Source organism: Silene latifolia, chromosome 8 (assembly GCF_048544455.1).
Source record: "Silene latifolia isolate original U9 population chromosome 8, ASM4854445v1, whole genome shotgun sequence".
NCBI classification, from domain to species: Eukaryota; Viridiplantae; Streptophyta; class Magnoliopsida; order Caryophyllales; family Caryophyllaceae; genus Silene; species Silene latifolia.
Genome location: NC_133533.1, coordinates 53,207,069 through 53,268,272, shown reverse-complemented (window position 1 = coordinate 53,268,272; position 61,204 = coordinate 53,207,069). Strand labels below are relative to the sequence as shown.

The 61,204-nt window shown below is 35.1% G+C and overlaps 3 protein-coding genes and 1 non-coding gene across 4 annotated transcripts; 3 read left to right on the top strand and 1 right to left on the bottom strand.

Moving 5' to 3' along the window:
* Positions 1-1,802: 1,802 nt before the first annotated feature.
* On the top strand, positions 1,803-2,019 carry LOC141598059 (small nucleolar RNA U3). Its single transcript, XR_012523261.1, has one exon. It is a non-coding gene; the product is annotated as a small nucleolar RNA U3 (small nucleolar RNA).
* Positions 2,020-4,106: 2,087 nt separating this feature from the next.
* On the bottom strand, positions 4,107-9,583 carry LOC141596850 (auxin response factor 18-like). The gene is made up of 14 exons (XM_074417107.1): positions 9,064-9,583; positions 8,522-8,634; positions 8,112-8,207; positions 7,953-8,009; positions 7,616-7,768; positions 7,440-7,524; positions 7,176-7,266; positions 6,922-7,086; positions 6,650-6,763; positions 6,385-6,457; positions 6,143-6,293; positions 5,190-5,656; positions 4,665-4,852; positions 4,107-4,571 (listed from the first exon to the last, which is right to left on the bottom strand). The coding sequence occupies exons 1-14, from the start codon at positions 9,104-9,106 to the stop codon at positions 4,424-4,426; spliced, it is 1,944 nt and encodes a 647-aa protein (XP_074273208.1). The 5' UTR covers positions 9,107-9,583; the 3' UTR covers positions 4,107-4,423.
* Positions 9,584-17,022: 7,439 nt separating this feature from the next.
* LOC141595182 (protein FAR1-RELATED SEQUENCE 5-like) lies at positions 17,023-23,252 on the top strand. Its single transcript, XM_074415152.1, has 6 exons — positions 17,023-17,237; positions 20,882-20,892; positions 21,936-22,414; positions 22,505-22,748; positions 22,847-22,953; positions 23,028-23,252. The coding sequence occupies exons 1-6, from the start codon at positions 17,023-17,025 to the stop codon at positions 23,250-23,252; spliced, it is 1,281 nt and encodes a 426-aa protein (XP_074271253.1).
* Positions 23,253-23,393: 141 nt separating this feature from the next.
* LOC141595181 (uncharacterized) lies at positions 23,394-25,183 on the top strand. The gene is made up of 2 exons (XM_074415151.1): positions 23,394-23,652; positions 24,723-25,183. Exons 1-2 carry the CDS (start codon positions 23,394-23,396, stop codon positions 25,181-25,183), a joined length of 720 nt encoding a protein of 239 aa, XP_074271252.1.
* Positions 25,184-61,204: the final 36,021 nt, after the last annotated feature.

Here is a 61,204-nt window from a genome sequence, read left to right as displayed (position 1 = left end):
ACGTATATGGATGAAAAAGTAGATCGTGTTAATAGCTAGCCTGCCACCCTAGTTGGTCTAATAGACAATAGAATGATCATTCTAGTTTGCCTTTTTGGCAATATGGGATGGTGCTAGTGCAGTGCTCGAAAGTCGAACCCACAAAATGTAGCCCAAGATCTTACGGTAGTGTACTAGTGTATGCTTGTTTCCGTACAAACCAACTGATACACACAGAAGTAACGCAAATTCTCCCTTGTGACGGGTACTATTCCGTCACAAACACTATTCACATTTACGACGGGTCAAATGTGACCATTTTATGAGAAAATGTGACCATTTTTTAATAGGTAACATTTTATGAACAATACTTGAGTGGTTACATTTTATCAAAAAGTGGTCACATTTGTCCTCACAAATTGTGACCGTCACAAGGGAGAATTGGTGAGTATGTAAAAGGCTCTCCTAACATTTTATTTCTTCCCATGAGATAGGCATTATTTTTAACCAACTTTATTTCTTACTCCTTGATCCATCCTTATAATTTGATTAAAGAACCCTTCACAAAATAATAAGAAAAAAAGTAAATAAATGATGAATACGGAAGTTATTACCTTAAAATAATGTCAAACCTTAATTTTAAAGGTCATATACATTCTCTTGAATTAAATTTCATTGCAAAATTCTTGGGAATTTGACAATAATTCTTAATTGTCAATGTATGAGTTTAATTTTATCGAAACGTCAATTATTTAAAATAAGTAACTCGATAACTTTATTATGGGCAATGTGAACAACTGGAAGCTTGAAATGCCTACAATTTGGTAAAATCATGACAACCAAACGCTCAAATATCATATTCACATCGATCAAACTTGGTTTATTACGGAAAAGTCTCCCTTAAGATGAGTATTTCATTTTAAGATTAAAATGTCAAATATACACTCACTTGCATATATAAGACAAATATTTTTATTATTTCCTATGCATTATTCATTTTTCCCATTTATAATATTTGAACCTTCTCCAACTTAAGACGGATAGCGCGGTTTTAAATAAGAATTCGTGTATTAAGATATGCTTGATCAAACAACCACTTTACAGCCCAAGAGCATGGAACATAAACACCAAACTTGTCTCTCACAATTACTGTTTTGTTGGGCCAGAAATATCCATTTGATTTAGATATGTTGCCTTAAAGCCCATATTGATATGTTCCCTCCAGCAACTCTCCTATAAGACTGTCATATAGCATAGAACTGACACAATTGGAGAAAAGCTCAAGCAAAAACATTAATATATTAAGTTTTTGATTTTATTTTGATAACTTTATAATTTATAATGAAAACTAACATAGTTAATTATGTAATTTATTAATTTAAAATATTAGGTTATTAAAATAAAAATATTATTTCATATTTTTATTAAGTAAATTTGTTGGCCTTTATGCTATTGGGTTATTTACCTAAACATAGGTCTCATAGAATAATTTGTGTACTCCCTTATATGTTATTTTGTTCCTTTTTTCCTTTTTTTTTTGCTAGTCTGGTTTGTTTCCTCTTTTCTTATTTTAAAACATTTTTGTAGACCAAATTCAACTGCATATGGGATAGTGTGTGTTGTGTGGTCCAAATTCATTTATTTAATTCTTTTATTCAAAAGAAAAGGAAACAAAATAGCGACTAAGAGAGAATATAAATTAACACGCGTCACAAAAAAAAAAATCGAGAAAACTGGTACCAATGAAGAAATAAATTGGTGGGTCAAGCAAACCACATCGGATCAATAGCCTACGAAATCCATGTTTATAACCTTGTACGAGCACGACCTTACTTGATCAGGATCAACGCTATAGGCTCGTGTCTTTATCTTAGTGATATAAGGAGACAGGAAACTTTATGTGGATGATGAATTAACACTATTCGATCAAGTGTGAATATCCAGCCTAAGCGACAATGGTTGCTTGGTTAGCAGATGATCATTCCCCGGCCGCCTTCTTGGTGACACGGGATGACCATCAAATGGTTGTCTGATCACATAACTAATAACCTCTTTTTGCCTTTTAAAATAAAAGTTGAGAGGTGCATATTAACGATCGTTTCTGACCGCCTATTTACCAAATGTGGGATGGCCGTATGGTTGTCTAAAGCACATAACTACCTTTTTTTTGTTTTAAAATGAGGCGTCTCTAGGGAAATTGATCATTCGATAATACAAATTCTACTATGTTGTATCCTTGTTTAGACTAACTTGAAAACCTATTTAAAGTACAGTTTAAGGATAAATAGCTCTAACTACTTTTTCCATTTCCTTTATTTTTTTTTTCTCTTTTACATTTTAAAGATCAAAATTACCGAATTTTAACCCTAAATATGTTAGAGAATAAAAAAAAACATACATTAATACATAAAACTAAAATGTTTACATTTTTTTATCGAACATCTTTCACAAAATATAATCTCTGACAAGAAAAATGTATCTTAATATCAGCCTAGGTGACTATAGTCGCGGAGTCGCCACTCTTGCTTTATATTTTAGGTCACATTAGATTTCTTGTTGTGTTATGGGAATAAGTTTACTTTAGTGTCCTTATATAACCCATAAGACGGAGTAGTTCATACAAAAAGGGAAAAAACCTTGTTGATGTTTACTGTTATAAAAATATTTCTTATATTTTTCAATTTCCATTCTTCATTCCCTCCTTCCTCCCCTTCCATTTCCCTTCATAATTTTTGTTACTAATCAGCCTTTGCCCTCCCCTTCTCCCCTCCCTTCACCTCCCCTCACTCCCCCCCCCTGTAATTTTTTAAGACCCATAAGACTTTTTGATGTTTACGCATTTCTTAAAAATATTACTAAGTCTTACTTAGTTATTTGTACACTCAAGATCTTTAATTCCTTCCGTGCATCCTTAGTTATTTGTACACTAAAAGATTCTTTCCCATCCGGATCAAATGTTACTGATTTGTTTTTTGACTATTCATGATCGTAGAGAATCTTTGATATTATTTTTAATCTATAAGACAAAATATAGTCATGTGAGATCTTGTTTGATTTATCGTCATGAATGATATAAGAATATCAAATTTTTATAATTTTTAATAATGTCTAACTAAAGATATGCACGTTACAAAACGTGTCTCGACAAGTGTGATAAAGCAACTGTAACCTTTGGTCTGGATGAGAGGGAGTATTAGATACCAAATTCTTTCCATGAAATGAAGCCTAAATTTCAGAAGTCTAAATACATTTCATTGCTTGTAAATTTGATGGCAATACCAACAAATATTTATGGAGGATGACAGAATCCCATACGGTATGAGAATTTATGGGTCAGATGCATGATAACAAATCAAAAATGACCCCACTCAAAAGGGGCAGTCTTTCGCTTGAATGACATGACACTCACAACTCACAAGTGCCTTCATAATATTCAATTTCGTATCTTAAAACGTCTTTATCAACTAGATTTCCTTGCTATTTAATCACGGCAAACTTGGATCAATCTATAGAGACGGAACAAGGTTGTACTAGGCCGAGTCTCGTGCCGGCTCATCGTGGCTGAAGGAGAAATGACACGGCTCAGGTATGGGAAGGTGGATTTCATCCCGTGCCATGTGGTGAAATGAAATGACAGCATTGCCGTGTTAATCTCATTTCGTGCTAAAATGGATCATAAGCCGTGCAAGTACCCACTCCCATCTCAATCGGTAATGAATGAATCCGATTTCAATGAGAGACATTGAGATTTGTTTCATTCAAATGCAAATACCACAAATCTTCCTAGTTCGACTTGAAAATTAACTAGATCCACACTCCAAAATAAATCAATCTTATGATCTTACCCGGTTTGTATATGAAGTTAACTGAATGACCCGGGAAAAAAATAAGCTCACATTTTATTCATACCTACAAATCTACAAATCTACAAGGTCTCTTTTTTCTAGTCAATTTCATTGAATAGAAGGGACTGCTCCCATTCCGTGGACAAAATCTCCGTCCAAATATTTTGGCTGAAATCCACGTACCTCCATACTTCCATGTCTACCTCACACTAAGTTCAAAATCATCTGACATTCGTAATCTAATTATAAAATAAAAAAAAAATAAAAAAAATAACCATTTAATTTTATGTAAGGAAAGTAAAATCCAATTAGAATGCGAAGGCGGGCAAACCTGCCGCCACATGCCTTATGACCATTGTCTCAACTACTACGCTAACACCTCTTCTTTCGAGAACGAAAGTATTGTCCGACTAAATTACTACACGAACAAAAAACTTTTTTAGTGACAAAGGCATACTCATTTTTTTCATATATTACATGCTGAGCAACCTTAAAAACACACCAACTGTGACATGAGGAATGTAAACACAATCAGCCCATGTTGTCTTAACTAAAAGTTCAATGACTTGCAAGACATTAAGTTTAACCAGTTCATACGTTTAATGCGCTTCAAATTTCGACTCAGTCTCCACGCTTATAACAGTGCCGTTGTCTGTTGATGATGAAGATAACTTGCATTTACTACTCATTTTCTTCACATCCTCACTTGAGTATATATATATTTTTCTTACCATTTTGCAGAATTCCCTAACGAAAATAGATAAAAAGAAAAGTAAATCAGTTTTAATTTTTTTTTTCTGCTTAGAAACTAGTTTCAAGAACATAAAGAATTTCACTTACGGCCATGGATCATCGCCCAAAAGCATCATATCACCTTCATCATCTGTGAAAACAGTAGCCCATTTAGCCCGAGTCTTGAGTTCTCCCTTGATATCGAACATTTTTTCAAGCTCAGATATAAGCTCATCATATCCAGGCAACATTGACAAATCCACGGCACGACCAACAGCAACCCCTTGCATTTGGACCTGTCCAATTCCCAAATTATCAGTAATTTGAGGGCCATCGAGCTAAAGGACTATCGGCATAAGAAACATACTTTGCACTAGACACTCTTACATAGAATACCATCCTATTGTACCTATAGCTTAGCTAAATAAGAAATATACAAGGAATTGAGTTGGTCTTACATGTGAGATTAGCCTAAAGGGTTATTGTCACAAAACAATGAAACGGTTTTACATATGAGACCAGCCACCAGCCAAACCCTGTAACAGAATGAGGAATACACGAGGTTTGGTTTGGTCTCATGTGTAAGCCCATCTCATAAAAGAGTCGATGGATTGTTGATATTAAGAACTTCACCTTGGTGCGGCTCCTAGTACATTTCTGGTCATTCAAGCGGTCAACTTCAGTGTTGTGCAGCTCATCAGTCCCGAAATTGAAGGTCTCAGTTGTTTCGTCACAATTAAACACATTCTTAGTCCAAGTAGGCTCTTTCTCTAGGAGAGATGCTTCATGACAGTCGTTAACAAGTTCGACTCCAAACAAGCGACAGCTTCCAATTTTTTTATTGCCAACTTTCCCCTCTTGCTTAGAGTCCATTTCGATTCTTGACGAAACAAGACTAGTATAGCCCAAGGGAATAGTACATGACTGATATGATGAAACTTTACTCTTATTTTCATGATACGCATCAAACCTCAATGTATTTCTAACATGGGTTGAAGTCAAAACAACATCCGACTCATTCCTGGGACTACAGAAGTCGTTTGTATGGACATTAACAGATCCGTACCAGAAGTTTGACATAACAGAATTACCCGTGGTTTCTGCAAAATCAATCAAATTGAGCATTACGATTTATATAGCAATTTGTCTTGTAAGAGACCATCTCACACAAAGACCAGCCAAAAATATTACGGAACAATAAATATGTGATACTTCTCATTTTATTATGTGTAATTAGATTGGTCCCATACTAAAGGTTTTATGATAAATTGATAATACCATCTCATGCTATTTTGATGTGTGACCAACCCATCTAACTAAAAAATCCATCCATTTATCCATTTAACTTCCAAAAAACTGAAACAAATTTGGTTTGGAGCAATAAGTACACCATATATGTGAGTCGGTCTAATTTGTATCGAGGTTTAACCCCTCATTGGAACCCCAAACATTTTGTGCCTGTCTCCTGATGATTTTACCATAATACCGTCTTTGACTTCTAATATGAGAGTTTGTGATAATATCATATCATACGCTTGAATTGACAGTATTTAGCATCGAAATGAAATGGAGAATAAGCTGCTCACCAGTTACAGTCTGTTCACATGGTCGGGATCTCTTGGCCTTCGCTATGGCAGGCAGAGCACTAGAATTAAAGGGAAGAGCAGCAAAGGGTTCGATCTCCCATGGAGAAACTTTATCCGGTCTTTGGAAGGCTGAAGCTTCATCCCATTGAACCTAAAGCAGAAACAATTGCGGAAGAAAGCATAAAAACAAAAGCTTTAGTAGGTCAGGTCAATCCATACTCAATTGTCATTTGGTGTTCAACCTTCAGCGAGCGCCACTTAGAGCCTGGCCACTGAGAACAAACATCTTCAACTCCCACAATAGTGCCAGTAAACCTAAGCGGCATAAGACACTTCGTTAAATTGAAGTCTCAAGACTGGAGACTAATGGTCAAAAACTTATATGAGATTGTCAAGACCAAGACCAACCCATAAGCCCTACGAAGTTGGAGTACACAAGGAACTCGGATTGTCTAACATGTTGGACTGTCTCATATAAGTCTCGGTCAATGATGGAACATTACATACCTCCTCTCAGGTGAGTCTTCTCCCTCAAACTTCATGCTAAAACGCACGCCTACGGAGAAACCATGGTTCACAGCCTCAATGTACTTGTTTACACCAACAATGAACTGGCTAGACCTAAAAGAAAATTAAACCAGAAAAATGTTTGGTTAGCTTAAATTCAAGCCTGCACACTATACTCAAGATCCCATGTTTTCCCTAAAACACTGTGCCAAAAGCATATGTATGCATTCATATTTGAACAAAGGTAGCAAACGGTAAAAAACGCATCAAACCTTGGCTTGTAGTAAACAACAAACATAGTACAAGTGTTAACTGCATGACGTGCAGTAGCGAGAACACCCAGATGCATGCTTTGGCTGGAAATAACAGATGAAGGCATGGGGCTCTGTTGACGAGCACGGCGCCTAACACCAACACGTAATTCTCCATTGTCCCCTCTACATTACATATTGTCAAGTGATGAGCTAAGCTGCCACAACACACCATGCACTTTAGTTCAGTAAAACCGAAAAAATATTCTCAATACCTTAAAAAAACAAATGCATCTCCAGCAACTAATCTCTTAGAAGTAACAAATGTACTCCACCCAGTTGTAAGCAAATGTCTACGAGGTTGACCTGAGCAATTTGACGGAAATGACACTCAATTACCAACATAATCCATAAGATAATACTCTTGAGTTTCAAGGGACAAAATGCTAAAAAAAACCATTGAACCTTAGAAGTTGATGCTTCAAAAACAATTTAAATCACATCATCGTCAAACATGCAATGTAGTTTCTAGTTAATACCTCTAAATATATGCTTAAAGTGCCACTCATAGCCATGGAGATCCGTTGCAATTAGCTCTTGTGTCGGAGTTGGCTGGCTCATATCCTTCACAAATCAAAATTAAACATAAGCTACTAACACAGCAAGCAAAAGCATTAAAAAAACCTAAAGAACATTATAATTCTTTACTAATTACCAAAGGCGGCAAACATTCATTGGCATGCTTGCGCAAAACAGAGAATCCACCATGAGTGCTTGTATCCGAAGCTGTTAATATCTTACAGAACGAATGGACCTTCAGCCTTTGGTGCTCAGGTCGACATGAATCAGGGATTTTTGGTTCATTTTGCTGAAATTAAAAAACAACCCATATCCAAAAATATCATCCAATTAGAAATCACTTGATTATCTATAAGTGAAACTGAAAATACCTCGAAAAAATGAATTGAACAAAGTTATTCAACATACAACATTAATATACTCCTCTGTAGTCTGTACACTAGTGAATAATGATCAGGATCAGAGTGTCTTACATTGCTTTCAGGGACTAAAGTGATCTGAGCATAAACTTCATCGGTTTCTGGCTCGGCCTATAATCGAATGAAACATGCACAATCAATACAAAAAACAACAGCAAAATTAACAAATCTAAACAGCATTTACATCCCAGAAACCAAAATAAGGAGAATTACCCTAAGACAAACGTCGAGAACACCACAAAGTATCTTAGAAGGAAGATTAAATTGAGGAATTTGTTGGTTCAAATCCTGATTTGTTGTGGCCTCCAACTGTAATCATTGAACAAAATCACACCAACCTCCAAAATTAGCAACTTTCCCACCAAAGAGCAAACAGTGTATAATCACATAGGCAAGTTTTGAAGAGATGAACACAAGTCTCAACAACAAAAAAAACCGTAATTCCGAAATAATCTCAAGTAGTCTAAAATGAGTCATAATTCATTAAAAACAACCCACTAAAACCCCAACAAGAATAAAAAAAGAAACACATGATATGGGTAAAACTAATAGATAAAAACAAGGAATTAAACAAAAATAAATAATTAGGGAAGGAATTAAAAAAGAAATAAGGGAAAGTGTACTTGTTCCATGTGACCCTGTGGAAAGTAAAACACCTTCTCTCCTTGCTGAGGAACATCCACCAGAGGCCCTGCACATGCCCTCCATAGCTCTTCATATAGTTCATCTCCACCACCTATATCATTCATTTCGTATGTTCCATCAAAAATCATTTCAGGACTCCGTCTTAAGACGGTATAAGGGGTCGAATGTACACAGTCTTACTCTACTTTAACAACGTACACACACACACAGGGTTTTAGATGACCCATAATAAAATTGCGTCGATCATTGCATTGGAAGACTGCTACTCCACAATAACATCAAAAACAATAAATCTAGTAAGACATTTTTACTTCATAATTCAAACAAAAGAATTAGAAATTGTAAATACTCACTCCCCCTCAAACATTTGTAGACCTTGTTTATTTCTTACAAGACTATTTTTAATCAAAGTAAACAAATGATTAGTACGAAAAAGCCAAAACATTTGTAGCCTTTTTTTTAATTTCGTATTTTAATAAAACAAACAAATGATTGAGACGGAAAGATGAATAAGAAATACCTGTAAGCCTTTCAGCAGTACGAGTACTGTGAGACAGCGCCATTGAGAAGAGAATGATGAAGTTTCAACTAGGAAATAGTTATGATAATAATAATAATAATAATAACAATGGTTAATTATATTAGAAAAAGCAAGATGGAAGATGGGTTTTAATGGTAGACAATAAATTATAATTAAGAAAGTAATTAAACTTTAAATCCTCTTCCATTAGAGAGAGCGCTAAGCAAACAGAACCCTTAAGATGCTTCAAGTATAATAATACTGTAAGCCGTTACACACAATTATACAGTCTTATTTATCCCACACTTCAGTTACAAAAAGCAGCATCACTTTGTTTATTTCTCTCATTGCTTTGTTTTTGTGTGTGTGTTTTTTTAAGTGTATCAATTGGGGTTTCTTCTTATTCTCTACTTGAATTGAATTACATGAAGTGAGTTAAATACTTGAAAGGAGACGGGTTAACCATGGTTAAGTGAGCAATAAATAATTGAAGGGTTTAATGGAAAAGGGATAACCTATAAGATCTTCTCTATTGAAATAGAGAGTCTATTTTAAGTTTGCGGTCTAGATTTTATTTTGTAATGATTTAACGATTTAGATTTTATCATAAAAAAAAATAAAGCAAAAAACAAAATTTGATTGCAATCTACTACGGAATATTTTACAATATGATGGTCATACAATCAATATTCAATCAGCAAATTAGAGAATATTTATTTGGGTTAACATTTTTATCCCTAAGAAAATATGTTATCATAGTTACAATAATTGATTCATGTTCATATTAATCATTTTACAAAACAAGAACGATCTGTTAATCTAAAAGTGTTGATTACCAAACACCATTCACAAATTCTGCTAAACATAATCTTCTTTTACAATCTATTTATGCCAATATTAACCCTTTGTTTATCAAACAGGGCTAATGAGAAAACAATATAAAAAAATGTATTGTGAGAGAGAAATGTATTCTCCATATGTTAAGTATGTCAACTCGGGATCAATGGGTTTAGGACTAATAGGAGCAGACGGTCAATCAAGTCGAATCAATTTCAGGAAATCATGTTCACCTAAACAAAATTTAATCAAGAAATGATAGAAATATTGCTGCCGAAGAAAGTTGTAGTGTGTGTCATTAATGTAACAGCTAGTGTTGCTTGTGAGAGGGGACAATTGGCACTTACCATGTCTTCCACTCATCTCTCAAATTTGTGAGAGGAAACAAGTCTAAGTCATGAGTTTGTGACCTATCACAAAAAGAGAGAATGTAAAGGAAGGTAAAGGAGTATAATACTTGCAAATTGCAATAGATGAGAGGAATTGGCTCAATTTTTCGATGGCTCAATTTTTTACCATCGTCTTATACTAAAGGGGTTAATTGGTTTAAACATTAGCTATGGAATGGAATGAATTCTAACTCCGAGAAGGTACGAAGTTAGAATCTCATACATGTTTAAAGTTGTTTGGTTCAATCCGAAGATGGGAATAATAATGTGTTGGATGGAATGGAGTTGGAAACTTGGGGGGAGATGTGGGTATGAGATTCCAAGAGGTTGGAACGGAGTTAGCACTACAAGGTAATAGCGATTTAGTGACGGATCAAAATTCCGTCACATTCTGCGCAATTGTGAAGGACTTGTGACGGACAAGCAATTGTGACGGCCTATCGGTTACATACCGTCACATATTAAGGGCGTGTTAATAAATTCAAGCGCGCCAAAGGTATGTGACGGAATACCCATCACATAGCTGAGACTTGTGACGGACTATCCGTCACATAAACAGTGTTCCCAACGCGGGATTGTGACGGACAATCCGTCACATGTTTATATTTTGTGACGGACTATCCGTCACATCAAAGGAATCTGAAACATGACTTTGTGACGGATAGTCCATCACAAAGTCCAATTTTCTGACAACTTTGTGACGGATTGCCCGTCACATAGCTTCTTAACCTGAGACAAATCGCGATTCGTTCCTCATTTGCCCCAAATCAAACGAAACCTAAAATCCTCAATCAATTAAATTGCCACCTACAACCACCACCACCACCACAACCTACAACAACTACCACCACCACTATCGGCCTGCCACCACCACCGGCCTACAACAACCAATGCCTCACATCCGACCACCTTTCTTCTTCTCTTTCCCTTTTGTTCTCTCTTTCTTTTTTCTTCGGCCACCACCGCTGCCACCGTCACCTCCGACCACCTCCACTTGTTGCCGCGGTAATTGCCATATCCCTTTTATTTTCCTTTCTCTCTTTTCTTTCTCTCTTTTCCTCTTTTCCTTTCCTTCTTTCTTTATGTTTTTTTTTCTCCTTCCAGTGCGCCGCCGCCACCGTTCGTTGCCGTAGTTGCTGCAACTTTGTGCTCCTTCCTTTTCTTTTTTTCTTTTTTGCTTTTAGTTAATTAGGTAACCTCCTCTTTTACTAGTTACCTTTTTAAATTACTAATTTTTATTTAAATTATGCTAATGACCCTAGGATAGTAGTCATTATTGTTGTTGATGTTGTTAAAGTTAATGTTAAAGTTGATGTTGTGTAATTAGCTTATGTTATGTTAGTAATAATTTTAAAATGTAAGTTAATTAGGTAACCTCCTCTTACTAGTTATCTTTTTAAACTACTAATTTTTATTTAAATTATGCTAATGACCCTAGGATAGTAGCCATTATTGTTGTTGATGTTGTTATTATTGATGTTGTTAAAGTTAATGTTAAAGTTGATGTTGTGTAATTAGCTTATGCTATGTTAATAATAATTTTAAAATGTAAGTTAGACATCAAAATGATTGTAAAATGTTATGTTATGTTACTAATTGACTTAATTTAGTAGTCATTGTTATTGTTGTTGATGTTCAAATTATATGTTCAAATTATTGTTGGTGTTGATGTTGACCTAGTCCCCGTTCAAGAATTACTCATTAGGAGCAATGCTTGAATAATCCCCGTTTTGGGGCTGTCCTTATACGCTTCAAGTCACTTAGGTAGTAAATACGTACTTGTGATTTATTAATGAGGAAGGAGTTTGGCGACGATTCCTTTAATGTTCTCTGAATACATATGTGGAGTAATTATTTATTCTACATTGGTGTATTTGGAGAACTGAGGGGGATTGCTGCCAAATTTTTTCCTTATTAATAAATAACAAGTGTGTGTTTGCTAGTGACTTGAAATGTACATAGACGGGTTTAGGTTGGAGTGATAAGGACTCAATTCGAAGATAGAGTACTTGTTGACAATAGTTATATATTTGTGATAATGTTTATTGTGTATTCTTGGTTGTTATTATTCTTGTTATGCTATTGTTTGTTTACGACATAGATATATTGAAATGTAGATACATAGCATGAAAAGATTAGAACGACAGTGGATGTATGAAAGATTAGATGAAAAAAAGAAACTAAAGGCTGAATTTGCAAAGGGTGTGGGGGAGTTTATTGAATTCGCGGAACAAAGTACCATGTATATGTAAGAAATGTAAGAACTTAGCTTATAGAGGGAAAAGGGATCTTCAAAGTCATCTTTGGTCGAATGGTTTTTCCGATAATTACTTTATATGGACGCACCACGGTGAGAAGTTATCCATCGAAGAAAGTACGAGTAGCGTAGTTAGTAGAAATCCTTAGGGGGAGATGGTGGAAAATGCATTACATGATAATATTTAACAAATATTAGAAGATCAAATTAATCCCGACGACCTTAGCGATAAAGAAGTGCGTTATGAAACCCTAAACCCCCAAATTTCTTCCTTCTTTAAAATGCTAGAAAAAGCCGAACAACCAGTGTATGAGAGAAGTAATATGAGTTTGTTGCAAGCGGCCGCTAGGTTGGTAGCACTCAAATGTGAGAACAACATATCTCTTAGATTCGTTGATGGTTTTATGTCGTTCGTTGGTGACATTATTCCAAAGGATAATCAAATGGCGTGCAGTTTTAATTGAGATTAAGAACGTGCTTAAGGAATTGCAACTACCCTATGAGAAGATCAATGCGTGTCCTACTGGATGCATGCTTTTTTGGGAGGAAATTGTTAATCTTGAGGAATGCACAAAGTGTCATGTAGCTCGGTATAAGAGTGCAAAAAATTCAAGTGGGAGGCGAATTCCTTGTAAACCAATAACTTATTTTCCACTTGCGCCAAGGTTACAACGACTATATGCAACCAAGCACAAAGCGAGTGAGATGAGTTGACACTATAAAAACTCTCGATTAAGAGAGAGTGCAACAATGGCACACCCAAGTGATGGAGAAGCGTGGAAACATTTTGATAGAGAGAATCTAGAATTTGCAAGTGAGCCTCGTAATGTTCGGCTCGGTTTATGTACATATGGATTTTCACCGTACGACCAATTCGGGAGGCCTTACTCATGTTGGCCCGTGATACTCACTCCGTACAACTTACCTCCTTGGTTATGCATGAAGAGACAATTTATATTCTTATCTTTGCTCATTTCAGGTCCTAAGAACCCAAAGGCAAATTTGGATGTCTACCTCCAACCGTTAATCAAAGAGTAGAAAGAATTTTGGGAAACCGTCGTGTATGCCTACGATGTCTCTAAGAAACAAAATTTTCAAGTAAAGACTGCATTAATGTGGACGATCAATGATTTCCCTGCATATGGTATGCTTTCCGATTGGTCTACAACAAGGTACCGTGCTTGTCCTTATGGAACGTTTAGAGACTTATGTACATCTACAATTAAGGTTGAATCTATGGAACGTTTAGAGTCAAACATTGCGGAAATAATATGCAAGTTAGAGAAGATATTTCCCCCATCCTTCTTTAATTCCATGGAGCATTAGGAACCCACACTCTCGGCCAGAAGAATGCAGTTTTGGCTTTTAAATGGTAAGTGCATTTGAGTTCACAAATTTATAAAATTTCTTATTGCATTTCATAATTTTTTCTTAGTGTATTTCATAACTTAGTCACTACGCCAAATCTGGCAATCAATAAGGAGCGTATCACAACGGTTTAATGCATTTAATAACGACACTTAGATTACCATTTTCTAGATATAGGCGGAAACCTAGACCACGCTAATAGGAATAATGGTTTTACTCGTAAACCGTTATTATAATTTGACAACGGCTGCTTAACAAACCGTTGTCAAAAACGTTTAACGGTTTCCAAAAACTCGTTATAAAATCACTCTTATCAACGGTTGTTAGAAAACCGTTACCAATTTAAGAAATCGGCATTTCAAAAACCGTTACTAAATTAACACCAGCAACGGTTTTTGTTACCCGTTGTTATGTTATAGCTACGGATTTTTCGTAACTGTTATTATTTTCTATTATTAAATAACGGTTTTTCAATTCAACCGTTGTCAGTATTTGTTTAGATTTTTCAATTTGACTACTGCATTTAAAACTTTATCAGAACTTTAATAAATATTCAATTTGACCAATAATATTCAATTTGACCAAAATAATTCTATAAATATGTCTTCATAATATTTTAGGTCAAATTCTAAATTATCAAACATTTACTCTTTAATTTCTCTCTAAAAAAATATGGCTGGTGTATCGGAGCTACAATCACATTCTCGTTACGCACAACCTTTTACTTGCATTCTCCATAGTCTCTTGATTCATTATGGTGTGAATGAAAAGGGTTTAATCCCTAATTTTGGGTGATGCAAATGCTTCATGACTCCGGTTTCACCGCGGTTAAAAAAGTGTACCATGTATCTAAAAACAAGCAAGGTTTTGTAGGCTTTGCTTTTATCGTGTTTGATGAAGCCAATTGCCATGATAGTTTTTGTCAGGCAAGAAAATTAGGGGCTAGATTTGCGGGGGAAGATGCGGGGAAAGAGGACTTCTATCCGGATGATAAACAACAAAGCCCTTATCTATGGGTTGCGACCCATCTTGATCATCATCTGCTGAAACATTATAGGAAGCATCACATTCTTGTCACCGTGCCTATGTCATTGGAGAAAGAGGCCATTCCACTTGCGCTTCCCGGTGATAATGAAGGGCCGATCTGCGACTTGCTCTATACCGAAATTCATGATGAGTATCCTAATACTTCATCAGATTCTAATAATTAAGTCTTTAATTATTATCTGGCATTGTAAGTTGTATCTGGATTATGGTGGTGGTTTGAATTAAAGTTTAATTATTTATGTTTTTTGTTACGTTTTTTGTTACCCCATCCTCTGGAATTCAGAGACAATATCACTAGAAAAATGTCTAACTTTTATTATAATGACTTAGGTTTTTAGGAATATATTAAAATATCAAGCTAAAGATATTTATCGCGTAAAAAAAGCATTGACAAACGTGAAAAAGCAAATGTGTAGTGTGGAGTTGAATGGAGGGAGTATGTTTTTTGTTACCCCATCCTCTGGAATTCAGAGACAATATCACCATATATGTCTCTTTCACCTTCAGCCCAATCCACATAGTCGTTTTCCCATTCCAACGGCATTGTCCCCTGCTCGGCAATGCGACCTTAGCGGTGCAGAATCGAAAGTAGCAGGAGACGGTCAGATTCATTCGCAACCCATAAATATGGGCCTACCCGCTAATCATCGTGATCAAACCAGAGACTCGAAGAGTCATTGTTATAGAATGCCTGCTCAAGTTTGCGAGCCTGACGAAAGCATTCCCGCTCCTCACCCCCGCCAAACTCGATGAGGGCGCACCGCCCGAAGCCATCATGCGCATCATTGCCCGGGTAGATATTTTGAACCAAATTCAATCCGGCTAACCGAATCAAACCTATTAACCAGTCAAGGCTATACGAGAGTATAGCCTTTCCATGCCCGTCCTCTATATACGGGAGATTGTGAATTATGCACGTAAAGGGTTTAGCGTACATAAATCTACTTGGGGGTCCTGCAAGAGGTTCATATGATGCTTCATCATCATCATCATCAGCGGATGAATAATATGAACCACTATAAGTTGATGAACTTGACGACATAATCAATGTGGAAAATTAATACAGGACTTAACAAGTTATGAATTGAAAAGTGCAAACGGTACAAGTTAAGATTGTGAAAATTATAATTCTACTTATAATGAGTTTGGGTTGTATTGGAAACGGTATAATAAGATAATAAGAAATGGAACCGGTATAATAATAAGATAAGAATTAGAAACTTAACAAGTTAAGAATTGGAAAGTGGAAACGGTATAAGTTAAATAAGAATCGGTCAACTCTACCGTGTTAAACATATAAGCTTACAACGACTATCCAAAAAACCGTTGTCCAATGAGTAAGAACACAACGGTTATCAAAAAACCGTTGTCCACTGACTAAAAACACAACGGTATTGATTTGACTAATGCATGCCTTGTAATTTTTACTTTTTCTGATTCAGAGTTGCAGTATTGATTATTTGACCATATGTATAACACAAAATGATAAAGGTTCTTTGTTAAGCCGTTATCACATTACATATATCAACAACGGTTGGACATAACTCGTTTTAAAAAAATTGTTTAATTATTTGTGATTTTCTAGTGTTTATGATTTGACTAATGCATGCCTTGTAATTTTTACTTTTTCTGCAAGTTGTAGTATTGGTTGTTTAACCGTATGTATAACACAAAATGATAACGGTTCTTTGTTAAGCCGTTATCATATTTCATATATCAACAACGGTTATTTTAAATCCGTTGCCATATTACACCAATAAACAATGGTTTTTCTTATAACCATTGTAAATACAGATCCACTGTAGAAACTGAAAGTTTGTTGTTTTACCAATGCATGCCTTATTATTATTGGTTGTTTGACCATTATTCACCTCATGCATGCATGCAAAATTAATAGAAGTTCGAATGTAACGTATGGATGAAATTATTCTAATTAATTATAGGTTTATTATACTATAAATAGCATCACATTTGCAGTAACAATAAGAATCACTCTATTATTACTAACCTTTCTACTTCACTTTTTAAATAATATACATATACATACATATCATAATTAAAATGTCGTCGTCTTCATCATCCGGAATCGCACCTCCTCAGCAATCGTTAACCCATTATATCAACCCGATTACGTGCATAATTCACAATCTCCCTGTCATACGCGATGCTGTTGGAAAGGCAGCTTCTAAGTCTCTTAACCTATTGAGGGACATCCTCATTGAAAATGGGTTTTCAAATGTTAAGGCAATCCATCTGGCTTGGATTTCTAGTCGTGGGTTTCTTGGATATGCTCTGATCGAGTTTCGAGGGGATGGTCTTGACGATTTTCGCCAAGTAAAACAACTCGCTGCAAGGTATGCATCACGCGACCATCAAAGGGGCAAAAGTGACTTTTATGCCAACGACCCTAAGGATCGTTATGTACATGATGGGCCTTACTTATGGGTTGCCACCGCTGAGGACACTCATCTGATGAGAAGGTTCATATCGTACAGGTTTATTAATGTAGCGAAATCATGGGAAGACGAAAAAGTGCCTCATTTTGATCACCATCTTGATGCCGATTTAGTAAGATTATTTTATAATCAAGTTTATCCTCAGTACCCACCTCCTAGTCAAACTCCTATTAGGGTGTTTAATTAATTTACTTAGTTAGCTGTTTGTTTTGTGGTTTTTAATTTTTTATTGTGTTTCCTTTTTTTCCCTTGTTGTACTGTTTGTTTTTGCGCCATTGTATGATATGCTCGTTTTAATATATAGTTCTACTCTGTATTTCATGCAAATGCTTATTAGCATAGATTTCAAATAACTTACGAACATGCAAATGAATGAAACAATAACATATAATATAATGACAACGATAGTTCATAAGAACCGTGTTAGAATATAAACACCTCTAAAAATTAATGGAAATTGAAAGATATTAATAAGATAATTACAACGGTTCTTATAAGAACCGTGTTAGATTATGCAATTGCTGAATAACATATATTTTAAATAACTCTCTCTCTCTCTCTCTCTCTCTCTCTCTCTCTCTCTCTCTCTCTCTCTCTCTCTCTCTCTCTCTCTCTCTCTCTCTCTCTCTCTCTCTCTCTCTTATTACTCAAATTATGTCAACTGGTAGCTCTTCTTCTTCCTCTATTTCAACAGGGACATGTAATTGCTCAGTTTCGGCAACATTGCGGACTTCTTGGACTTTGCAAAATCCATGAAGAAAGTTTCTTACTTGCAAATTCTATAATCCCAAGACTAAAATGCGTGGATGCAATTACTTCAAGTGGGTTGATGAACCAATGACTGAGTGGCAGAGGAAGGTTATAAACAGGTCAGTGAATGAGAAAAAGAGCATGGATATCGAGATTACTCAAATGAGAAGTATACTATATCAAATTGAAGAATCTAAGTGGGGAAATGACAGTGAAATATTGAAGACAAAAGAAGAATGCAAGAAGTTAACCATGGATATCGTAGAACTCAAAAATAATGAGGCATGGCTTAAGTTAATTTTTAAAATTCTTCTTCTAATTGTTATTTACCTAGTTTATTATATATGATGGTAGTTTGTACTCTTTATGTGTAAACTTGTAATCCTTTAAATTAATGGAAATAAGCAAGATTTTATGAGAAACATATTGTAATTAGCTGACATATACCAAATGATGCTTTATTTCTTGGCGGTAAAATCAAACACAATGAAATATAAAATAAAACGGTTATACTTAAACCGTTGTTCAGGACGTATACAGTTATAACGGTTCAAGCCGTTATGTATATAAAAATGATGCTTTATTTCTTGGCGGGAAAATCAAACAAAATGAAATTTTTTAAGACAACGGTTATTTCTAACCCGTTGTAGATAATACTAATCAATTACGGTTTCAAACAAAACCGTTGTCTGTTTGGAAACAAAATACAACGGTTTTTCTTATACCGTGTTTATTACTTTCCATTAAACAAGGTCTTACAAGTGTTGTATTATTCACACATATATATACTCTGAGCTTACCCTCCCACACATAATATCCTCAAACACTGAGCTTCCCCTCAACCACCAGCCTACCCCATCGCCGTCGCAGTCATCGTCATTATCACCATTGCCGCCGCCAGATCAATCCGGATTCTCCTCTTTAAAGAAGTAATAAACCCTCTTCTCTAGAGATTTGTTTGTTATTATAAGTATGCATTGTTATTATTTGTTTATTAATTTCTGCTTTAGATATGGTCGAAAAACGGAAAAGAAATGATAGAAATGCGTCAGGCGACGACTCAGGTGATGAGAATAATTTGCAATACACTGCGGGTCGAATGCGCCACAAGGTTTCCCTAGAAGGAATAAATTGAAAGATACCTAATCCTTTACAATGGGATAAAGATACGGGGCTGCCATATGGTGAGAATGCCGGGTATTTTGCGAGTTGGATTTGTTTTATGTGTATGTAGAGTATCTGTGAGAAGAAGGTACAGGAAGGAAAATGGAAGCCTGGAGGACGTGATGACATTCTTGCTAGGGCAATCGGCAAAGCAGAGCATCTAGGTCGTGTGAGAGGGGAAACTACTCGAAGTGGTGATGATTACAAGAAGGTAATCTATAAATCCTGTATTTGAACTAAAATAATTTATAACTATATATGCTGACATTAATTTCTACTACACAGCTACAGAAAATAGCCAGGTTGATGGTGAGAATGTTGGAAAATGGGGAAAAGCCATCAGAAAAAGAGTTGGATATGGTTCAAGAAGTCATAAAGGAAGCGGAGGAGGAGGACGAGGAGGAGGAGGAGAAGAAGGAGGAGAAGGAGGAGGAGGAGGAAAAAGAGGTAATAATATTTATGTCTTATATATATATATATAGAATTAGGATCACATGAGTCCACCCTATCTTTTTGAGTCCGTGAGTCCATGATATAATATCACACGTTATATTAAATAATATCACAGCTTACAGTATCACACGTTATACTAAAGAGTATCACAGCTGGAAAAAAAACTTTTTCAAAAAAAAAAATTGAAAAAAAAAATCGTGATATTGTTTTGTAATACAATATCACACGTTATGCTAAACAATATCACACGTTATACTAAACAATATCACATGTTTCACGAAAAAAAAAATCAGTTAAAAAAAATTTTCGAAAAAAAAAATTTTGAAATTTTTATTTTGTGATATTGTTTTGTAATACAATATCACAAGTTATACTAAACAATATCACAATTTACACGGAAAAAAAATTGTTAAAAAAAATTTGAAAAATTTTTTTTATTTCAAAAAAAAAAAAAAAATCGTGATATTGTTTTGTATAGCGCGCGATATTGTTTTATGGACTCAAATATTTAGGTGGACTCACCGGATCCCACATATATATATATATATATATATATATATATATATATATATATATATATATATATATATATATATAGATATAGAGAGAGAGAGAGAGAGAGAGAGAGAGAGAGAGAGAGAGAGAGAGAGAGAGAGAGAGAGAGAGAGAGAGGAGATCTAATGAGTCCCTTACCTCATTTGAGTCCTTAAGTCTTTATAAGGACCCTTAGATGGACAACATCTATGGTGGAGATTTTTTACAAAATATAGGCCAAAAAAAAAGGGAAAAGCTTGGCTATGAAAGAGGGCAACATTTCCTGCAAATTGTCCTTACCAATGATCATTTCCTACGGACAAAAGGAGATATCCTTTGTACTATGTTTACACTCCCCACATTCTTCCTTCCTAAACACACTTATTCCAACTTTATTCTTTCTTTATTCTCTCTAAAACTGGGTTCTTTTATCTGAAAACGAAGCTAACTTCTCTCTAAATCCTCCAAATCAGCGTAAACATGCAAATAATAGATGGCATCAATGGTATTTCTTCATTTTATTCATTGTTTTCAGTAACGTTTTAATATTTTCAATTGAATAGGATGGATGAAGGTAATGATAAATTTTGCATGTCATCGAATTTGTTCATCCTTGTTTTTAATATTTGTTCATTCTTGTTTTTATTATTGTTAGAAGTCAATCTTCATGCTGGGTTTTCATGAATTTGAGTATTGAGTAGCATGAACGCATTCTGAACACATTTACACTATTGTTAGAAGTAAATATTCATGCTAGATTTACATTTACACTTTTTATGGTTATATTTTTGATATGATTTAGCATTCTGACAACATTTACGCTTTTGTTGACATTTACACTTTTAAAGCATCACATTTACACTGCATTCCTGCTCACATTTACACTTTTGCTGTACTTTTACATTTACACTTTTTAATTGTTATAGTTACCTTTGGATTTTTATTGTTATATTTTTTATGTGAGTTAGCATTTTGACAACATTTACACTTTTGTTGACATTTACACTTTTAAAGCATCACATTTACACTGCATTCCTGCTCACATTTACACTTTTGGTGTACTTTTACAGTTTTGTTGACATTTACACTTTCAGACAATCACATTTACACTTCGTTTCTGCTACACATTTGGATGTTTACTCTTTTTGCTATAGTTTTACATTTACACTTTTTAATTGTTATAGTCACATTTTAATTGCTAATATTATAGTTTTAATTTGAGTTAGCATTTGAAAATATTTACACTTTATTTGTTCACATTTACACTTTTAAAGCATCACATTTACACTGCATTTCAGCTGACATTTACAATTTTGCTGACATTTACACTTCCAGAACAACACATTTACACTTCGTTTCTGCTGACATTTACAGTTAGACTTTTGGATGTTTACATTTACACTTACACTTTTGGGACATCATAATTTGCACATTTACACTTTTTGTTGACATTTACACTTTTAAAGCGTCACATTTAGACTGCATTTCTGCTGACATTTACACTTTTGCTGACATTTACACTTTCAGAACAGCACATTTACACTTCGTTTCTGCTGACATTTACACTTACACTTTTGGATGTTTACATTTACACTTACACTCTGTGCACATTTACAGACTTGCTAAAACAGAATGGAGTTCAACCTGACAGGCAGGAGCTGTGTAGGGAGGTCGAGAAGAGGTTTACACCGTACATCGGCCAGGAGTTTGGGGGCGTTGAGGATGCGGTGACTTTTTATAAGATATACGCCATTGCTTGTGGGTTTGATATACGTAGGTACACAACAAAAAAATGGCGTGGCGGTGAGATCAAGTCAAAGCTCGTCGTCAGTAATCGAGAAGGTTTCGCTCACAAGAAGCCCAGTAAAGAACAGGATGACGGACTGGTTGGGGAGAAGTCACAGAGGATATTCAGGGTCACTAGAGTGGGGTGTAAAGCGAGGATACGACTATATATGAAGAATGGTCTTTTATTAATTGACCGGTTCCACGAGGGTCACAATCACGAGCTTATCTCACTTAAGGACAGAGAGTTCCAGAAATTGTCGCGTAACATAACAGATTATCACAAGATGATAATCGTTTCGAACACAAGGGTTTGTAATATATAATCACTCTCTATACTAAATAAATAATTCCATTCATGTTATATTTATATGACGTATCTGTTGATGATTGATTGGCAGCTGAAGATAGGAGCAACAAAAACATACAGAATCTGCAAAGAACAAGTGAATGGATACGAAAACATTGGAGCAAGCTTAAATGATTTTAAGAACTTCCATAGGGATGTTAAATGTTTCATTCACGAGCGGGATGGTCAGTTGTTTGTTGACCATTTCAAGGAAATGACTGAAACAAGAATAGGTTTCTACTTTGACTATGACCTTGACGATGATGGCAGTCTACGTAGGGCCATATGGGCGGACGGTACCGCCCGAGATAATTACAAAATTTTTGGTGATGCGGTGTCATTCGACCAACTTACTCCACCAATAAGGATTCTATAGTATTCACACCATTCACAGGTGTTGACCACCATAAACGATCTGTGACGTTCTGTGGGGCTCTAATTGCAAGGGAAGATTATGAGTCGTTTAATTGGGTTTTCAGCCCGGTTTTACAAGCAATGGGGGTAAGGAACCCGAGTACATAATTACGGATCGGGACCCGGTATTATCAAATCTGTCCCTCTTGTTTTCAAGACAGCAATGGCCATCGGTTCGTATGTGGCATATAATGAACAAAATGCCCAGTAAGTTTGGCGTCTCGAGGAGTGATTATAATGAGTTCATGTGTAAAATTAATGACATTATATGGGACGATGAGCTTGAGACAGAAGAATTTGATGATATCTGGGAGCAAATAATTGAAGATCATGGTGTTGGCGTAAATGATTGGTTTGCAGAGACATATGCTATAAGGGGACAGTAGGTGATGGCGCATTGCAGAGACTTGAGGATGGCATCGATTATGAGGACAACTCAAAGATCAGAGAGCGAAAATAGCTTTTTCAAGAGGTTTGAGCACAAGTCAGGAACATTGGTTGAGTTTTGGATGCGTTTTGAGAGCGCTATGGACCAACAAAGACATACACAGAAGGAGCTTGACAACATGGATAAGCACTCGTCCGCAACGGCGTCAACACATCTGGCATTAGAGATTCATGCTGCAAAGGTGTACACCTATTCAGCTTTCCACAAATTCAAACAAGAAGCCATCTTCTCAATTGATACATGTAGAACAGGAGGTTTCACTGAGAGAGGCGAGCTAGAGGTAACTACTGTCAAAGATTCATCCAGAAAGAAGAATTTTGAAGTTGCATACAGTCCAGGTAGTTTACACTTCGTATGACATTTACACTTTCTGTTTTTATCTCATTTAAATTCCTATAACTTAACCTTTACACTTCTAATAACTTAACATTTACACATTACAGTTCATGACATTTACACTTCCTATTAGTTTACATTTACACTTCTAATAACTTAAAATTTACCCTTTACAATTGATGACATTTACACTTTACATCATATGACATTTACACTTCCTATACCTTTAACATTTACACTTTTCCACTTTACAGTTCCTGACATTTACACTTCCTATTAGTTTACATTTACACTTCTAATACCTTAACATTTACACTTTTCCACTTTACAGTTCATATCATTTACACTTCCTATTAGTTTACATTTACACTTCTAATTACTTAGCATTTACACTTTACAATTCATGACATTTACACTTTACATCATATGACATTTACACTTTCTGTTTTATCTCATTTAAATCCCTATAAGTTAACATTTACACTTCTAATACCTTAACATTTACACTTTACAGTTCATATCATTTGCACTTCTAATTAGTTTACATTTACACTTCTAATACCTTTACATTTACACTTTACAGTTCATATCATTTACACTTCTAATTAGTTTACATTTACACTTCTAATAACTTAACATTTACACTTTACAATTCTTGACATTTACACTTTACATCATATGACATTTACACTTCCTATACCTTAACATTTACACTTTTCCACTTAATGACATTTACACTACATTTCATGACATTTACACTTTACATCATATGACATTTACACATTTAAATCACTATAACTTAACATTTACACTTCTAATACCTTAACATTTACACTTTACAGTTCATATCATTTACACTTCTAAGTAGTTTACATTTACACTTCTGATAACTTAACATTTACACTTTACAATTCTTGACATTTACACTTTACATCAGTGACAATATTTTTAACGTTCACACTTACATGATAGCTTTATCCCATTTGACACAGTACACGTAAAGCAAGAATAGGTTGTACGATGTTTGAAAGAACCTAATCCTATGCCGCCATATAATATGGATTTTTTTCAGCAAGTGGGATAAAGACTATACCAGAAGATTATGTTGTAAATAGATGGATGAAAGAGTATCTCCGATTAAGGATTTTCAATACTAATGGTGAAGGGACAGAAAACATGCAAGTCATCGATGAAAAACAAATTGCAATGTCAATAATGTGGTTAGAAGTTCATGAAGCTGTAGGGCTCCTTCGAGACAAAGGAGTAGCTGATGTTGACAGCTTTTCCGCTGTAATTAGATCATTTAAACACTCCCTGTCACCATTAGGGGAAGTGTTGAATAAAAATCAACAAATGGAGAAATTTCTGAATTGTACGGCATCTGAGGTAGTGACGATATTGCCACCAAAGAATTCGAAAAACAAGGGGAGCGGAAAAAGATTGTTGTCAGCCAAAACAAAAGCAGTGGTGTTGTCTAGGAAACCCAAACGTAAGTGTAAGAATTGCAAGAGAATGACAAATCACGATAAGTGAAACTGCCCTAACCCCTTCTCAGCACACAGGCCATTGTTCGAAGGGTCGTCTGAACCAGAAGAGGATGAAGGAGAGGAGGAGGAAGAGCTGGAGTCAGAACAAGAATAGACGTCAGATCAGTGACAAGTGTTGCTCTATATATTTTGAGTGTGTAACTTAAAACTTTGATGTGCTATAACTGGAGCGGGCGATAAGGAATTGGTCTCATGGAAGCGTAACTTTGAACTGCAGTTGGTGTAACTTTTAGTAACACCAACGTTAGAGTTATACTGTCATAAGACCAAAACTCTCGGTTTTATTAGATAGCCAAACATTGTGTTACTTGAACTTATTTTGGATTACTTATGTTATTTCAAGTAACAGTTACACTTATTTTCAAATAACTGGTGTTAACATTTACACTTCCCATGTCAGCACATTTACACTTCCAGTAACTTCACATTTACACATACTATATCCTCACATTTACACTTTGAATATCTTCACATTTACACTTCCAATTTAGTCAGTTTTACACTTTATTTGTTCACATTTACACTTCTCCTATATTCAAATTTACATTTCCTATTTGTTCACATTTACACTTTTTTTTTGTTCACATTTACACTTGGGCTGTCACCACATTTACACTTCCCATGTCACCACATTTACACCGCATTCAATTTAATTTCAGTGTGTTTACATTCACACTTTCAGTATGATAAAGTTGACACCCACAGTGTTAACATTTACACTTTAAGTGTGTTAACATTTACACTTAAAGTGTAAATGTGACTAAATTACAAGTGTGATAACAGTTACACTTGCAATTTAGTCACATTTACACTTTGAAAAAACTATGATTATAAATGCCAAAAAATAGTCAACCATTACACTTCATTAGTGTAATTTACCATTACACTTCATTACTGTAAAGCTTACACTTGCAAACATTGCCAACCACAGTACAAAACATTCTTTTCTAAGTTCAAGATTGCCAAACAAAATACATTTCAACAAAAAATATGTCCACAAATTGTTCACTTTTTCGATAACACAGCCTTAATTTTGCACTTCTTTTGTAACTTGGCCCATAAATCTTCTTTTCCAGCGATAAACCCATTCAACTTTGCTTAAAAAATGTCTCTGTTGACATTTATGTCAGCTAGAACAAGCGTCGCCACCAACTCGACTACCAAGTACCGTCGATTCCTCTTCCTCTCCAAGTCTGGATGCTCAAAAGGTTGACCCTCGTACATCAGCATATACATCATACAGAAAATCCCCGATTCTCGTTATGTTAGGAAGGGGTGTTTGGCGCCCCAAAGGGATTTGCCGATGCTCAAAGCTAGTAATCTCATATCCCCTGTCCGTTGGCTAGACATCCAAATAATCGCTAACGAATTGAGGCCACTTGGCGAAATCGTAACATTGCACATTTCATTGTCGATCCCGTTGGCATGATGTTGGTAGTCAAGGAGATCAACAATTTGTTGTCCAAAATTTATACACACGCATGCAAAGTGCCCACCAACGTTGACATGTACGAAGATAAACTTTAAGGCATTCGGTTGAAAGTTTTATCACGATCTTGGATGAAGGTATCCCAAATGTGATACGTAACTTTGATCGCTGATGTCATTAGATCGTGAGCCCACTTCACATATATCCAAAAACTGCATGATACATTCTTGTTCGAAGTGAGTGAGACTACATAATAAAAGTAAGAACTAATGTATAACTTTTAGGCTTTGTGCAGGGGGGGGGGGTGTACCATATGACGTATCCCAAAGAAGGCCATCCTAGGAAGTAAGTATTCACTTATTTTCCAAATGGTTCAAGAAAACACCCACGACTCAATGACAACAGGCAACATGTTAACCTCGGGAAGCATGGTCATGATGTCGGACATTTACACTTTGAATGCCTCTTCACAAGAGATTGATTCGTTGCGATAAAACACACGTATAATAGTAAGAAATTGAGAAGTAGTTACAAATTAAATATCGTAACTTATTGGCCCACATTATAAGAGTCTTTTTTGTACTAACAATTTTCAAAGTTGTAGTCGTCTAACAAGCAATAGTCCACCGCATGCTTTCGACGTGATCGAATACGGGTTTTGTTAATAACACGGATTAATATATAAATCTTTCCGTCACTTTCATAATACACCTTTACAAACCTAATAACATTAAAAGGGAGATTCAAGTTATGTTCTTCGCATTCATCCGTGTTGTTGACAAATCCAAGCTCGAGAGGTCGGATTCCATCGTTCTTTATACCTTTGTAATCCTTTTGTCGAGGGTAAGATCTACATACCAATTTTATAGTATTTCGTTAAGTTTCGTTAAACCCTAATTTTGGGATTGGGGGTTTTTGTTATGTTTCTTGATTGGTAGCAATTGCATGATTATATGTTAGGAGGAGGATTCGTAGGAGAGGAATTTTGATTCTAAGTTCAAGATTGAGACAAAATACATTGTGTTCTTTGTTCCGTCCAGGGTTTCCCTACTTTTTATTAACACATAATGTGTTGTGATTGTGCTTTTAGTTAGTGTAATTGGTTGATTTTCCAGATAAACCCATTCTTGATATTGTGATTATGATTGTTTGTCATGGTTCTCGAGATGCGTTCTCGAACAGTGGGGTCAACTTGCGGGAGTGGCTTCACGCCTAGTTTCGCCCTTCGTGGAACCCGCCACGGAAGGGGATGTGCACATTAATGGGACAGGTTATCGCTCGGTATGATGAGCGGGGCTTAGGTGGGAACGGCCGCGGTCCCCCATCGTAGCGGTTCCAGTGGAAGGTCGGTGACGGAGATGGAGTGGAGTGCACGATTGTGTAAAGCGATTGCTTGAGCATGTTGGTTGTTGTCTCCAAATATATAACTTGTGTAAATAGAAGGCCCCGTTTAAATGTTTTAAAAACTATGGTGATCCATTCGGGGTGGTGGTTCATTGAGCGGGTATGATATGATGCGTACGGGATAGGCGGGATGAGTCATCACGTTGCGGTTAGAAGTCTTCATGATGTCGGACGATGTCTAGTAGCTTGATAGCTTTATCGAGAGATTGATTGAGTACTTTGTAATTCCTTTGACAGTTTTGGTTTGAGATATGTAATCACTTAAATTATATTTACTATTTTAATATGTTTCTTTATTGTCTTATGATTATCATTGCCTCGGGTAACCGAGATGGTAACATCCTTATACCTGGGTGGTCCTGGTAAGGCCCTTGGAGTATGGGGGTGTTACAATACCAGCCGCCCCACAGTCAATTGAGCAACCCAATCCATCCCCCCCACCCCGGGGACGGCTCTGTACGACTGACAAAGGTTGGCTACCTGACGACTGCGCTGACGCTTGAACAACAACGGGGCTGCTTTCCGCCTGTATGACTACAGGATTGACCACAGGGCTTCCTTCTATGCGTTTAGGGGGTGGGACTGCAACACGGGGACGTTTGCTGTACGTAATCTCTTCCTCATCGTCCAGACTCCGCTTCTGTGCAACATTGGAGACCGGGTTCAGACCTTGACCATACTTTTCCCTGAATTGGGTAATCCTTGCACGAACGCTCTCCCTCACTTTGTTATGGTCACTCAGGATAAGAATCGACACCACTTCAGCCCGGACGAGGTTGAGAACGTCCCTCTCACCTAAGGCGCAGTCAAATAGCTTCCCATTGAAAAACAACATGTGTATCATCATGTACACCCCGCAATCAAACGCAGAATAACCCGTACCTTGCCATTTAAATTCGACATTGACAAATTTGAACCCGACAACCTTTGAACCTCTGACAAACCCTTTAGACTCCAGATACTCACCCATTAAATCACACTGTAAAAGGAATTTAAAAAAAAAATTTAATTTAAAAACAGTGTTTACAATTCCAGAATACATCAACACTAAAGAACAAATTAATGTATGCTATTTATAATTATTACCGCAATACGGGAAATTCCAAAATATGGAAGCTTCTCAAAATCATCGTCGTATCGACGGTTGTCCAAATACTTTATCTGCTCGGAAACGAAGTTTATGCATGCACAACTGTAATGATCATTATTGCCAGATAAGATCGGGATGAAGACCTGGCGGATGTGACAACAAAGACATAAAAGATACACTCAGTAAAATTTCACATTTACACTTTCAATAATTCGTCACATTTACAGTCCCTGTGTCATGACATTTACACTTTCCATATATTGACATTTACACTATATATGTCATGACATTTACACTTCATATTTAGTCACCTTTACACTCCCTGTGTCATAACTTTTACACTTCACTATATCTCACATTTACATTTCCTATGTGATGACATTTACACTTTCCATATATTCACATTTACACTTTATATGTGCTGACATTTACACTTCCTATTTAGTCACCTTTACACTCCCTATGTCATCACATTTACACTTTTTATATAATCACATTTCCACTATACATCATGGCATTTACACTTCACTATGTATCACATTTACACTTCATATTTCATTACATTTACACTTCACAATATCTCACGACATTTACAGTTCACTATGTCTCACGTTTACACTTCATATGTCATGACATTTACACTTTACATATATTCACATTTACACTTTATATGTGCTGACATTTACACTTTCTATTTAGTCACCTTTACACTCGCTATGTCATCACATTTACACTTTCTATATAATCACATTTACACTATACATCATGACATTTACACTTCACTATGTATCACATTTACACTTCATATTTCATGACATTTACACTTTCTTCTTAATCACATCCAGGCATTTACACTTTCTGTGAAAATCACATATACACTTTCGGTGTGATGACATTTACACTTCACAATAGGTCACATTTACACTTACCATATCAGATCCAAGTTGAAATGGAGACAAACAGGATTGAATCCAAGCATCCCACCCAGCCCAAATTTCGTCCTTTTTGTCAAGAACAATTCCTTTCTTCTTGGCTTTCCAAATATCCAGTGCAGGGCTCTGTTCAAACGAAGGGTAGCACTATTAAATTTAGACACTTACGTTACAATTAAATTGGAACTATAAAAATTGCATTGAGTGAGGATAGGGAAAGTACGGTGTGACTAAGCCCGAAGAAACAACGAGAGGATGCAACTGGTGCAGTTTGGTCATACATCATCTTATTGATTAGTGGGCACCAACAATCGATTACAGAATTCATAACTTCCTATCCAGGTTCAAGGGTTAACATGTCTTCCCGTGACACGAAGAAGAAGTCCAAAAAAGCGCCAATTCTCCCTACAAAAAAGAAAAAATTATATAAGGCGAACATGGTTACGACAACATATAAGTATTAATATGTTTGACATAGAAATTAATCGACTCACCCGTTCAACCAAGCTTCTGATTTGTTAAATACGTAGTCCAGGACGTATTTCCTTTCCTTAAAAACACCCCTAAATAATTTCTTATTCAAATTGCAGTCTACAAGAACAAAGCCCCGCTCGGCATGGGTTCCTCACAATCCATGGTGCAAGTCGATTCTCGGGGACCACTTTCATGCACCGTAAGTAAGGGCTCGGGTGAATGAAATAGGAAAGGGTGGTGATCCATATTACTCCGGGGGACATAAATTTCCCGACCACCCGCAGAACAAGCCGGTTCGAAGGGCCTGCCAAATCGATCGTTCCAAAATCCTCACCGGAACCCCCTTAAATGCCTTAGCTAGCTCTACAGTAGATATAAACGTACACTGAAATTCCGGCAACTTAAACTCAGAGGAGGGTGCTTCAACAACCACCTTATCTGCTCCCTCTGCAACATCCATGGGCTTGTCATCACTCTGAAATGAACCAGGACAACCGGGTTGTGCAGTAGGGCCCTCACCTTGCTCGTTGACCATGCCACTACCAATCTCTAACCCTTCTTGCGATGCATCTTCACGGATTGTGGTCGAAACAACGCCAGGCTCACCATCCGGTGCTTTCGTACCACTAACTTGGCGTCGATCAACGAGTTGTTCCACTCCCGGTGCACCGCTAACATCCACAGCCTCACCAGGCACTAGTCCAACCACGAGTGGTTCGGGCCCACGGCAAAGCCCCTAGTCTTGGGGCGGCTCCATGTCCATGCCCTGCACAGCCTCCTCCTGGACTGTCGGTGCACCGCTAACATCCACATCCACGCCAGTCACTAGTCCAACCACCACTGATTCAGGCCCACGGCAGTGTTGGAATATGTGTCCTCCGACAATAATGCGATCACGACTGTTGATCATGATGATCACATGTTTAAATCTCATTATAAAGAATACAATTAGGAAGTAATATTTACTGTCAACTGGTCCACAAATATCGGTAATGATTGGGTGACTAGAGTTTGACATTACTGTCGTGCGACGGTGGTGATCAGTTGATCCCCTAGGTCATACCTATAGGGCAACACTCTTAATTGATTAATTAATTGATCGTATAACGTTACGGGTCAATTAATTTATTTAAAAAATTAACGGACGATTTTGGAAGTAATATTTACGTATTTCATTATAATATGATTAAATGATATACGGTCTGAGTAATCGAATTGTATCATTACTCAGATGAAATTATTGTTTAAAGAAACAATTAAATTTGAATGAATTATTATAAATACAAATTGTTGTGATTTATAATTGGTAAAATATTTTGGTACAAGTAATTATGAATTACTAAGTCGATTTTTGTATATGACGTATTTTTATTAATACGTTGATTTTTAATATGTTAAAAATACATAACAAAGTTATGTAACATATGACATGTGACATATTGACAATTGACAAAAATAAAATGGATTCCATTTTATGAATGTGCCGAAAATAAAGAGGAGGATTAGGCTAATATTGTGTTTGATTATGCTAATGGAAAACACAATCATTTCCCTAATATACTAGCCTTGCAACCTAGTTTACATTGTGAAGATAAACTCTTGCATGCATTGGCTCACTTTTTCTTCCCTCCTCTTCCCTTACCCGGTTTTCCATAGGAAAATCAAAGGGGTTTTTTACCTTATATTTTGATAAACAATACATAACATTGTTGTTGTAGTATTCATTATTCATTCATCTAAAATTTGAGTTTTAGAGAGATAAAAAGCTTCCTTCTTCCTCCTCCCATAAACCGAAAATATTAAGTGTCCTATAATATTTTTGGGTCAATTTTTCTACAAGATTAATATTGTACTAGTATTTATAATATTAATTTTAATTAAGAGTGTGCTTTGGGTATAAAGCTTTGGGAGAGATCCTATACTTGGATCTTAGTTCTTCCACTAAGGAAAGCACAAGAACAAGAGATAAAGGTGATCTCTCTTGTGCCCATATAAACCAAATTTCCAATGTAAGATGAACATTTCTTCTTTATATTGTTTATTGTTTGCATGCATAAGATCATTTATTAATTTTATGACAAAATTAAAATAAAACATATATGAATATGTCAAGTATATAGATCTACTTTTCCTTCAATCGGTATCAAGAGCCATGGTTGTTTGCATGCAAATCGGTTAAAAGTTTTTCCGAGTTATAAGAATAACATATAAAACTTGTATAATTTGTGTTATTATGATATATCACGAAAATCATCATGCATGTTAAAATTTCTGGTCCTAAAATTTTTTAGGATATTTTGGTTAATTTACGGATTTTTATTGTTCATATTATACAATAATGGCATTAAAATATGATTTTATGAGTAAAAATGTCATTTTCGGACTAAAATTAGCTACACTTCGAATTTTCCAGTGATTTTTGGATATGTTGTCACATATATTATTTTGAGATGACCTGTAAATTTTCATAATTTTTGGACTTCCTATGCTCGAAAAAAGGATTTTTCATGATAAAAATCGGATTTAGATGAAAAATAGGTTAATATGAGAAATATTTCGAATCTGGTCATAGAAATTTAGTATGTTGTCACATGCAATTTTACAAGATGTGTGTAAAATAATAGGCTATAATGAAGTCTTCATGCATGATTTATGGATTTTTGATGAAAAATAGCATAAATAGTGACTTTATTAGTGAATAATTACTAAAACATACTTCATGACTAAGGAAAAATGTCACATGTTGCATTTTATTATCTTTTTTCAGATCTAAAATTGAAAAGTTGATGTATATAATTTTTCACATGTTTTTATGATTATTTTAGTTAAAACCGATAAACCGCAACATTGTTTTTCCGGCTAAATTTCGAAATTTTTAACCTAAGTTTTTTTTTTTTTTTTTTGAACATTATGAGTGTCGTGGTATCTTTCCAGAATGTTCATGAGTTTAAATTTCAAATTTCAAATTTATTTGAAATTTTGTGATTTATTTGAAGTTTATAGCTTATTTTTATATTTTTTAAGTCCATTAATGAACAAATTTTAGAAATATGAGTTAATTATGGTCAAATAATTAGTGAAGACTAAATTTTGAGTCCTAAGAGGTTAGGGTAATTAACTTATACATGAATATGAATTTATGTAATTTTTGTGATTATAAAATGTTGAAATCACGCAAATCCGTAAAAACCGAGTAATATACGATATTGGCTAATTAAAGGCGATTTAGCATAAAATTGGGCATGTTCATACATATTATAATGCTGCATTTTCTTTATGATTGTCATAATTTTAATTTATGTAATTTTTGAATTATGTAATTTTTACTTAGTATGGCCTTAGTTTTTAATTGGTATTTCCCGAAATGTATGGGAATATCGATTCGGTTGTAATTTTATTGTGATCTCGTATCACCGTTTTGTAATTTAATAGATTTATTTTATTTTAGTTACAAATGTATAATAGGAAATTATGTAATTTATTATGTAATTTTATTCATTTCGGAGTTCCCAAAGACGGATTTCTTCAAGATGGCGATACATAAAGACGGTGTTACCTCGAGATGCATGCCATAACCGAAGTTCAAGGGACCAATGGAGTTGGTTTCCGAATATGTAATAGTTAAATAGTTTTTCTATTTTAGGAAGGCCATACTAGGATTTGTTTTTATGTTTTGCATTTTATTTATATGTCACATGCATCGCTAAATCGCCATAACTAAAACATGCATCATCATCTAATCGAGTTCATCGACCGTGTCAATTACAATTATCGTAGTTCACCGCTTTAGTTCACTTAAAACGTGATAGATAATAAATTGACATGACCTCTCGCTAAAACAATTAATTGAGACATAGCCTTACCAAATAGTAGAAACCATGAAAACCTATTTCGCGAGGGAGTGCACTCGGCCATCCCGAGGTACAAACCTTGTTTCGTAGGGGAAGTGGGTGATGAATGTCTATCCACCGAATTCGTGTTGATGAGGGTTTCATCGGCCATCCCGTGCCCAAATTAATGTGAATTTGGATCATGGACACATTTATTCGAAATTTGGATTGACCTCAACGGAAGTATTCGTGACCGTAGTCGCATGTGTTCCGGGCTATAGATAAACATTAGAGTAATTTTATCGACCAAGAGTTCTAAAAGTAGAATCGATTAAACGTTAATCCACCGAGTTATATTAATAAGGGTTCCATCGGCTATCCCGTGCCTAAGTTGATATGAATTTGGGTCTTGGAATCATTTATCTAGTTGGGTAGAGGTCACTAGAAAAATGCATAAAACTTGTTTAAATTATAAATTTTTACGAGTATTATTATTAAAACGACATTTGTTTTACTCCTTCTATTTTGTTTTGTAGACCACTTCTTTTTCTCATAAAAAATGGCAACACCAACCCCTATTGCCACGCCTCTCGCTAATTCATCATGGCTCCGATCCTTCATGGATCGATGTAAACTTGAAAAGAATGGGTCAAATTTCTCCGATTGGGATGCCCAACTCAAATTAGCCGCCCAAGGTGACGACAAGCTTCGTTACCTTACCGAGGCCTCTCCACCCGAACCTACTACTAGGTCGACCGCCGCCACTAGGGAAGCATATGAGGCTTACCAAAAGGAGTCCGCCGCAATGAAAAATGTCTTGATATTTACGATGGAGACGGATCTCCAAAGGAGAGCCTTTAAAATGGGCAACGCTAATGAGATTTACTCCAAGCTTGTGACAATGTTTTCACAAACTCCGCGGATCGTCCAAGATGAGGTGGCCGCGGCATTCTTTGATCTCGACTTCAAAGAGGGCCAAAAGGTTAGCCCTCATGTGCTCAAACTTATGGAGCTTGTCGAGACCTTGAAAATTCAAAAGGTTGAAATCCCCAAAGAACTCATTGTAGATAGGATTCTACACTCCTTGTCCAAAGTCAAAGCGTATGTTCAATTCCGGGTGAATTTTAACATGCAAGACAAGGATGTGTCTCTTGAAGAATTGCACAAGTTACTTGTGCAAGCCGAGAGGGACATGGGGTTAAATGTGAACCCTCCAAAGGATGTGCTTAACATAAGCACAAAGAGTAAAGGGAAGTTCAAAAAGAATGGGAGGAAAGGTAAGAAGCAAGCTCCCACTTTCACCAAAGCTAAAGCTAATGATGCTAGCACATCAAAAATCAAGAAGGGTCCTCTTGATAAATGCCATTATTGTAATGGTATGGGACATTGGAAAAGAAATTGTTCCAAATACCTTGGTGATATTAAGGCTGGAAAGATTACTCCAGTAGGTAAATGACTATCCTTTCTTTTAAGTTTCTAATTCAACTATGGTATTGTGATACAAAGTTGTGATAATGTATCTCCCTTTTTATTGTAAATAGGGCCTCCACCAAGCAAAGATAAAGGAAAATAAAAGCAAGCTTAAGAAACCATCAAGGAGCTAGGAATAGCTTTCATGGAGCTTCGCTTTTTTATTGTCTTATTTTAAATTATGTTTTGGATTTTTAGAACCTTAAGTTTCCGTGTTCGACATGGAAAGGTATTTTGGATAATTGGTTGTATTTTGGATAATGGTGACTTGGTTTGCAACCCAAGTCACCCGTTTTATCATTTTATCCTTTTGTTCTAAAATTCATGTTTAAATGCTTGTTCCTAGAAACATATAACTTAAAGTGATCTAATAGACAAATATAATGACGGGATTCATTATATGTCCACATGCGTAAGGCTTGTGTATGATCATTTACAAAGGGATTTTGAGTCTATGAACACTCTTAAAGGAATGTCAATCACCAAGTACACTTGCGAAATCTAAAACTATTAGTCAATCTATGAGATTATTCTCCTTATAACTTCAACATCATTATTTGTGTCTCATATGCTATCTTTGAATCTCTAGTGTATTTATTCTAAAGATAGAGTGAGAGAAAAATGAGGACACAACTCACACCAAGATAAGATTGTGTAAATGAGATCTACGCAAGAGAGAATGATTTGAATGAAGGTATATCTATTTATATAGTATACCTAATAGATGAGATCTATGGTCTCAAGTAAGTTCTATATGACTAAAGAGACCAAGTGAAGTAATCATAAGAGTATGCTCTCAAGATAACTACACGAGGAGACCAAAAGAAAGTTTTGGACCAAAATGACTAATGTAAAGTCTTAACAAGAGTTTTGACTAGTTTATGAAAAATTTTGACCAATAGTTTCAACCTTGAGATTTACTTAAGAGCCTAAATGAATCAATGTAACATCCTAGTAATAAGCGATATTTATAACTAGAGGTTGCAAGGATTGATATACCGATATCTTCAATAGCCAAAGTTTTAAACCACGCAGATGTCATTACTTAACCTCATTATGAAAATGAATTGGTTAAACCTCCTTCTAAAAGGGATATTTTGAAGGATGTGTATTAGATATTACTTATAATTAATAAATGACATTGCCACACATCATTATGACATGAATGTGTTAGAGATTTAAAATCTCTTTCCATAAGGTTAAGATGAGACCTCTTCGAAATAGGAATTTTGAAAGGATATGATGGGAACATATATGGTTTCATCTTAATAACTTTGCAAAGCAACATACATTCCAAATTTTGAAATGTTTTCAATTGAGTAATCAATTTCGAAACATGTGGAATTAAGTGGGAGCTTTAGAAATTATCATGTGAAGACATGGAATTTAGTGGGAGCTATCATCCTTTGAATGTTTACACCTCATTACTCATTAGGAATGACGAGCTAATATCTTCTTTCACAAAGAAGTATTTGAGTTTTCAATTCTGGATGAATTTGGACTATGATTAATCCAATTACGTCAAGAAATATTGGATTAGTATTAAGAGATACACATCGTATCAACATACACATAGGTTATTCATGTAGATGAAAATGGAATTGCCATTAGCAGTCATGGTCGTTCATTGAACCTATGAACGGTTGATCTCATGATTATTAGTAACTAATGTTTCCGCCATTAGAATAATCATGCACATGTCCAATAGTGAATCATTTGCATGAAAGCATGATGATTCATTGGCAAGCCATACAAGAAACGTCATGAATTCTCGAGGAGAATCCGATGAACGATTTCGATGTTTGACATGAAATACTCTATTATGTGTTAAGAGGTTGCACATATTATAGAAAGTCCGAACACACGTAAAGATTTATGAAAATCCTTAACTTTTCAAGTCAAAAGGAGAAATAAGAAGTTTTGGAAAGATACTTAGTTGAATAAGAAGTTACTCAAAACAAATCTTTCTTAATATGCTAGGACTTGTGAGAAGTGCTAGGTCAATCATTTTGGCAAATTGTTGCAAGACTCTACAAAACATATACCTAGTGCATTGTGTGTGGATGGAGCACTTGATCAGTACAAGTTATATCATTTACCACAAATTCGTTCGTTATGTGATAATCGATAAGGAAGTTCTTTCAAGATAAAGAACCGAAACCAAGGTCGGGAACCTTGATGTGTACTTGGTAAGGTTCATACTATGAGTGATAATAAGAATATAAAGGATAATACGATTAAGAAGTTTGAACACATGGACACATGGCATGTTAAACTTCTATTGCAATCAATAAGTGTTTACACTTACGATATGCATCACAAGGTTGTAATATGGTATTGACTACCCGAGTGTGATGTCGACATTTGTCGTTTGAGTTATTATTAACTCACCTTATACATTGTTATATCCAAACGGGTTGTGGAGACAATTGAACCCCGTTAAAGTGAACGTGGATTAACATTGTATTTGCCCATAGTTACTTACATGAGGTGACGTCTCGAAGTGACTAGAGTGTGATACGATTGATGGCAAGTTCAAGTGCCATAGAGTCATGTGAGATGACTAGTCGATCACACAGGCAGACTGTTAGGAACATTTTGTCGGGCCTAATGACCGCTTATAGAGTTCTGGCAAATTTATATAGCCTGGTCGTGGCGAGAGCTACTATAGTATTCAAATGAGTCGATTCTTTTGAGTAAAGACTATTCGCCCGAGATGGCACGTTTTCGATTAACTTTGATTTGTGTTACTACGACCTTCGTAAATGGGGTCAAATGGGCATATTTTGGGTTATGATGGCTGTGGCTAGTCGAAGGGAATGAGTGCGATAGGAATTGTCCACCCCTAGTCAGGGTTGTAAGAATATCTCAGGGCCACTCGAGGAGTAATGAACTGGAAATGCGTGGCCACGCTCGGAATGTATCCATGGTGGATACATCCAGTCAATCAGTTATTCTCCAGATCGAGGAAACCACTCTCGATATGATCACTTGCAAGTACGACCTGAAAGACACCTTGCATTGAGTGGGAGATAGTAATAGGACAAGAGAATTGGTGACGCACACTTGTCGAGGACAAGTGGGAGATTGTTGGAATATGTGTCCTCCGACAATAATGCGATCACGACTGTTGATCATGATGATCACATGTTTAAATCTCATTATAAAGAATACAATTAGGAAGTAATATTTACTGTCAACTGGTCCACATATATCGGTAATGATTGGCTGACTAGAGTTTGACATTACTGTCATAAGACGGTGGTGATCAGTTGATCCCCTAGGTCATACCTATAGGGCAACACTCTTAATTGATTAATTAATTGATCGTATAACGTTACGGGTCAATTAATTTATTTAAAAAATTAACGGACGATTTTGGAAGTAATATTTACGTATTTCATTATAATATGATTAAATGAGATACGGTCTGAGTAATCGAATTGTATCATTACTCAGATGAAATTATTGTTTAAAGAAACAATTAAATTTGAATGAATTATTATAAATACAAATTGTTGTGATTTATAATTGGTAAAATATTTTGGTACAAGTAATTATGAATTACTAAGTCGATTTTTGTATATGACGTATTTTTATTAATACGTTGATTTTTAATATGTTAAAAATACATAACAAAGTTATGTAACATATGACATGTGACATATTGACAATTGACAAAAATAAAATGGATTCCATTTTATGAATGTGCCGAAAATAAAGAGGAGGATTAGGCTAATATTGTGTTTGATTATGCTAATGGAAAACACAATCATTTCCCTAATAGACTAGCCTTGCAACCTAGTTTACATTGTGAAGATAAACTCTTGCAAACATTGGCTCACTTTTTCTTCCCTCCTATTCCCTTACCCGGTTTTCCATAGGAAAATCAAAGGGGTTTTTTACCTTATATTTTGATAAACAATACATAACATTGTTGTTGTAGTATTCATTATTCATTCATCTAAAATTTGAGTTTTAGAGAGATAAAAAACTTCCTTCTTCCTCCTCCCATAAACCGAAAATATTAAGTGTCCTATAATATTTTTGGGTTAATTTTTCTACAAGATTAATATTGTACTAGTATTTATAATATTAATTTTAATTAAGAGTGTGCTTTGGGTATAAAGATTTGGGAGAGATCCTATACTTGGATCTTAGTTCTTCCACTAAGGAAAGCACAAGAACAAGAGAGAAAGGTGATCTCTCTTGTGCCCATATAAACCAAATTTCCAATGTAAGATGAACATTTCTTCTTTATATTGTTTATTGTTTGCATGCATAAGATCATTTATTAATTTTATGACAAAATTAAAATAAAACATATATGAATATGTCAAGTATATAGATCTACTTTTCCTTCAGTAGGTCCTCTGATCTTGAGGCAACTCCAGATCCATTCCCTGCACAGCCTCGTCCTGTTCTCTCGGTGCACCACCCTGTGCCACTTCACTGTCACCGCTGTCTGACAACTTTTTCAACGCGTTATGAATATCAGCTGTCGCTATAAATTTCAACTGAAATAAAGATGATCCATCTTCAATTGACGGGACTACCACATCCGCATCCACCTTGTTCGCTACTTTTGAATAAGACACCTCCCCTTCACCAAGAATGAGCCCCCGTTCACGGATGCTCCATATCCATACCCCCGCACAATCTCATCCTCACCTCTCTCGTACGCGACCCTCTCGCCGCTTCACCACCACCATCACTAATATCTCACAAACCTTGCAGCGCGTTCTCAATATCAGCAGTCGAAATAAATTTTAGTTGAACTGAAGAATAACCATCTTCAGTTGACTGACCTACCACATCCGCATCAACCTTATTTGTTGCTTCTGACTTACACTTCTCAACGACATGTTCAACTTTCTCAGGGGCACCACTAGTGTCAGGCACTTCCCCTCCCAAACTTTCCTGCTCCTCGTTCAATGAGGGCTTTGTGTAAGCTTCTTCAACTTCATCCGGGCTATAAATTTTCTCTAGAATCTGCCGATCAGTTAATTGAGTCAAATCGTCGGTTAAATCTAGCCCGCATTCCTCTTCCTCTCGTTGACAGGTTTCGTTAAGTTCAGCGGTGTTGTAGAAATCAGCGGTCTCCATTACCTGTGACATCGCCGCATCACCTGCTTTATCACCCAAATCATAATCTTCTACAAGTGATACAGGCTCTACAATAGGCGTAAACTCGAACTTAGGAGCCTTGGTCTTTTTTTTTCTTGCTTGCCTTTGTTTTTTTCTTGGCCACCTTCCCAACATCTGACAATGAGGGAGCGTTATCATTATACTTCTTCATTTGCGAAGCTAAATTTCCAACTTCTTCAACATATTCCTATGGGAAAATAATCTGTATATTCCCTTTAACATGAAGGATTATAACGATTTAACAAAGATGATCTAAGGTCATAAAATAAAATACATAAACAAAAGTAAAAGGATTTAGAATTAACCTCAGGTCCTAGCAAAATTGGCCTAAGAACAATATAAAAATTGATATTCGCCTATTAGTTGCACCCAAGACGATCTGAGATATACCCTTTGATTATGCTAGAAATCAATCTAAAATTTTCTGTAAAATTTTATTGTCTTTGTATTCTTGTGAAGAGAAAGAGGAGGCAAGGTCAGAAAAAGTATTAGGTTAGAAATAATTCTCTACCTTTCTTTTTATATAGACCGAAATCTGGAATCAATTAGGAAAGAAATAACCTCCTAATTTTCGGCCAAACAGACCGAAAATAAGGAGTGTATTTTCCTTATTTTGGTCTTTTCAAAAATATATAGTATGTGTTGAATTGTCATCTAGTGAGGATCGAACCCATAACCTCTTGGTATGTGTACCCTCACTATTACCACTATGACACATTCAGCTTGTTGATATTAAATACAACTGATTATATTTAATTACAATTAACAGATTAATTCGTCCAAGTTAACATTATATATATTTAATTAAATATAACTTATTATATTTATTTTACGAATTGACAGTTAATTCGTCTCAACTTAATATTATTTAATTTCCATTAAATAATTATCTCATCAACACATTGACTAACCTTTTAGTCATTTTGGGCATCAATGTAATTATATTTCTATAACCACATTTCTCAAATACGTCCTATAGGTGTGACCTTTAGGGACCAGTTGACCACCGCCATCTGTATGATAATAACGTCAAACTTTCTAGCAAGCCAACCGTTATTAGGTAAACGTTAATCAACTGATTAAATATACGAAGTATACCCTTGTGAACCTGTAAGAGATTTACAAATGTTATCACACTAATTTGTGGAGGACACCAGCTCCAACAAACTCCCACTTGTCCTCACAAGTGTATGTGCGATAACCGATTCTCATATCCTTTAAAATTTCTCCCACTCAATGTAAAACAATTTGTAAATCGAATTCACAAAGGTCGTATTTTACAAGTGATCGATATCAAGAGTGGTTTTCCCGACTAGAGAGTAACTTAACTGATAAACGAATCAACATTCGAGCATGGCCATGCATTTCGATTACAACTCCTCGAGTGGCCCCGAGAAAATAACTATACCGATAAGGGATGGATATTTTCCTCAACTCGAATCCTGCAGACATAAGCACAGTATGAAATGACCCAGAAAAAATCTACTTGGCCCCAGTTACGGTAGACCGTGAGAAAGAAACCAAAGTCACCCAAAGATTGCCTTAATCTCAAGAGACAGTTGATGGTCAAAAGAATCGACTCTAGGTACACAATGGATGTCCTATCCACGACCTGGCACTGAATGTTATAAAACATTTAGGACTCCATTACGTTGTCACAAAAAGTTGTCCTACGAGGCATCGTCATAATCTCGTATCTGTGATCGATTAGTCAACCATTTAACTTATGGCTCGTTGAACCCATCATCAATCGACTGCACAATATAATAGCCGGAGTTATCAACTTACATTGGCGATTACGGACCAAAGCAAATATAATGTAATTCAGTTCACTTTGTGGCGTTCAATGTTGTCAGTACAATCCACATGAAAAACAAAATATTATATATATAAAACGATGAAGTTATAAATAATATATGAAAAAGATAATGTATCAAATCCATAATCAAGTACTACAACTTAGGAACATGTTTAATTCCCATGGAATTAACATGCCCTACATGCTTATCATAATTCAACGGTTTGGTGAGAGGATCTGCGATGTTATCATCCGTCGCAATCTTGTCAATCACTTTCTCTTCTTGCTCCACGTAATCACGGATCAGGTGAGCCTTCCGAAGTACATGTCTAGATTTGTTGCTAGACTTTGGTTCTTTAGCCTGGAAGATGGCACCTCTATTGTCACAATAGATGGTGATCGGGTCATTCGAACTAGGAACTACCGAAAGCCCTTGTAAGAATTGACGCATCTATATCGCTTCCTTTGCTGCCTCCGAAGCGGCATAGTACTCGGATTCAGTAGTAGAATCTGCTACAACACTCTGTTTGGAACTCTTCCAGCTGACCGCAACACCATTAAGAGTGAAGACGAACCCGAATCGAGATTTTGAATCATCTCGATCCGTTTGGAAGCTAGCATCTGCAGAATCGGTTGCGCATAGCTTAGTATCGCCTCCATAAGTCAATACCCAATCCTTAGTCCTCCGTAGGTACTTGAGGATATTTTTGACTGCTATCCAGTGTGTTTCACCTGGAGTCTTTTGGTACCGACTCGTCATACTCAATGCATATGCCACGTCTGGACGTGTGCATATCATGGCATACATGATCGATCCTATTGAAGAAGCATAAGGAACACGACTCATGCGCTCAATACCTTCAAAGGCGTCGTGGGTGATCGAGACTTGCTCAATCGCATCCCGGTCGTCATAGGAAGGTCCCCCTTCTTGGAGTTGGTCATGCTGAACCTCTCAAGAACCTTATCTAGATAAGACTCCTGACTAAGTGATAACGTCCGTCGTGATCTATCTCGGTAGATATGGATTCCCAAAATACGCTGTGCCTCACCCATATCTTTCATCTGGAAATGGTTCTTCAACCATTCTTTAACCGAAGAAAGGAGAGGAATGTTATTCCCAATCAAGAGTATGTCATCGACATACAATATCAAGAATAAAATCTTGCTCCCACTCGACTTGATATATAAGCATGGTTCTTCGACCGATCGAGTGAAACCATACTTTTTTATCACTTGGTCGAAACGATGATTCCAACTCCGAGAAGCTTGCTTAAGTCCATAAATGGAACGCTTAAGCTTGCATACTTTCTTAGGATGTTTAGGATCTATGAAACCTTCGGGTTTCACCATGTACAACTCTTCCTCCAAATAACCGTTTAAGAAGGCGGATTTCACATCCATTTGCCAAATCTCATAATCATGAAATGCGGCAATCGCTAAGATTATCCGAATGGAACGTAGCATGACTACAGGTGCAAAAATCTCATCATAATGCAATCCTTGCACTTGAGTGAAACCTTTTGCCACAAGTCGTGCATTATAGATATCTGGTTGCGCATCTACAGAACGCTTTATTTTGTAAAGCCATTTGCACTGTAGAGGTTTTACCTTATTAGGTAAATCAACTAGATCCCATACGTTATTCTCATACATGGAGTCCATCTTGGATTTCATGGCTTCGAGCCATAGCTTTGAGTCGGAACAGGCCATAGCACCTTTATAGGTTGCGGGTTCATTACTTTCTAGAAGTAAAACATCATTCTCTTCGACCATACCAATGTATCTGTCCAGAGGATGAGAGTCTCTACCCGACCTCCTAGGTTCCTCAGAAATATTAACCGTATCATCAGTTGATGGTACAGCTTCCTCCATCTGTTCCTCAGTTGTTGGTTCTGGAATCTCCGACAGCTTGAAGGTTCTATTACTCGACTTGTTCTCGAGAAATTCTTTCTCTAAGAACGTCGCACTAGCCGGAACAAATACTCGATGTTCGATAGGCGAATAGAAGTAATGACCAAATGTTCCTTTTGGATAACCTATAAAGTATGTCTTGAACGATCGCGGGCCGAGCTTATCCTCGTGTCTCCACTTGACATAAGCCTCGCAGCCCCAAACCCGAATAAAGGACAAGTTAGGTACCGTTCCCTTCCACATTTCATATGGAGTCTTGTCGACAACTTTAGACGGACTTCGGTTAAGTATAAGAGTAGCTGACAAAAGAGCATAACCCCATAATGAATCAGGCACTACTGTGTGACTCATCATGGATCGGACCATATCAAGTAAGGTTCGATTTCTCCATTCGGACACGCCATTTAATTGAGGTGTTCCAGGTGGAGTTAACTGTAGAGCGATTCCACAGTCTTTCAGGTGTTGATCAAACTCATTTGAAAAATATTCGCCACCCCGATCTGAACGGAGTGCTTTAATCTTTCTACCCAGTTGGTTCTGTACCCTATTCTGGTATTCCTTGAATTTCTCAAAGGACTCACTTTTATTCTTCATTAAGAAGACATATCCGTATCTACTCAAATCGTCCGTGAAAGTGATAAAATATCTATAGCCATCTCTAGCGGTAATTGACATAGGTCCACATACGTCCGTATGTATGAGTCCTAATAGGTCACTAGCGCGCATTCCAACACCTTTGAAGGAAATTCGAGTCATCTTGCCAATGAGATATGATTCACACGTGCCATATGCAGAAAATCCGAATGAGAGAATATTCCCATTATCGACGAGTTTCTTTACGCGTTTCTCATTTATGTGTCCCATTCGACAATGCCATAGATAGGTTTGATCTTTGTCACCAACCTTTAATTTATTATTATTCATGTGTAATACTTCCGTGGTTTGATCTAAGATATAAATTCCATTCATGGAAACTGCTTTGCCATAAATCATTTCATTAAAAGAGAAAATACAACTATTATCCTTTATTGAAAATGTAAAACCGTCTTTATCAAGTACGGAAACAGAAAAAATGTTCTTAGATAAACTGGGTACATAGTAACAGTTAGTTAATGATTACTCAAAACCACTAGGGAGTTGGATTACATATGTTCCCTTCGAGGCGGCAGCTACTCGTGCTCCATTCCCGACTCGCAGGTCCACATCACCTTTTTCGAGAGGTATGATGTTCTTTAGGCCCTGCAAATGATTACACAGATGAGAACCACAACCAATATCTAGTACCCAAGTTCCGAAACTTGCATGGTTAATCTCAATCATATGAATATAAGATGACATACCAACAGGAACGACGCGGCCTGCCTTGATGTCCTCACGGTAGACGGGACAGTTCCTCCTCCAATGTCTAGTCTTGTGACAATGGTGGCACTCTATGTCACCGCCCTTGCTCTTTGTCTTGCCCTGTGAGCCACTAGTCTCACCAGGCGCACTCTTACCGTTTCCTGGCTTCTTAAACTTTGGCTTACCTACAGCTAGGTCGCCATGAGCCTTGCCCTTACCTTTACTCTTGTTGTGAATCGTGAGAACATCCTGCTTCATGCTCCCACTCAATTTCATATCCTTCTCGGTCTGTACGAGAAGGGAGTGTAACTCATGAGGACTCTTTTTCAAGTCATTCATGTAGTAGTTCGCCCTGAAAAGGGCAAAACCATCGTGAAGAGAATGAAGCATTCGGTCAATGACAATGCTCTCACTGATTCTACAATTCAGTGACTCCAGTTTCTCGACATTCTCAATCATGTGAAGAATGTGTGGGCTAACCGGTTGGCCCTTCCGGAGTTTCGCATCAAAGAAGCGACAGGTATGCTCATATGTGATGATTCTCGGTGCCTTTGAGAACTCATTAGTGAGCGTGGTGAAAATCTTGTTTGCACCTTGGGCAATGAAGCGTCTCTGCAAATTGGTTTCCATTGCAAAGATGAGTACGTTCTTTATCGCACCCGCTTCCATAACGAAATCACTATAAGCGAGTGACTCGTTGGCTCCTGCATTTGGGCCTGGGTTGACCGGTATTGGCTCAGTTAAATACCTGAGCTTACCGTCGCAATGGCAAGATTCCGTAGTGCCGCCTCCCGATCCGCAAAGTTGGACCCATCATTCTTCGATCGCGTGGACCGATTCATTTGGTCCATGAATACTTTTAGCCAGGATGAACGATCTAGTGTGGCACTAGGCATTGGGATTGCGTTATTTCCAGCCATTTGTTGTAACAAAGATTATTGATAATAAGCGTGTTCTACACTGCGAAAGAAGAATAAAATAATAAGCATGCATCGTTTTCATTTTAAGTCTAATGAACTAATGTCATAACGCGAAGACTCAAAAACATTTATACAATTGACCTCCCTCAAGAATTATATAAATGACCCCAAGACTCAATTCTCTGTAAATTGATAAGCTAACCTGTTAGCTAATTCTACCGTTAGAATTCCTGGTCGATAAATTTCTGTAAATTCTATCTTTAGTCCATCATAATCACGAGAAACTCTTCGGACTATGATGTTGAGGTAAACTAAGTCAACACAACTACTTACCCAACGTAGAAGGGGTCATATTAGGCCTACCGACGAAGAAGGGACTCATAGATGTTTGCCCTTATAAAGACTAATCTCAATTTCCGGTTTTTAGAGGAAGATCCCATCAACTATTTTTAATTCATTTTAAGTGAACTATTATCTAGCATGCGAGAATGATTTAAACTAAGATGATGGCTTAAAGACTGTGACATCTGCATGTCCATGAAAACTAATATACAACTATATGAGTCAATTTTCATTCATTTTAGAAGTAGGTGGTTTGGTTTTAGGCGGAATATGATGCAATTACTAGCATGTGAATGAAAAGCAATAAAATGAAAAACGTAAAAAAAAAAAAAAAAAAAAAAAAGTAAAAGTCTTAGTGTGGCCTATCCTATCAAAATGAACAATAAATACAAGTTTGGAATCCATCCTTGAACCCGAGAAGCTTGTCTTGATGTTCCATCTTGATCCATGTAGCGGGAGTGAGCTTGAATCTTCATCTTTAGTCTTCTTTGAAATTACAATAATTAAAATTACATAATTGACCAATTAATTACATTCTAATTTCAAAACCCAAAACTAAAATAAAGGAGATTCGAGATCTCATAATTACATAAAAATTATGTTTCCTTCATTACGAAAACATAATTGACTAAGGCCACACTAAGTATTACATAATACAACCGTTGCAAAAATTAAAAGCATTCATTCGATTCATTCAAAAATTAAATTAAAATAAATTAAGCATAGATAATACAATAAATTAATTATGTTGATTAATTTATCCAAACCACCTATTTAAATTAAATTAAGTGACAATTCCGCAATTTAATCACATTAATTTCATACTTAATCCATATTAAACTTGTAATATGAATTCTATCCGTCAAAATTTTAAACTGCTTTAAAATAACTCGGTATCATTAAATTGTGAACTGATTCACAATAACTAATTGGCCAAAAAAAAAAAAAAAACTTTCCTTTTATTCTTTGGTCTCGGCAAACAGAATAAAGAGACAAATTTTTTTTTTTATTTCCGGCTGGAACAAAAAAACACTAGCAGCTTTTATTTTTTCTTTTCGGCTAGAACAAAAAAAAACAACATCAGCTTTTTTTTTTTTTTAGCTAGAACACAAAAAAACAACAGCAGCTTTTTTTCTTTTTAGCTAGAACACAAAAAAACAACAGCAGCTTTTTTTCTTTTTAGCTAGAACACAAAAAAACAACAACAGCTTTTTTTTCTTTTTAGCTAGAACAAAAAAAAAAAAAACAAGTGGCGGCCTTTTCACAAAAAAAACAAGTGGCAACCTTTTTTTTTTCTTTTCGGCTAGAACAAAACAAAAACAGTAGCAGCCCCTTTTTTTTCTTTTCGGCTAATTTTTTTTTTTTTTTTTTTTTCGAACAAAAAAAAACGAAACCCTAATTTATATTCGAGAATTAGGTTATTGTTTACATACAATTTTAAGAAAATCATCAAGATTAAAATCGTAGCCTAGTGCTCTGATACCACTTGTGGGAAATAATCTGTATATTCCCTTTAACATGAAGGATTATAACGATTTAACAAAGATGATCTAATGTCATAAAATAAAATACATAAACAAAAGTAGAAGGATTTAGAATTAACCTCATGTCCTAGCAAAATTGGCCTAAGAATAATATCAAAATTGATATTCGCCTATTAGTTGCACCCAAGACGATCTGAGATATACCCTTTGATTATGCTAGAAATCAATCTAAAATTTTCTGTAAAATTTTATTGTCTTTGTGTTCTTTAGGTTAGAAATAATTCTCTACCTTTCTTTTTATATAGACCGAAATCTGAAATCAATTAGGAAAGAAATAACCTCCTAATTTTCGGCCAAACAGACCGAAAATAAGGAGTGTATTTTCCTTATTTTGGTCTTTCCAAAAATATATAATATGTGTTGAATTGTCATCTAGTGAGGATCGAACCCATGACCTCTTGGTATGTGTACCCTCACTATTACCACTATGACACATTCAGCTTGTTGATATTAAATACAACTCATTATATTTAATTACAATTAACAAATTAATTCGTCCAAGCTAACATTATATATATTTAATTAAATATAACTTATTATATTTATTTTACGAATTGACGGTTAATTCGTCTCAACTTAATATTATTTAATTTTCATTAAATAATTATCTCATCAACACATTGACTAACTTTTTAGTCATTTTGGACATCAATGTAATTATATTTCTATAACCACATTTCTCAAATACGTCCTATAGGTGTGACCTTTAGGGACCAGTTGATCACCGCCATCTGTATGATAATAATGTCAAACTTTCTAGCAAGCCAACCGTTATTAGGTAAACGTTAATCAACTGATTAAATATACGAAGTATACCCTTGTGAACCTGTAAGAGATTTACAAATGTTATCACACTAATTTGTGGAGGACACCAGCTCCAACAATTCCTTCACCTTTGCACCTTCAAAAAAAGCTTGCGTCGCTTGTGACGAACAAGATCAGTTGAAGAAGTAGCACCTGTTGTTAAATTCTTAATCATTGCAGCTGCATCCGTATACCAGGAATAGAAGGCCACATCGTTCCTTTGAATCTTCAAGTACAGCTCGTGTACACCCTACAGTTGGTAACAAAAAAAGATTTAAGAGTCTAGATACACAAAATATACCTCGCAATATAATATATATATATATATATATATATATATATATATATATATATTAAAAAAAAAATATGCGATTAATTAAACATTCATAACATAAATCTTACATCTACAGCCCTAGCTTTCAACTCATCGTCATCTTCAACACCGGGAGGGAGTTCAATCTGAATAAACTTCTTATCGGGTGATGTACCCGACGTTGAAATCAGGAGAGGCGTAGGGCTTGCCAATGGCGCCTTGGGCGCGCCAGCTATAGCCAACATCGTATTACCAGTGTCCTTCTCATCATGGGTCTTGTTTTGACATCGCGGGTACTTCACCTTCGACAAAGTTAGTCGACCCAGTGGACCCACGTCCAGCTCATCCTTTAACCTCTTCGATAGAGTTTTCAGATCCCAATGATGAATAAGTGGAAGGCCATCTGGGGAACTCTTGCCATGGTAATCATACCGCTGAAAATAAGTAATCATAAGGAAAGGGATACAACCAAGCGGATGTGATCGCACGCTGCAAGCCTCGGCTGCAAAGATCGCCTAAACATTCTAATACATACGAGCACCGGTCATACTCCGGTATGGCACTCACATCTTCAACCACTTTCAAAAGTTTTATTTCAATGCCGTTGTTCAATGTCGGCGCAAGGAATGATGAAATGCTAAGAAGCACAAACAGCCGACAGAATTCATCACCTCCATCTTTGAATTACTCTGACTCAATATAATTGAAGACGTCTCCTAAAGGAATAGAATCAGAATTTGATTTCACTTTGAACTTTTTGCGCCACAGTTGTTTTATGCGCACATATTTTTCATCTTTAGCACCAGGCATATGTCCAGTAGGTACTATTTCCATCTCTCTCTCACCAACAGGTAACATGAAACAGTCATAGACATCATACTTAGTAACCATAAACTCCTTCAACTTCGACGCCCTGAAAACATGAGAACCATCGCTGAAAGCCTCAAGAAATTCAGGAACATGTGAAAGCGGGAAAGTTCTGAGTTTAAGATGAAGCAGCCCCCCAAATCCAATCCTCTGTACAGCGGCTCGTTGGGCAATGTTAAGCTTACTAATAAGCGTGTGAAGCCAGTTTGGCGACACTTAACTAAAACTTGAGGGGTAACTTGTGGTTGTTCTTCGCTTTCGGTACTTCTCCATCAGATACCATCTGAATCAGGAACAAAAAGTACATAAGAAATGCACAATATCAGTCAACCTATAACAGTCTACACATTTACATTTACACTTACTCTATCCTCACATTTACACTTCCAGTATCCTCACATTTATACATCCAATTTAGTCAGATTTACCCTTTATTTGTTCACATTTACACTTCTCCTACACTCACATTTACACTTCCATTATCTTCACATTTACACTTCCAATTTAGTCAGATTTACCCTTTATTTGTTCACATTTACATTTACACTTACTCTACACTCACATTTACACTTCCAGTATCTTCACATTTACACTTCCACTTTACTCAAATTTAGCCTTTATTTGTTCACATTTACACTTACTCTACACTCACATTTACACTTCCAGTATCTTCACATTTACACTTCCACTTTAGTCATATTTAGCCTTTATTTGTTCACATTTACACTTACTCTATCCTCACATTTACACTTCCAGTATCTTCACATTTACACTTCCACTTTAGTCAGATTTACACTTTATTTGTTCACATTTACACTTCCAGTATCTTCACATTTACACTTCCATTTTAGTCAGATTTACACTTTATTTGATCACATTTACACTTCTCCTACCCTCACATTTACACTTCCATTATCTTCACATTTCCACTAACAGTTTAGACAGATTTACACTTTATTTGATCACATTTACACTTCTCCTATCCTCACATTTACACTTCTAGTATCTTCACATTTACCCTTTATTTGATCACATTTACACTTCTCCTATTCTCACATTTACACTTCCAGTATCTTCACATTTACCCTTTATTTGTTCACATTTACACCTTTCCTACACTCACATTTACACTTCCATTATCTTCACATCTACAGTTCCATTTTAGTCAGATTTACAGTTTTAGTGTTCACGTTTACACTTACTCTATCCTCACATTTACACTTTGAATATCTTCACATTTACACTTCCAATTGAGTCAGATTTACACTTTATTTGATAACATTTACACTTTCTATTTGTTCACATTTACACTTTTTTTTTGTTCACATTTACACTTGGGTTGTCCTCACATTCACAGTCCCAATTACATCACATTTACAATCCCCAAAAACAGGCTCGATTAAAACCCTAACAAATACATTGACACTACCCATCAATTCAGATTTACACAATGAATTTAATTAAAAATTCAAACACGCAATAAAATCACATAAATTAAAACACACAATAAAATTGAAACACGCAATATAACAATTACGACTCAAGCATAATTTGCAAAATTAAAAAATTACAACAAAGAAAAGAATAAAGGATGATCAATGAATTACCTTCAAAGTGAGGTAAAGAAACAAAGATTGGAACTACAAGGGTTTGAATGCGATAAAATATAGAAAAGAAAATGGAATTGTTGTATTTGGTAAGCAAGAGAAATGCAACAGTAAGGAATAGAAAAGAAATGAAGAAATGTGTGATGAAAGACAGGAATAAGAAAGGACGGTTTTTTGAAATTATGAGGAGGATGTATGAGATAGTGGAGGGAAGTTGAATAACGTGCAAGTGACTGATGGAGGAACATACATGCAGAATGGAACAGTAAGTCTAACAGTCTAAGGAGAGAGGTAATTAGTCTACATACTAGTTTGAATGCCCGTGCGTTGCAACGGGGTAATTAACTTATTTATAATGCAAAAAAAAACATAAGGGTTTAATGTTTACATTCTATGTCTAATGATTTGTTTACATATTATTAAAATATTTCTTTAAAAATAAATAAAAGATTAATAAATACGGGGGTTAACTCTTATTTATAATCATATAATCACCCCATCTTATACTAATCTTTCGATGTGTGACAATTCTACTATTTATAAGTAATATATTCACCAACTTGGATTATTTTTCTGATGTGAGAAAATTCTACTATTTATACGTAGTATATCATCAAACCTACATTGTTTTACAATGCGGAATAAATAACATACTCAGAATTACACCATCTTTTTTGCACTTAGTTCGACATTCAACCAGATCCCGAATACCGAATACGGTTAATTGTTATTCATTATATCTAATAGTTATATTTAAGTTTAATAATATGATCAAGTACTCTCCATTAATATTTGTCGTTTTTCTTCATTTTTTTATCATAATTGAGATACGAAAATTTCCCGTTGTGCCCTTAATTTTGTCAGATTTTCCATGTTACCCCTACTTTTAAGAATCTGCTTATTGTATCCTTGAAATTCCATTTTTTTTCCCATGGTACCCCTTAATATAAAGGCTGTTAAATAGATGTTAAGTTTGATGACGTGGCAATAAAATAACAATTAAAAAATAATACCCCCTTTATTGTTTTATTGGTACGGATATCTCTCTCTTTTAAATGAAAATTTAATTAACTATATCATTATAATATTGGAAATTTCTCATGGTAACCTTGAACTTTGATCGATTAGACATGGTACCCTTAATTTTAAGTTTCTACAAATGGTACCCCTGTGTTCACCTTTTTCTTTCCCATATTACCATTTGACAACTTCCGTCATAATGTCATTGCTCCTATGAATTTTGACGCCTTTTTCTTTTGTTATCTATTACACAAAAACTTCATCATCTAATTCTTAAATCCATATTTTATTTAATAAACTGACATTTAATACCTAAATAACAAAACACAAATAACATGGCATGCTCAATTACTCATCTAGTTACTCATAGGAGTAACGACGTTATGAAAAAAGTAAACACAGGGGTATTATATGTACAAACTTAAAATTAGGGTATTATGTGTAATCTAACAAAATTCGAGGGTATCATGAAAAATTTCCGTTATAATATTGACCATTTTATCGATCTTTCTCCCACCTAAAAAAATGTTACAACTTTAAAAATTTAACATTTAATTCAAGATTATGTTTAAAGTCTCTTATATAATAAGTATACTTTGAGAGATTCAATATATTTGGGGTGATACCTAAGTTCCAAGGATAAATCATATTTGTAATCACGGGATCACCCCACCTTATGATAATCTTATGATGTGGGCAATTCAACTATTTATACGTAGTATATATTTATCACACCTACATTATTTTTCAATGTGAGACGAATAACATATTTAAAAGTACACCATATTTTTTGAACCTAATTCGATATCCAACCCGATTTAATAATAAGCAAATACTATATTATCTATTAATATTCATACGTTTGTTTTTTTATTTTTATTATAATTAGAATATGTGCAAATGATATGAACCTATACTCTAATGATAGATTTTTTTTAACACAAATCTAATTATATTATTTAAACGTAGTATATTTACCACATCTACATTATTTTCAATGTGGGACATATAAAATCTATAGGTAAAAAATATAATGATATAAACTTTTAAGAGTTCTCCAAGACAATACTTAAGAGACTCAAAAGATTTTGGGTTGATGCCTAAGTTCCAAGTATGCCTCCTATTTATAATTATAGAATCACCCACCTTATACTAATCTTTCGATGTGGGACAATTCTACTATTTATATGTAGTATGTTCAGCACACTACTTATTTTTCAATGTTGGACAAAAATACTAAAAAGTACACAATTTTTCATATTAAGAAGTACACCATCTTTAATATGTGCAAATAATATGAAATTTATACTCTAATGATAGCATTTTTTACCACAAAGCTAATTATATTATTTTCATAATTTTTTAACGATTTTTTTTTGACAAATGAAATGTAAAAGTTTGATATAAAAATTGGAAATATCACTTGAATATAATTTAGGAAATATACATAGTATAATAATTAAAAGATTCTCCACTTTATTTTTTACATCAAAAATTATATTTTCCTAAATTTATTTTTGATGATGTGGACGCTCTCAGATCGTTCGAAAAAACTCTCTTTTATATATATATATATAGATTATTATAATGTTATAAGTTGCTTTTTGGTGTAATCTTAGCCATTCATCCTCACAATCTAAGGGCTCTAAATGGGACTTATGGACTTAATGACTTAAGGTGGACTCACTTGATCCTTCTTCTATATATATATATATATATATATATATATATATATATATATATATATATATATATATATATATATATATATATATATATATATATATATATATATATATAGAAATAGGATCTCGTATAACCTAAAGTTCGGTGCGGCTATAACTAATTTAAAAACCAAAACACAATAACGCTACACTCCTCATATACTCCGAGATAAACAACACAAAGTGACAAACCTATATTACCCCTTGCTTCCCCTCTCTCTCTTCAACCATTAATCACCCATCTTATCTCCGGACTTCTCTCACTTATTTCCTCTCTAATGGTTTCCAACCCCGTGATTCACCCGCCGTCTTAAGTTATCGCGGAAATGCGCCGTTGTCGAGGTATGTTATGTCCGAGATACGACATTCAGATCTCGAATTTCGGAAAAAAAGTTAGGACTAAAGGTGGGTTGGATTGGAATTCGGACTGTCTTTGAAATCCCAACTCTTTTTTTGTAGATTTGGAATTCAATTTTCTTTGTGTGGTGGGTTGGATTGTCGATGTGTTGCCTACGGTGATAGGTAAATTCTATCCCTATGTCCACGGCCCCACCTGATGTCATCGATGTAGTTTTGAAGTAGTTGTGGGAGTTCGATGGCGGGGATAGGGATTGGTGGTGGTCCTAGTTGGTATGGTGTGGTGGCCTGGTTGGTGGTGGGTACTGTGTGTAGTTGTAGTTGATGGCTGGATTCATTGGATACATCTAGGATGAGACTAGATACATTTCTATCACACTACATATACGTGTATCTAGAGTGCTTATAAGTGTATCTAGGGAGTCTCTTCATAATATTGCCATTCTAATCACTTTTCATGTGAATTATCACTTTTTATGTCGATTAAATGTAATTAAGTTTCCACTCTCAAAAGGTTAAATGTCATAAAACAAACAACCAAAATAAAACTCATATAACACTATTCGCGATTGATATTGGACGTACCAAATACTATACTTAGAAACCCACTAAAATGTAAATGCAAAAGAATGATATCTCAACTATTCTATTTATCATATTTACAGTAGTTTGAAAATTTTCAAAACAACCCATCATGAATTTTAACAAAATTTACCAAAAAACGAGTGTGTTTTAAGCAAATTTGAGTAACCCAATCTTACTCGAACGGAATGTTTCATATCATTATCCTTAAAAAACATGATACACTCTATCATTTACCTTTTTAGATACATATCTATAACAAGATAGATACACTTTATCTTGTTAGATACATTCATTTACCTTGCTAGGTACACATCTCTGACTAAGTAGATACACTTTTTTAAATTGCTAGATACATACATTTATCTTACTAAATACACATCTCTCACAAGCTAGATACACTCCTTTAGAATGGTAGATACATTTTACTTTGCTAGATATACATATGTTGTTTTTTTTACCTTACTAGATACACATCTCTTTTGCTAGATACACTCATTTAGATTGCTAGATTTTACCTTTATTTACACTCATTTAGCTTGCTATTTATCTAACTAGCTAGATATACTCTTTTGCTTACTTTTGTGTAATTGCCCTCAACTTTGGGGATCTAGTATCTATTATTGGTATTAAAGCTTTGTTGTTTTTTTCACCTAATCAAAATCTCCACTTTTTAAATAAATAGCATAACTATGTCGCGTTATTAAATCCTCCAATGTCAAATTTATTACAATACACCACCATTATACATTTTCACTAACAGGTCATACTCTTCTCCTTTTTATTCAAAATTTAACTCTCCACCATTCAAGTAAACATCCTTAATTGATTGTAGGATTCCGTCCTTCTTCTCATAAGCTATCATTCTGGCCAGGGAATGTTTTTTGTCGATTTCAATTTACCATGGGGCTCCTATAATTCTTCCAACTAGTAGCATGTGGTAAGTTCGTATAAGTAGCTTGTATTAAGAAGCAAATGAGAGTTATTACATTTTTCGACCTGGTTATAATTTCCTTAATATGATGTGAGTAAGTCTTGCTTAAGTCCGTCTTAACTTAATAATATCCTCTCAAAGTTATTGCTAAAAGGACACTAGAGTGTAAAGATTTTATTACCTGTGCCCTTACGTCAAATTTGAGTTCACCACCGTGAAGCACCCGAGAACCTAAATACAACACATCGTTTGGATGACTTATCCCTTTGGATCGGAAAGCGTTTATAGATTTGAACAATCGATAGCTAAAACATTGGAGGGGTTGAACAACCTAAGGCTTTTGTAGAAATTTCTCCATGATTCATTGGTATATCGCGCTTTAGTTCAATCAATGTATTACAATAATTTCGAAGTGATTTGCTTGTTTTTAATCTACTAAATCTACTTTATCATAATCGATTTCATCAACACCCTCCGAAAACCCAAACCAGGAGATGAGTGCATCCTTTCACGCACTCACGCCCCAAAGTCTAAAAATCAACTTTGATCATTCGCACCATTTGCTTAAAAGCTCCAACAAAAGTGTGGCGGTGAGTCTTTGGCCTTTTTAACACTAGGCATTGGTTCTCCAATGCATTCATCGAGTGGCTACCCTTTTTTTTCAATTGACAAAAGAGAGGAAAGAAGTGAAGATAAACGACCATTTTAATCCATGACATCGCAACTCCATAAAGTTGACACCTCGCCGGAAGGGAGCGTTTCGACTGCGGTCATGGTGACCAGAGCAAGGATGCGCGACGAAAAAGGGATAAAATGGAAAGGCCAAATTCCGTTTTCCGGCGGTTACAAATAACCACTAAAGATTGGTACCTCGTTCCTCGAAAGTTTTGGTTGTGTGGTGAATAAGGATGAGAGAGAGAGAGAGTAAAATTAGGGATAAAGGTTAAAGTGCGTCGGGTTTGACTTTGAAATTGGGTTTTAAGTTAGTTAAATGCAGTTCGCACTAGTACTTTAGTTCGCATACCCCCGACTATATATATATATATATATATATATATATATATATATATATATATATATATATTATATATATATATATATATATATATATATATATATAGAAGAGATCAACTAAGGTCATTTCATCTTATGAGTCCATAAGTCCTTCTAAAGGCCCTTGGATGAAGAGAATGGAAGGCTAGGATTAGATCTCAATGGATGGCTACAAATTAATCCCTCCACCTTTTCTCTAATTAGCTCATCAATCCTATTAACATACCTCACTAATCATTCATCATCTCATTATCACAACTTCTTCTCATCTCTCTACATCTCAATTCTCTTTCCTCTCTAAAAAACCCAAAAAAATCAAAAACCTCCAAAAATCAAAAACCCAAAAAAATCATTCATTCATCTCTTCCTCATTCACCACCACCCACCACCACCCTCCCGACACCACCCCACCACCCGCCGCCGCCGACGTTTTTTTTTTTTTTTTTTTTTTTTTTTTTTTTTTTTTTTTTCCGTGTTAGTTTTTATGTTTTGAGTTGTTTTTTTCCATTCGTTATTTTTGTTATCTTGTATTTTATTTATTTATTTTTCATTCGTTATTTTTTACTTGTTTTCTCAATTCTCGCTTTTTTTATAAAAAAAACTCAGATTTGAAATAACACAAACAATAACACTCCCAAAAAAATAAAATATAAAAAGTGCAACCTTAATTGTAGATTGTATAACTTTAATGTTTTACGAGTATAACTTTAGTCGTAAATTGTATAAGTTCAATGTTTTAGCGGTACAACTTTTGTATAACTTTTGGTTGAAGTTAAAGTTATTATAATGCATATTTTGACATTTCAAATATCGTCTTATTTTTTATTTTTACAAATGTCGTTTCTTTAGAATTCGTCTTGTTTTTTTTTTTTTTTACAAATGTCGTTTTTTTAAAGTTATTATAAATTTTTCAGTTATGGGCAAAAGTTATACTTTTATGGACTAAAGTTATACAAAAACGGTCTAAAGTTATACAAAAATTGCCTAAAGTTATACTGTTATGGACTAAAGTTATACAAAAATAAACTAAAGTTATACAAAAATTGCCTAAAATTATACAAATATGGACTGAAGTTATACAAATAAGGACTAAAGTTATAAAAAAACTGACTAAAGTTATACGAATATGGACTAAAGTTATACAAATAAGGACTAAAGTTATACAAAAATTGACTAAAGTTATACAAAAAATTGATTAAAGTTATACAAAAATAGACTAAAGTTATACAAAAATGGACTGAAGTTATACAAAAAAGGACTGAAGTTATACAAAAATTGACTAAAGTTATACAAATATGGACTAAAGTTTTACAAATAAGGACTAAAGTTATACAAAAATGGACTAAAGTTATTCAAAAATTGACTAAAGTTATATAAATATGGACTAAAGTTATACAAAAATTGACTAAAGTTATCAATTTTTGTATAACTTTTGTCCATTTTTGTATAACTTTTGTCCATTTTGGTATAACTTTAGTCCATTTTTGTATAACTTTAGTCCTTATTTGTATAACTTTAGTCCATATTTGTATAACTTTAATCCAAATTTGTATAACTTTAAATCAAATTTGTATAACTTTAGTCCAAAATCGTATAACTTTAGTCCAAAATCGTATAACTTTAGTCCAAAATCGTATAATTTTGTATAACTTTAGTCCAAAATCGTATAACTTTAATCTAACTTTGTATAACTTTAGTCCATTTTGGTATAACTTTAGTCCATTTTTGTATAACTTTAGTCCTTATTTGAATAACTTTAGTCCATATTTGTCCATATTTGTATAACTTTAGTCCATATTTGTACAACTTCAGTCCATTTTTGTATAACTTTAGTCCTTATTTGAATAACTTTAGTCCATATTTGTATAACTTTAGTCCATATTTGTACAACTTCAGTCCATTTTTGTATAACTTTAATCCATTTTTGTATAACTTTAGTCATTTTCGATAAATTAATTGGAGTTTTATATAACTTTAGTCCAAAATTTGTGTAACTTTAGTCCAAAATTGTGTAACTTTAGTACAAAATTGTATAACTTTAGTCCAAAATCGTATAACTTTAGTCCAACAAACGTATAAATTAATTTGAGTTTTATATAATTTTATCATAGATTAGAAACTAAAAAAACCAACAATTTTATCATAGATTCATCAAAAAAAAATTAACAATGAAATACAATACAATAACAATAATTGAAATAAAAATGTCAGATCTAAAAATTTAAATATTTAAATTTGAAAAATTTATATATCGTTTGTATAACTTTAATGCACACAGTGTATAACTTTAATAGACAATATGTATAACTCCAATTTATACAATTTATAACTTTAGAGGTTAATAGTATGAATGAGCCATGACAATAACAAAAAAAATGAATCTGAAAAAATGACAAAAAAACAAACGAGAAGAGAAAGAAAAAACAATAACACCAACAAACAATAACACAATTCAATAACAATAATAAATAAGATTTAAAGAAAAAAAAAAGAAATCGAAAAAAACAACAAAAACAAAAAAACTGAATCTGAAAAAATGACAAAAAAACAAAGGAGAAGAGAAAGAAAAAACAATAACACCAACAAACAATAACACAATTCAATATCAATAATAAATAAGATTTAAAGAAAAAAAATCGAGCAAGAGGCGCGATCTGGTGGTGGATGGCGGCATCAGATGACGTGCGCGGCCGGGGGAGGGGTGTGTTTGTGACGGCAGATCTGGAATGTGGTGGTGAAGGAGGTGTGGCGGTTGTGCGGTGGGGAAGGATGTGCGGGATGTTGGTGTTGCTGTTGTGGTGGGGCGGCAGGTCATGGTGGGTTGTGGTTGCTACGGTGATGTCGGTTCGAATGGAGGGAGACGGAGGTGGTGCTGGTGGGGTTCGAATGGAGGGAGGTTGCAGTGGAGATCGAATGGAGGGAGGCGGAAGTGGTGGGAGGCTGGGTGTTTTTGGGTTTTTTTTTTTTTGGTTTACTGATGAGAGGAATGAGAGGAATGAGAGAGAATGAGGGTATGAGAGAAGTATGAAAGAATGAATAATGAGGAAGTGAGTTGGGAGAATTAGAAGGAGGATGGAGTTATACAAATTAGGAAGGAGTTGTACATGGATTAG

Excerpts from the sequence above, each read along its gene's own strand:
- LOC141596850 (XM_074417107.1), bottom strand. The coding sequence starts at position 9,106 with ATGGCGCTGTCTCACAGTACTCGTACTGCTGAAAGGCTTACAG. Across the intron at positions 7,769-7,952 it reads CTTTAGTCCCTGAAAGCAAT|CAAAATGAACCAAAAATCCC; the intron begins GTAAGACACTCT and ends TTTTAATTTCAG. Across the intron at positions 7,525-7,615 it reads ATGAATGTTTGCCGCCTTTG|GATATGAGCCAGCCAACTCC; the intron begins GTAATTAGTAAA and ends TGATTTGTGAAG.
- LOC141595182 (XM_074415152.1), top strand. The coding sequence starts at position 17,023 with ATGTCGTCGTCTTCATCATCCGGAATCGCACCTCCTCAGCAATCGTTA. Across the intron at positions 22,749-22,846 it reads TAGGGCCATATGGGCGGACG|GTGTTGACCACCATAAACGA; the intron begins GTACCGCCCGAG and ends CACCATTCACAG. Across the intron at positions 22,954-23,027 it reads CGGTTTTACAAGCAATGGGG|CAATGGCCATCGGTTCGTAT; the intron begins GTAAGGAACCCG and ends TTTTCAAGACAG.
- LOC141595181 (XM_074415151.1), top strand. The coding sequence starts at position 23,394 with ATGGACCAACAAAGACATACACAGAAGGAGCTTGACAACATGGATAAG. Across the intron at positions 23,653-24,722 it reads TGAAGTTGCATACAGTCCAG|CAAGTGGGATAAAGACTATA; the intron begins GTAGTTTACACT and ends GATTTTTTTCAG.